A 70,000-nucleotide genomic window follows, 5' to 3' on the forward strand; every position below is an offset into this window, starting at 1 on the left:
GGTTGGAGGGTTGGGCTAAGTACAAGCACATGCTGTGGACAGAGGTCAAGGGGAAGTAAAAATGGGATTCGCTCAATCAAATTAATTCTCTGACTGAAGAAAATGAATAAGTCACTATTATTAAACAGAAGTGTGCCACAAACCCCAAACTGTCAAGTCTCCTGTCCCGGTTCTCACAGACCTCTTGGTTGGGGTTTCTTTTATAGAGCTTCCATGAAATGACCAGCGATTAAAAAAGTAGGCTACTGTTTGATTCTACTGCTAAGTCATAATAGAAAATGAATTGAATGGCTGAATCAGAGCCATATATCTAGAATGTATATTCACATTCTAAACATATTGCTCTGATTCAGGGCTCTCTGACCGGGAGATGAACAGTCCTACATCGTTTCAGAGTGCGTGGCCAGGAATAAGTTAATCCTAAATATTTCCAAAACTAAAAGCATTACATTTGAGACAAAAATCATTCACTAAAACCTAAACCTCAACTGAATATTGCAATAAATAATGTACAAATTGAGCAAGTTGAGGTGACTAAACAGCTTAGAGTAACCTGTCAAAACATATTGATTCAACAGTAGCTAAGATGGGGAGAAGTCTGTCCATAATAAAGCACTGCTCTGCCTTCTTAACAACACTATCAACAAGGCAGGTCCTACAGGCCCTAGTTTTGTTGCACCTAGACTACTGTTCAGTCGTGTGGTCAGGTACCACAAAAAGGGACTCAGGAAAATTGTAATTGGCTCAGAACAGGGCAGCACGGCTGGCCCTTGGATGTACACAGAGAGCTAACATTAATAATATGCATGTCAATCTCTCCTAGCTCAAAGTGGAGGAGAGATTGACTTCATCACTACCTGTATTTATGAGAGGTATTGACATGCTGAATGCACCGAGTTGTCTGTTTGAACTGCTGGCACACAGCTCGGACACCCATGCATACCCCACAAGACATGCCACCAGAGGTCTCTTCACAGTCCCTAAGTCCAGAACAGACTATGGGAGGTGCACAGTACTACATAGAGTCATGACTACATGGAACTCTATTCCACATCAAGTGGTTCGACCGTGATCTAGCAGAGTTACTACACCTCAAGAATTGCATTTGGTGAAAGGCTCGGCACACGCATACTCAGGCTGACTGGCTCTCGTTCAGGCAAATGTGAAATAGGTGCACTCAAGCTATCCGGAAGGCCAAAGTTAGTTACTTTAGGGAGCAGTTCTCTCTCTGTGGGTCTAACCCCAAGAAGTTCTGGACAACAGTTAAAGACCTGGAGAATAAACCCTCCTCCTCACAGCTGCCCATGTCCCTTAATGTTGACGATGGGGTTGTTACTGACAAGAAGCACATGGCTGAGCTCTTTAATCACCACTTAATTAAAAAACTTCTTAGGGATTGGCATCCCGTCAACTGTCCCATAAATCATGCTGCACCTTGTGTCAAGATCGCAGATTCAAGAGAATCAGCAAATGTCGGTACATATAAGTGTCTTATATCGGCTGAAAGCTTAAATTATTGTTAATATATCTGCACTGTCCAATTTACAGTAGCTATTACTGCAAAAAATGCCATGCTATTGTTTGAGGAGAGCTCCTAACAACAAAACACTTTTTTCACCGCGATAGGTTTGATAAATTCACCTCTGAAGGTGAAACGTGTACTTACATTCTGAAATCTTGCTCTGATTTATCATCCAAAGGGTCCCAGAGATAACATGAAGTGTTGTTTTGTTAGATAAAATCATTTTTCATATCCTAAAAAGGTCCATATAGCATGCACAATCGATTTTGTGTTTCCACTCGTTCAATTTGCAAAGAAAGGAATCTGTGAAAATATAATCCTAAACATTGTTTCAACTGGTCAAATCATGTTTGTATGTATTCCTCAGAGATCCTAGAATGTAACCAGATTTCACTATATCATTAGGGGTGTAGTATATCCTATAGGACACCATATTTGGTCAGAGAGCGACACATTCATGGCACGCTGATGACGCGGCCGGTCTTCATTTGACCGACTGTATCTTTGTCAAACAAGCACCAATTGGGGTCAAACAAAGCTAGCTAGATAGCCAATAAGCTGGGCTTTGCGGGAGTATCCGGAAACCCTGTGTCTATTGCAAAATGTAGGTGCTAACCTTTTGCGACAGCATGCCTTTTCCATTTGGACAAAAATTATAAGAATTAGGAGTTATGAAGTTATGAAAGTTATGAAAACTGGTTGTTTTGCAAATGTTGAACTTATTATATGGTTACTAATACTGGAAAAGCTAAATCAAAGTCCAAGTATACAGATTTCACAATATTCTTTCAGAAAAATGTAATAGGAATGCCAAGGTCTCCTTCACAATTTGCCCAAATGTACCTGGGTGACTTCACACTAAATGTCATGGAGAACGCTCATACTTCAAGTTATCCGTCTGAAACTTTGCACATACACTGCTGCCATCTTGTGGACACCATCGGAATTACAACCAGAGTGATAGCTAGAACTTGGACCTTTCTCTTGCAATTCAAAGCCGGTGGAAGAAAGAAAACGGTTGTTTTTTTTCTTTTGTATTTTCTTCTACCAGATCTATTGTGTTGTATTCTCCTACATTCAATTCACAAACTTTAAAGTGCTTCCTTTCAAATGGTACCAAATGGTTATATTTTGCCCTCATTATCACAACTGTTGGAAAAACTTGTCAATAATCAGCTGACTGGCTTTCTTGATGTCTATAGTATTCTCTCGGGTATGCAATCTGGTTTCCGCTTATGGAGGTGTCACTGCAACCTTAAAGGTCCGCAATGATGTCACCATTGCCCTTGATTCTAAGCAATGTTGTGCTGCTATGTTATTGACTTGGCCAAAGCTGTTGATACGGTAGACCATTCCATTATTGTGGGCCGGCAAAGGAGTATTGGTGTCTCTGAGGTGTCTTTGGCCTGGTTTGCTAACTACCTCTCTCAAAGAGTGCAGTGTATAAAGTCAGAACATCTGCTGTCTCAGCCACTGCCTGTCACCAAGGGAGTACCCCAAGGCTCAATCCTAGGACCCACACTCTTCTCAATTTACAACCACAACATAGCTCAGGCAGTAGTAAGCACTCTTATCCATTTATATGCAGATGATATAGTCTTATACTCAGCTGGCCCATCCCCAGAGTTTGTGTTAAATGCTCTACAACAAAGCTTTCTTAGAGTCCAACAAGCTTTCTCTACCCTTAACTCTGTTCTGAACACCTCCAAACAAAGGGCATGTGGTTTGGTAAGAAGAAAACCCCTCTCCCCACAGGTGTGATTACCACCTCTGAGGGTTAAGAGCTTGAGGTAGTCACCTCATACAAGTACTTGGGAGTATGGCTAGACGGTACACTATCCTTCTCTCAGTACATATCAAAGCTGCAGGCTAAAGTTAAATATAGACTTGGTTTCCTCTATGTAATCACTCCTCTTTCACCGCAGCTGCCAAACTAACCCTGATTCAGATGACCATCCTACCCATGCTAGATTACGGAGACATAATTTATAGGTCGGCAGGTAAGGGTGCTCTCGAGCGGCTAGATGTTCTTTACCATTCGGCCATCAGATTTGCCACCAATGCCCCTTATAGGACACATCACTGCACTCTATCCTCCTCTGTAAACTGGTCAACGCTGGTCATCGCAAGACCCACTGGTTGATTCTTATTTATAAAACCCTCTTAGTCCTCACACCCCCTTATCTGAGATATCTACTGCAGCCCTCATCCTCCACATACAAAGCAGGTCCCCAAAGCACACACATCCATGGGTCGCTCGTCTTTTCAGTTTACTGCAGCTAGTGAATGGAACGAGCTGCAACAAACACTCAAGCTGGACAGTTTTATCTCAATCTCTTCATTCAAAGACTCAATCATGGACACTTACTGACAGTTGTGGCTGCTTTGCAAGATGTATTGTTGTCTCTACCTTCTTGCCCTTTGTGCTGTTGTCTGTGGCCTACCATGCTGTGTTGTCATGTGTTGCTGCCTTGCTATGTTGTCGTCTTAGGTCAGTCAGGAACTACACAAACGCCTTCTTAGGTCTCTCTTTATGTAGTGTTGTCTCTCTTGTCATGATGTATGTTTTGTCCTATATATATATTTTTTTATCCCAACGCCCATCCCCACAGGAGGCCTTTTGCCTTCTGGGAGGTCCTCATTGTAAATAAGAATTTGTTCTTAACTGACTTGCCTAGTTAAATAAAGGTTAAATAAAGAAATACAATAAATAAAAAGTAACTTATGCAATCAGTAGGGAGGAGGAGATATAACCATATATCTCCTCTAACCAGATTTATTAAACAGATAAAAATACACTTTATGGAACAGCAGGGTCTGTGAAGCAACACAAACATAGGCACAGACACATGTATACACACACACGATAACATACGCACTATACACACACGTACACATGGATTTTGTATTGTAGATATGTGGTAGTGGAGTAGGGGCCTGAGATCACACAGTGTGTTGTGAAATCTGTGAATGTATTGTAATGTTTTAAAATTGTATAACTGCCTTAATTTTGCCGGACCCCAGGAAGAGTAGCTGCTGCCTTGGTAGCAGCTAATGGGGATCCATAATAAATACAAATAACAACCCTGTTCCTGGAGAGCTACCGATCTGTAGGTTTTTGCTCCAACTAACCTGATTCTGCTTATTAACCAGCTAATTATTATAATCAGGTGTGCTACATTTGGGTTGGAGTGAAAACCTACAGGACGGTAGCTCTCCAGGAACAGGGTTGGAGAGCCCAGCTCTGGCCAGGAACAGGGTTGGAGAGCTCAGCTCTGGCCAGGAACAGGGTTGGATAGCCCAGCTCTGGCCAGGGACAGGGTTGGAGAGCCCAGCTCTGGCCAGGAACAGGGTTGGAGAGCCCTGCTCTGGCCAGGGACAGGGTTGGAGAGCCCAGCTCTGGCCAGGGACAGGGTTGGAGAGCCCAGCTCTGGCCAGAAACAGGGTTGGAGAGCCCAGCTCTGGCCAGGGACAGGGTTGGATAGCCCAGCTCTGGCCAGGGACAGGGTTGGAGAGCCCAGCTCTGGCAAGGAACAGGGCTGGAGAGCCCAGCTCTGGCCAGGGACAGGGTTGGAGAGCCCAGCTCTGGCCAGAAACAGGGTTGGAGAGCCCAGCTCTGGCCAGGGACAGGGTTGGAGAGCCCAGCTCTGGCCAGGGACAGGGTTGGAGAGCCCAGCTCTGGGATTAATGAATGTCTCCAGTGTTCGTGGCTAGTTTGCTTCAAATCCGTTTGAGATTTCTCCATATGAATAAGCAAATCAACACATAGAAGATATATTTGAAGAAATGTCACCTTACAGTTTAAAATACATCTGACAGCAAAACAAGGAAACAACAAAAGTAGACTTGTCAGTATTCAATTTACTTGTACAGTAAAAGGCCAAACAACCACACACAACAATAGTGAATTCCACTGAAATGAAAAGCAAAGGATTTAACTTAACACCAGAATGAGAAAAGGCATAGGCATTCATATAGACAAAACCATAACGCCTCCCAAAGGGCAACCTATTCCCTACATAGTGCACTACCTTTGACCAGAGCCCTATGGGGTAGTGGTAAAAAATAGTGCACTATATACGGAATAGGATGCCATTTGGAACGTACACCCAGTCTTTTAGTCTCCTGGTCCTCTTCTCGTCCATCATCACCAGCCAGGAGACTTGTGTCAAAGGACAGAAAGCTGCTGATAAAACTCACACAATTCTGCAAACCAGCTGCAGGAGGAATGTATGTGTCTATTCCCTATGGTGCATTATGGGGAACAGGGTGCCTTTTGGGACACACAATGTCTGTACATACAGGACCACTGAAGACATCTGTTTTTACAGAATGAGTCGCTACGCTCACCGTCGACTTCCACGACGTGAAGCACTAACAGCCAATTAAAACTAAAACAGTAACATGCATGTACAGATACTCACTCACCTAGCCGATGTGTTCATGAAGCAGACCTGGGTTCAAATAGTATTCAAAATAATTTCAAATACTTTAGCTGGTGTTATTAACCAATAGAATAATCTCAAAACAGCAAACCCCGCCCATATGGCACTCCTGGCAAATGCTAAAACCGTATGAAAGATTTCTACTACTATTTAAACCCAGGTCTGGAAGTAAGGGGTCCCATCAGTTAGCGAGGATAAAACTATCCATCTATGTAGCATGTGCAAAAGCCATAGCCATAATCTCTCAATCTCAATACAAATAAAATAATATATTAAATTAACATGAAAGAACATCCCTTCTTTATAGGTAAACGCTATAGAAAATACAAGACCAAAACATTGGAATGTCCTGCTAGTATCTTGCTATCCACACACACAGAGCAAGCCATTCATTTAACTCCCTTGTCTACAGCTCAGTTCAAAATCAGCTACTGTTATTAACCCGTGGCTTGCTTGACAGAACAAAAATACACTTCAACAGGGAAACTGTTCAAGGACTCAAGCTTGGCCACCCTACAACCAGATTTAAAAAGCTTGAATTAGTTGGGGAGAGAAGGTGGCAAAGGTGCATAACAAACAACTTTTCTACCATGTAGTACTCATATAACAATTGTTTTCTACCATGTAGTACTCATATAACAAGGGTTTTCTTTTGTTAAATGTCCCTGTAAAAAGTTAAAAGGTAGTACTCGTTTTTGTATTCATTTATTGTTATTACACACAAAAATGTGTATTTCCTTCTACACCCTGGAGTGTAACATGTTATCATTTAATATATATCTATAAAGGGTCTTATACATTACTCTGTGGTATACTAGTACAGTCCCCAATAAATATCCTCACAACTATCACTTCATAATCGTATCTGTTTGTCCACTTTGTCTGATGAGCAGAGTTCAGAGTTACTGTAAAATGTCTATGAAAAGTTTTGTATGAAAATCTTTTCTTCGATCAAACTGATAGACTTGTCCGTCAGCATGGCCTCACTGTTCACAAACCTGTAGCCAAACAGTTTCATCGTGGGTCCACAAACCCTCTGCACCACCTGGGCTAGTTTGTACGATATGCTGAACCTCCATTTCTCTACTTGCTCGGAGGAGTTCTTCTGTGTTGAATACACTCCACTAGCCTCATTGGAAGCCTGGGTGTTTTTTAACACCCAGTCTTTCACCTGAGGAGTGAACGGGATCCCGGTAAACTTGTACATCTCCGCTGCCTTCCTCATAGGGAATCTAGCGATATCCTCGTACCGTACTAGCATGTACCTCCGCCTCAGCCACGACGGCTGCCTCAGGCCAACCTCCGCAGACATCCTGATATTGTCGCAGTTCCCTTTCAGCTTCCTCACCTCGTCGTCGTCGATGGGCACGTCTCCGTCCACGGCCCACTTCTTCCAGTTGTTGTACTTGGCGGAGAAGGCCACCATGCGGGAGGCCAGAACCGCCCTGGGGTCCCTCACCAGCTGGATGAACTTGATATCCAGACGAGGGTCCTCAGCGAGGGGTCTCAGGGTCTCCAGCTGACGCACCCGGACGGATTTAATGGCCCTGTGCTCCTTCTGCTGGCATGACTCGGACGCCATGGTCAGGTTGAGGGGACCACACTTCCTGGTCCGGCAATGGTAGCGTTCAAAGACTTTCTTAACGAACGGGCTACAGACGGACTCCTCACAGAGAGAGCTGCTAGATTCTCTCCTGAACAGGGCTGAGGTAACGTGGTCTACAGGAAGTGGGTCAATAAAGCTCTCCAGAGGGGTGAAGTCACACAGGAAGAGCCCCTGGAGGACTTCCCGGTAGGCCCGGGCGGCGGCTGTGGCGTTGGTCCCGCCGCTCTCTAACGTCAGCGACCTCTCGACGTGCCACAGCGGCTCGAACAGGTAGAACATGTTGTCTCCCTGCTGGTTGAAGAACTCGCCCACGAAGGAGGAGCCTGTCCGTGTAGTGGCCAATAGGAGGATGTGCTTTCTGTTTCCTGCTGACCCTATGACCTCTGACCTACAATACAGTACAAAATACAAAACTTTATTGTCCAATGTCAATCAGATCGGATATGTCTTTTTAAACGATATTCCAAACCACTTGGACATCACACATACAAATACTGATCAGGATGGGGGACACCATTATGCTAGCTTCAGGAATGTCTTTACTGAGATCAAACATGATAAGTTACACACAGAATTATAGGTACTGTAGTATCAATTAATCAATCACATATATTTTATAAACGCCTTTTTGTATCAGCAGTTGTCACTAAGTGCTTTACAGATACCCAGCCTAAAACCCCAAAGAAGAAGCAATGCAGAGGCAGAAGCACAGTGTGTAGGAAAAACTCCCTGGAAGGCAGGAACCTAGGAAGAAACCTAGAGAGGAACCAGGCTCTGAGGGATGGCCAGTCCTCTCCTGGCTGTACAGGATGTAGATGTAGGAGTACATGTAGCTATTAAGGCCAGACTGTTTGTCTTATTGTATGATAAATAGTATATCATGCTAAACACACAGACCTCTGCTCGGTGTAGTTCTCCAGGCGTCTCTTCATGATGGTGAAGACAGGGTCCAGTTTGCTCAGGGTAGTGAAGGAGGAGCCATTCAACTTCAGGAGACCCAGGGCTGAGGCTGGGGCAGAGTTACTGGGCTGGAGGGGGGTCTGGGGCGTCTGCTTTGGGGTGAGCTTGTCTGAAACCCTAGAAGACAGGGTTGGCAGTGTTAAACAACAAGTTTTATAGTTTTACAAGACCATCTTATCCACAGACAGTGAATAAGTAAGTCAACAATTCAAGTAAGTAAACAATCTACGCAATTGAAATCTTGACAACATGACTACTTCATCCAATCAGACTACTTGGAAAACACAGCATGACACTTGATACCGCTTTGTGAGTAGCTGAAACGAATGTCACAAACACACCACTCTGAATAAAGGTGAGCCTGTTCCAATCTGAGGGAGATCAGTACAACAGACAGGCCTAATGCATACACACACACACACACATGCGCGCGCACGCACGCACACACACACACACACTGTTTATCATAGAGATGGGCTTAGGTTTACCGTGAGATAATGTTGTTTTCCTTCTCAATGATGACCAGTGCCACAATGAAGACAAGGGAGATTGTGTATTTCATCCTCATTCTGTGATGTAGCTGTGCCGGGATCTGCTGCTGTCACGGAATGTCTTCTTAATAGCTTCTGCCAATCTTCTTCTCTCCTCCAGACTCCCGCTGCCTGTTGTTTGTTGTTGTATTTTCCATCATATACACGGCTGCTTCATTCTGCAAAATGAAATTAACATTAATAAACTGTCACACTTTCACGCTACAGTACTGTAAACAACAACACAAACCTTAAAGGACTTCCACTGTTACAGTATAGAGGACTTCAACTGTTATAGTATAGAGGACTTCAACTGTTATAGTATAGAGGACTTCAACTGTTATAGTATAGAGGACTTCAACTGTTACAGTATAGAGGACTACAACTGTTATAGTATAGAGGACTTCAACTGTTATAGTATAGAGGACTTCAACTGTTATAGTATAGAGGACTTCAACTGTTACAGTATAGAGGACTTCAACTGTTATAGTATAGAGGACTTCAACTGTTATAGTATAGAGGACTTCAACTGTTACAGTATAGAGGACTTGAATTGTTATAGTAGAGATTACGTAAATTGTAATAGTATAGATGATTTAAATTGTTATAGTAAAGTTTACATAAATTGTTATAGTATAGTTGTGTTAGATGAAATCTTCTGAAAACGAATCTGTTGATATCCAGTCAAATGGAGGAGAAAGTATCACAGGTTCTACATACAGTATGCTATAGTATAGCCTGGTGTAGATGAATCAGTGCCTTGTCGCTAAGTCAGCATGTTGGTGGTTTGAGGTGGGAGTTTAATAGCTGTGTTTATGGGTCATGCTAGCTTCCCGTCAATTGGTGTAGGACCCATTTTCGGAGACGATAATATCGTTTCATATCACAGTGGTGTAAGAATAGAAAGCGTCAGAGTGGTTTCACAGGGGGAATTTAATCTGCTACTTCCCTTGGGTCTGCCTGTGTTTTTTTTAGGGCTACAGTGGGTTTTCTAGAACCCACCCACAATGCTAGTGTTGAAAGCTGGTGTCCCTCTAGAGGTAAAACAATGTTTGCTCAGGTCTGAGCCTCTCTCTGTCTCTCAATCGCGCTGTCTCAAATCTATTACAATAATATTTAATATAGGTCGATCATATTGCATCTACATGGCGATAATAGCATCAAAATGTGTTGTAACATGACCCATACACAGAGGAAGATAACATTTAGGCTTTGAATGAAACCAATACTGTCAAACATTACATGGCCAAAGGTATGTGGACCCCTGCTCGTTGAACATCTCATTCCAAAATCATCGACAAACCATTTCTGTATGGGCCTCGCTCTGTGCACGGGGGCATTGTTATACTGAAACAGCCATTGTTGCTCCTACACATTTTCACTTCACAAGAACAGTGCTTACAGTTTACCGGGGCTGCTCTAGCAGGGCAGAAAGTCACTGAGCTCTTCAGTATGGGCCAATGTTTGTCTATGGAGATTGCATGGTTGTGTGCTCGAGTTTATACACCTGTCAGCGACAGATGTGGCTGAAATAGCCTAATCCACATACTGTTGGCCATGTAATGTATGTCACCAAGGTACCCAATCCACCAGCTGCTCCTTTATGTCAGCACTCAATGAGGGATTTTAAGAGAAGACTCAAGAGCACTCAGTGACATGTCCATCAGGGAACAAACCACTGTCTGGTAAAGACGTACTGTAGCCTGGTCTCAGATCTGTTGGTGCTGTCTTACCAACTCCTAATCATTTATTCAATGATGGAGATAGGAGTTCACAAGTTAATACAAACAGATCTGGGACCAGGCTATTCATGGGTTGTTGATTTCGTCACAATATTGTTTTGAACGTTTGTTTTGGACTGAGCATTCTACTCAATGCATCGTCAATGAGCACTGATGAAGATTTCATCAAAAGTGCATTACAGTGGCTTGTAAATACTATGACATTCAAAAGGAGGCAAATAATTAGTAGGAAAACCTTTCGTCATAATGTTGATGTCGCCAGATTAACATTAGATGCAATATAACGTTAGCTATCTAGCTAAGATTGAGGGGAGGCCACCGGATTTTAGCTTGCTAACGTCAGCATTGCCTGCTACTCTTTAAGAACTTTGCTAGCTAATGACAACATTGACATCTGTCTAAAGTAAATTTGACAACATGAAAATGCTGGCAAAGATATTTCCTGCTAAATATTTGACTACTTTAACAATTTCATTGCATTTCCAGGCACTATAGTGTAATTTAGACTAAATAGTATTTAGCCTCCGTCCAGAATGACCGGGCTTATCACCACTTCAAAAGGATCCGCCCCTTTTAAAAATGTTTGCTTAAAATGACATACCCAAATCTAAGTGCCTGTAGTTCAGGACCTGAAGCAAGGAAATTCATATTCTTGATACCATTTAAAAGGAAACACTTTGAAGGTTGTGGAAATGTGAACTGAATGTAGGAGAGAATATAACACATTAGATCTGGTAAAAGATAATACAAAGTACCATCATCTTTGAAATGCAAGAGAAAGGCCATAATGTATTATTCCAGGCCAAGCGCAATTTAGATTGTGGCCACTAGATGGCAGTAGCGCATGGGCAAAGTTTTAGACTGATCCAATGAACCATTGTATTTCTGCTCAAAATGTTGTATCAAGACCGCCCAAATGTGCCGAATTGGTTAATTGATAACTTTTCAAGTTCATAACTGTGCACTCTCCTGAAACAATAGCATGGTATTATTTCACTATAATAGCTACTGTAAATTGTGTAAACAGTGCAGTTAGATTAACAAGAATTTAAGCTTTCAGCCAATATCAGATATGTCTATGTCCTGGGAAATGTTCTTGTTACTTCCAACGTCATGCTAATCACATTAGCACACATTAGCTCAACCGTCCCGAGGATGGGACACTGATCTGTAGAGATCCTTAAGGCACCACTATGGTGCCGCCGGCAGAGGGCGGCTTGAGAATGTTCTTGACCTGACCGAGTGACGGAGGTGCTATGAATAGTGAAAAAGGGCTTTCATTATTCCAACAGAGTACTCCCAGACTGAGCACCTAAACAGTGACCTAACACTGCAGTAAAACAGTTACCTTTGAACAGGGGGATATATGGGAAATAGCACAGAGGCAAAAAGTAAACAGAAATTGAGGGGGAAAACCTGCTTGTCACGGGGCCATAAATTGTAACCATTATGAGACTGTGAGAGTGTGAGCAAGCAGAACTGCAGCAGGATATGAAACCTGGTATTGGTCCCAAATGACCCCCTATTCCCTTTATAGTGCACTACTTTTGACCACTATTCCCTTTATAGTGCACTACTTTTGACCACTTTTCCCTTTATAGTGCATTACTTTTGACCACTATTCCCTTTAAAGTGCACTACTTTTGACCACTATTCCCTTTATAGTACACTACTTTTGACCACTATTCCCTTTATAGTGCACTACTTTTGACCACTATTCCCGTTATAGTGCACTACTTTTGACCACTATTCCCGTTATAGTGCACTACTTTTGACCACTATTCCCGTTATAGTGCACTACTTTTGACCAGGGCCCATTGTAAGGAATTAGGGTCCCATTTGGGATGCATCCTTAGCTGTACCTGGCTTGCAGAGTGAGTAGAGTCTATCCATTGAAGACAAAGACGGATGTAATGAGGCCTATTTAGGGATATCCTGCCCATTCTGCTGAAGGATTACTATAATGTTACTGTTGGGATAATGTCAGCTTGGCTTTAATCCCTGACTAATGATCCAAGATGAAATGGGCAATCTGGGATTTAAACTAAAACCAAAGCGGTCACCCCACCACTCTTTATTTCTGGAAACAACTGAAGGATGTGGCTGGAGAAATGTAACCACTCTTAAATGAAGTTATATTCTTCAAATATCAATGGCTATTATATCATTCCTAAAAATAAAAATACATGGATGTTCCAATTCCAGATTGCCCCTTTAAACTCACTGCCTGCCATTACAAAAGGTATCTTACATGACGAGAGACTGTGGCTATTCACCCACAGTAACAACTACTACATTGATTGAGGTGATGATTGAGGTGAAAATGTACATCATTATTGAACCGGTTTGATATAATGGCCCATTCAATGAAAAGAGACAGGTTAACCCGTTGTCTATGTGTCTGCCACCACAACTACCATGGTGTTGTGACAAACCAGCTGTAGGCCTATAACACTATGGTCTATTTCTATTCAAATATCTATCTAATATCGATATCAAGAAAAGTGTATAAACATGAGGCAGAACTTGTAAACCATCTGATTTGAATCGTATAGCTGGCTAAAACATGTATACTGTATGTTAATAAGTGTTTCAAAAGGCACATCTGTGTGTGTGTGTGAAAAGGTCAGTTTATTAGGTCCCTCTAATGGTTGCTATAGTGTGATCATTAATACTGTGTTCTAAATGGCACTCAATTCGCTACATAGTGCACGGCTTCTGACCAGAGCCCTAAAGAGGTGCCCTATATAGGGAACAAGGAGCCATTGGGGCCACATAATTGTGGAAACGTCTGTTTATGAGGTCCCCCTGGCAGCAGCTACAGTAAAAGGCCGTGATCATTAAGTAGGGGCTCCCAAGTGGCGCAGCGGTCTAAGGCACTGCATCTCAGTACTAGAGGTGTCATTACAGACCCTGTTTTGATTCCAGGCTGTATCACAACCGGCCGTGACTGGGAGTCCCGCAGGGCGGCGCACAATTGGCCCAGTGTCGTCCGGGTTAGGGATTGGCCGGGGCAGGCCGTCATTGTAAATAAGAACTTGTTCTTAGCTGACTTGACTAGTTCAATAAAGGTTAAATAAACACAAAAGTAAACACAAAAGTAAAAGCAGCAGTAATAAGCTTGTAGAAAGTTTGTAAGTTTGTAGAAAGAGATTCGCAAGTAAAAATGTTTTGATTTGAGCAGCTCTGAGGACAGGACCTTTTACTTCAGACCAGTGGTGGAAAAAGTCCCCAATTTTCATAAATGAGTAAAAGTAAAGATACCTTAATAGAAAATGACTCAAGTAAAAGTGAAAGTCACCCAGTAAAATACTACTTGAGTAAAAGTCTAAAAGTATTTGGTTTTAAATATACTTAAGTAACAAAAGTAAATGTCATTGATAAAATATATTTAAGTATCAAAAGTAAAAGTATAAATCATTTCAAGTTCCTAATATTAAGCAAACCAGACGGCAACAATATAAAATTATAGATTTTTTACATTTACATGTAAGGATGGCCAGGGGCACGCTCCAACACCCAGACATCCTTTACAAACGAAGGTTGTGTTTAGTGAGTCCACCAGATAAGAGACTGTAGGGATGACCAGGGATGTTCACCAGGGATGTGTGTGAATTAGACTATTTTTATTGTCCTGCTAAGCATTCAAAATGTAATGAGTACTTTTGGGTGTCAGGGAAAATGTTTGGAGTAAAAAGTACATCATTTTCTTTAGGAATGTAGTGAATTAAAAGTAAAAGTTGTAAAAAATATAAAATAGTAAAGTAAAGTACAGATACCCCAAAAAACAACTTAAGTACTTTACACCACTGCTCCTGAGCAATCAGTTCCCTCTGCCAAAACTATAGCTGCCTAACTATTGGCTGGATTGTTTCATCAATCAAATCTCAGGAAGTAGCTAACCACATCAGCTAGAGAGGATGAGGTAAACACAACCAAAACGTTCTACTTGAAGGTAATCGTCTCTTTTATCTGTGTACATAAAATGTTTTGGTGTAAAGGCAAGGCAGTAGTTTGTTTATCTTGTGAAATATAATGTACATTTCAGACAAACTCCAGACAAGCCATAGCATTGACAGCTGATATTGTGTTAGCTAGCTGGCCTCTGACGTTCACCCTAGCTTTACTATCAACTGGCTAGCTTTATCAGGCAGCTTTAGATGTGAGGGGAAAACATCTATATTTTTTTGTTAGCCATCTGATTGATGGAAGAATCCAGCCAATGATTAGGCAGCTATGGTTTTGGCAGAAGGAACTGATTGGCCAGGAGTAAAAGGTCCTTCCCTCAGAACTTACATTTTTTTAAACTTGCAAATCTCTTTCTACAAACGTACAAAACTTTCTACAAGCTTAGGAATGTCTTGGTAACGTGACAACATTGAGAGAACTTAGAGCGTGTATTTTTGATTCACAGCAGAATAGTCATACTCGTAAATGAATAAAAACATGAGCTGGTGCACACCCAGAGAAAATAATTTTATGTAGAGGTGCTGACTAACGGCGAATAAACTATAAGCTATGGAAATAAAGAGAGTCGCACTTTACGTATATATAAACTCTGTGTAATTTATTAGGTAAATCACCAACGTTTGGGCGTAACTGTGCCTTCTCCAGGGCCTGGATGGGGACACACTTCTGCTTTAAGCTGCCTGAATACGGAGGCCTTCAGTAGTACCTTCCCTTTGATTACAGCAAGAGTCTCATTATCTCTGTCTCGTAACCATTTAACATGTACTGTATGTAACCACTCAGATTCATACAAACTGCTTCAAACACAACAACTGACTCGTATTCACTTGTCCCTGGCTGCGTTTAGACAGGCAGCCCAATTCTGATCTTTTTTCCACTAATTGGTATTTTTTTCAGATCAGATCAGAGAAAGCAGTGCACTATACACTGGGACACAGCCCCAGAGAGACGGCAGCTCCCATTAAAGCTGAGGATGAAGCTCTTGTTGTAACTCCTGACCCAAATACACTGCAGCCTTGGTGTATTTTAGACATTTTCACTCTGACACTATAGCCTTTGACATTAGGTTTTGTGCTGTGTCATGTAACACACTGTACTATACTATGACCGTGATATGTGGTTGTCTCACCCAGCTACCTTAAGATGAACTGTAAGTCGCTCTGGATAAGAGCCTCTGCTAAATGACTAAAATGTCAAACAAATGTACTCTACACTGTATCAACCATGTAAGTATATGGAATGAAGAAAGACTAACAAGTCCAAAGCCTGATTGCAGATGACCGGTTGTTAAGAGTAAACCACACTTAAAGGGATACTTCAGGATTTTGGCAATGAAGCACTCTTATCTACTTTCCCGGAGTCAGAGGAACTCGTGGATACCATTTTTACGTCTCTGTGTGCAGTTTGAAGGAAGTTGCTAACTAGCGTTAACGCAATTGCTAACTAGCGTTAGTGCAATGACAGGAAGTCTATGGTAACTGCTAACATGATAGTAGATATCATAGACTTCCAGTCATGGTGCCATCGCTAGTTAGCATTAGCTTGCGAAACTACCTCTAACTTCCTTTGTGCCATCGCTAGTTAGCATTGGCTTGCGAAACTACTTATAACTTCTTTTATACTGGATGCAGAGTTATAAAAATGGTATCCATGTATTCATCCAAAATCCCAGTATCCCTGATGTTCTCCCCTTTCTGTCTTCTGAATTCCCATGATGCCTCAGATTTCCTATCTATTTTTTTGGTGCTAGTGTAACCGATGTGAAATGGCTAGTTAGTTAGCAGTGGTGCGCGCTAATAGCATTTCAATCAGTGACGTCACTCGCTCTGAGACTTGAAGTAGGGTTTCCCCTTGCGTTGCAAGGGCCACGGCTTTTGTGGCGCGATGGGTAACGATGCTTCGGTGGGTGTCAGTTGTTGATGTGTGCAAGGGTCCCTGGTTCGAGCCCGGGTTGGGGCGAAGAGAGGGACGGAACCTACACTGTTACACTGTGAAGGCTGAGTTCTAACACCCTGTTGTAACCTCTGTCTGCCTCAGGCTGCTACTGTAGCCTGTCCAAAAGACTGCAAATCTTAACTCCCAAAATGATTAGACAAATCATGTGAAATTCTCTCAAAAAGTGAATGAGTTATACGACTTAGAGTAAAAGTTTTGAATTGGAACTAGACCCGGCACTCACTGTTGACGTGGACTAGTTGGTAATCACAAGGTGGACTTGGAGTACACTGAGTCTGTGTTTTCCCCAGAGAGGAAATCTCTCTCTGCCCATCTCCGTCTTACACCGTCTCCCCGCAAGACACAGACACAAAGGTCTCTCACAGAGTTCAGACTGTAAAAAAAACGTCTGGCCTGAGATCACAGTATTGTGATCTTTTTCGGCTCCCGAGTGGCGCGGTGGACTAAGGCACTGCATCCCAGTGCAAGAGGCATCACTACAGTCCCTGGTTCAAATCCAGGCTGTATCACATCTGGCTGTGATTGGGAGTCCCACAGGGCAACGCACAATTGGCCCAGCGTTGTCTGGGTTTGGCCGTCATTGTAAATAAGAATTTGTTCTTAATTGACTTGCCTAGTTACATTTAAAAGAATTATCTATGGATTTCAAGTCTCTGGGCAGGGGCACAGCCATGGGTGGGTATAGGTCCACCCAGTAGGGTATAGTGGGTGAGTTCTTAACTGACCTGTCTAGGTAAATAAAGGTTACATTTTCATTTAAAAAAAATTGTAGGTCGCAGGTTGACGTTTATTGTCAATAGTCTTGACCTGGAGGCAGAACTGAGACGGTTCCGCTAGATTGGCCAGCTGCAAAGCCAAAATGATCTATATTGTAAATTTAAGGTTAGGGTTAGGAATTAGGGTTAGCAGAGTGGTTAAGGTTAGGTTTAAAATCAGATTGGATGACTTTGTGGCTGTGCCAGCTAGTGACCACTCTGTAGAGCTGCCTCCAATACATGAATCATCTCAATAAATGCCGACCAGCCCCAGAGTCACTTGCACGTCTTTTCTCAATTCCCTGCGTCCTTTCTCCTCAAAACACATTGGAGGATTAGGTCAGAAGGGATGGACCTTGGATCTTTTCCTCCAATGCTGTTTCAGAAGGAAGAGGACACGAGGAATCATGGAAAGACTAATCGAGGGGGACATTTGAGTGCATGCATGAGAGGTACTCAGCATTATATAGCCACAGACCACAGCCAATAAGAGACATGCCATCATCCTATAGCCATAGACCACAACCAATGGGAGACATGCTATCATCATATAGCCACAGACCACAGCCAATGGGAGACATGCTATCATCATATAGCCACAGACCACAACCAATGGGAGACATGCCATCATCATATAGCCACAGACCACAACCAATGGGAGACATGCCATCATCATATAGCCATAGACCACAGCCAATAAGAGACATGCCATCATCCTATAGCCATAGACCACAACCAATGGGAGACATGCTATCATCATATAGCCACAGACCACAGCCAATGGGAGACATGCTATCATCATATAGCCACAGACCACAACCAATGGGAGACAGGCTATCATCATATAGCCACAGACCACAGCCAATGGGAGACATGCCATCATCATATAGCCACAGACCACAGCCAATGGGAGACAGGCTATCATCATATAACCACAGACCACAGCCAATGGGAGACAGGCTATCATCATATAGCCACAGACCACAGCCAATGGGAGACATGCTATCATCATATAGCCACAGACCACAGCCAATGGGAGACAGGCTATCATCATATAACCACAGACCACAGCCAATGGGAGACATGCTATCATCATATAGCCACAGACCACAGCCAATGGGAGACATGCCAGGGGAAATGAGAAGGGAAATGCATTGAGAGCTTCCTGACCATTGCTTAACAATTGCCCATAGCTGGATGAAGATTGGTTCATTTGTTATTTGTCATACGGGTGATTTTTGGCATAGTTCAATAACACCATGTAACTGTGTTGGGTCCAATGGCTGTTCTCTAACATGTTGTATTTTTACCTTCAGGGAAAACTGTACTACACTACATGTACAACATTGTCGCTAAGTCCCATAGCATAAGCTAATAGCTTTTTTTAATTTAACCTTTATTTAACAAGGCAAGTCAGTTAAAAACAAATTCTTATTTACAATGACAGCCAACCCCTGGACAAACCCGGGCCAATTGTGAGCCACCCTATGGGACTCCCAATCCTAGCTGGATGTGATACAGCCTGGATTTGAACCAGGGACTGTAGTGACACCTCTTCCACTGAGATGCAGTGCCTTAGACCGATGTGCCACTCGGGATCATAGATTACTGTGAAAACCATCAAAAGAACATCTACAAAATAAGGATTTTCTTTCAAATGGATTCATGATTTATAATGTAAGCCAGTACACACCAATTATCTGAGCTTATTATCCCATGGAAGCGTGGTGTCAGAAAGAGCTCATCTTTACAGAGCTGCCATCGAAACATTCACAACCCACTGAGGCGTGTGACACATTTGATGATCAGCTCATGAAGGAACCACCATCTCCCCATTTATCAGCATGTTACAAATGCTTTTAATGGATGCCTTCTTCTTAAGGCTCAAATATGATTGTTTCTTTTTTTTTTTTTTTTTTGTAATGAAAGGGGACTGAAGATAGAAGAGCCAGCATGACAATCACATTTGTAACCATTTCTCTGTGTGAAATTTCAATTAATGCAGTCAGTGAAGCTTGAAGAACATATGGTTTTATTTTCACCTGTTCTGGCGGTGCAAAGCAGTGTATCAAGTGAAATCTTGAATAATTTCAGAATAGAAGCTATCAGCTGTTTTTTTTTTTTTTTTTTACCTTACCTTGACAAAGTAATTAACAGTTTACCATTGCAGGTATATTAGGCTACCATAGGTACCACAGATGTATAGCAACATAACTTCACTTCAGGTGATTTTGCCTTACCCAATCAACATACGTTTAGCTTAACATACTGTAATTACACAGGGCTATTTAAAGCATGATACTCTAGTCTACGTGCATGATAAAGTAGAGGCTGTGCCCCATGCCCCTATGGCAGGTTGTCTCATATTTACAGAGAGCCGTTCAGTGGTACTCTGTAATGGATCTAGCCTGGACTCAGATCTGTTTGTGCTGTCTTGCCAAACCCTATGGCCAAGAAAGTACAAACGGATCTGGGACCAGGCTAAGATTAAGATCAAGATTACTTTATTGGTCAATTGCACACAAGGTCCAACTGAAATGTTACTTCTGCTTTTAACCAACCCCTCCGAAAGATACACATACATGTACAGGTTTTGGAGCGGTGCAGGGGCTGCCACACTGGGTGCCCGGGGAGCTGTTGTTGAGAGGGGTTAAGTGCCTTGGTCAAGAACACAACAGCAGGTAATGCATCTAGGATTTAACACCAGCAACCTTCCGGTTGCCAGCTCACTTCTAGAAAGATTTGTCCCATCTGACCCGGGATTCAAACCAGCAACCTTGCGGCCACTGGCCCACCTCTAACCACTAGGCTACCTGCCGCACCAGGCTGTATTGAATCCTGACAGGCTGGCACATTGGCAGAGAGCAGGGCTGGTATCATATCACTGTGGGTTGTTTGATACCCTAGAAGCCCTCATCCATTGGTGGTCCTTCCAGCTCATGCAGGTATGCCCAGCCAGTAAAATATAGTGTTTGGTCTTCAGAAATCAATAGCCAAGGGCTATCAGGTGAGATACAGCACAAATATTGTCTAGTCATCCACACTGGATACAGTACATAATTTATACAGCAGGAAGTCCTCATACAGTAATTAGTCAATAGGCTAGTAATAAAGTAGGAATACTTCATCAATAAATCATCAATAGAGACCATGCCATGTTATTTGTTCTCAAATAATGAAAAGTATCAAACACTTTTTTAAATATTGAAAACACTAAAGCAACAACTTAATAAAAAATAAAAAATAATTATAAATAAGAAATTGGTTTAAAACGGAGGATTCCTTACCATTCTATTTTGACGCTCTCAAGCAACCAGTCGCCTAATCGACAGTTGTGCGCTCGATGGGTTCCCTCATGGTCTAGTCTTCCAGAAGCACGCTGCCTTATTCACGAACAAAAGGCACCTTGTGTGGGAAAAAGTTGATAAACTCCTCCATGTCCGTTAGGCTACTTCTAATATCCCCAAGATGATTCCATAGACGAAGGTAGGCTACAAAAACACGCGAGCAAACTTTGACATTTTACAAATAAAAGTTTAGAAATAAAAAAAAACGTATCTCAAAATGTCCACACGAAAAATAAAGGGGGAAAAAATCCGATCAACAATGAGATTAAATAAACTGGGGAAGATATATGTAACAAACAAAAAACGCATTAACGGTTGAATAATAATTATTTTACATCTCTAATCCCAACGAAAGGGCAAGAACTCCAACCGTGACCGAGTGTGCCGCTCTTCCTCCAAAAAATGGACACTGTAGTCACATGTGGAGAGGTTGGCCCCTCACCCATCGTTGTTTTTACATAGCCGAATATAGAGGGCCACTTTCTCTGTCTCGCTCGCTTTCGCCTCCCTCTCTCCATCTTTCCCTCTCTCAATTCAATTCAGAGGGCTTTATTGGCATGAAAAACATATGTTTACATTGCCAAAGCAAGTGAAATAGATAGAAGTGAAATAAACAATCAGAAATGACAGTAAACATTACACTCACAGTAAACATATGTATTTCTTTATCAACGTAAATGTGCAATGGCCCATTTAAAAAAAAAAAAGATTTCCAAAGATACATAAGCAAGTTGAAACTGAAAGATATGCTATCCTAAAAAGTTAACTTGCAAAGGTTGCAGCACCTTTTGGTGGATGAAGATGTGCCGCCACCTGTTGGAATTCATTTTACACGTCTTTTGAATCTCTAGAAATAAAAAAACTACCTAAGAACTACAAGTCACATAATTTCACTGAAATTCGTCCCATGATTATGATGACATCGGTCAGAACGTTCACGAAACTGCGTCATATTACGTCGGTGAAGTGCGCACTTATCTCAAGGAAGGTGAACAGAAATCTAGCTACACGCTTGGTATGTAATATATAGCGATTTGACTTGTCTTTTAAACATTGTTAGTAGGATTACTGTGTTTTATTGTTCACATGGTCTATCAATGTCCATATTTGTAGCAACGCTTTCAAGGAGGAAACGAGGTTAACTTGTCAACTCGATAAGATTTAAAACAGCGACTAGCAACTATAGCCAGCAAGCTGCTAAGTTAACTGACGTACGCAATGGTTACAAAACAAGGAACATTCTCTGCCAAATTCAATCAATCAATATATATATATATATATTTATGACTATGAAAGATTGTTTTGGTACTTTTGTGTTAATGATCCTCGTTATTTAATTTAACTTTTCCAAGCTTTGGGATTCTGTAGTTAGCTAACATACTGTGTTATGAAAACCAGAATGATCAGCTTGTAAGCTAGCTATGTTTATCACTCGCCTTTCTATACTGAACAAAGATATAAAAGCAACAATTAAAAGATTTTACTGAGTTACAGTTCTTATAAGGAAATCAGTCAATTGAAATAAATTCATTAGGCCCTAATCTAATGATTTCAAGTTTCTGGGCAGGGGCCCACCCACTAGGGAGCCAGGCCCAGCCAATCCGAATTCGTTTTTCCACAAAGGGCATTATTACGGACAGAAATACTCCTCAGTTTCTTCAGCTGTCCGGGTGGCTGGTCTCAGATGATCCTGCAGTTGAAGAAGCCGGATGTGGAGGTCCTGGGCCGGCGTGGTTACATGTAGTCGGCGGTTTTGTGGCTGGTTTAACTACTGCCAAATTCTGTAAAACGGCTTATGGTAGAGAAATTAACATTACATTCTCTGGCAACAGATCTTGTGGACATTCCTGCAGTCAGCATGCCAATTGCGCGCTCCCTCAAAACTTGAGACATCTGTGGCATTGTGTTGTGTGACAAAACTGCACATTTTAGAGAGTCCTTTTGTCCCCAGCACAAGGTATGCCTGTGTAAGGATCATGCTGTTTAATCATCTTCTTCATATGCCAAACAATGTAGAAATGGAGAACTGCTCGCTAACAGGGATGTAAACAAATTTGAGCACCAAATTTGAGAGAAGGAAGCATTTTTGTGTGTATGGAACATTTCTGGGATCTTTTATTTCAGCTCATGAAACATGGGAGCAACACTTTACATGTTTCTATTTTGTTCACTATAGAAAACGAGCTAGTTGCCTGACAATGACTGTGATAGCAAAGATTTTTTATAACTAACCCAAGATAGACCAGAAACTGTCGTTTCCAATGGGAGCAAATGAATCATAGTTTTGGAAATGAACTGTATGGAGATCAAATATTTAATTGATGAGAAAATTCCAGCCACTGGGCATCTTCTCATCACCATATTTGGTAGTGAGTGGAAAAGCCAACTGGATGCTTCATATTTATACATCCTGTAAAATATCTGGCTCATTGTTCTATCTGTGGTGATACCTCTGGTTCACAGTCTGAGATTATTGGCATATATTTGTTTGGAAAATTTATTCTCACAAGCTCTACAAGCCAGAATGTTGAATACAATTATATTTTAACTTACTTTACCAGTTGTCTGTGCGGTTGCTCCTTTTGCAGGTTGGGAAGTGAGACAATATATCCACAGTAAAGTTTAATTACAAACTTTTCAGAGCGCTGGTATTGAGTTAATATTTCTATCACCTGAAGCATGTGCAGAACCATGTATTCACATGGAAGAACTCTGCAGTATAGAGACAGGCAGAGACTGCTCCTCCAATAGAAATCCCAGATCATGGCGACGTTGATTAGCTCATACGCAGAAACATCATCGGCTCGCGCCAAACTGCGGATGTGTAGGCCGTCAAATCAAAGGCACCCCTTTGATATAAAGTTGTTTTTGAAGAAAATGAGAAGGTGTCAGTTTGTCACTTTCATGAGGTTGAAGTAATAACATGTTCAACTACTGAAGACATTGGCTCCAATGTAGATTGTGCCTTTTTAGATTTCGAGAGTTAACAACTATGTAAGAATTGTTCACTTCTCTCGTTGACTTCTCAAACCCTGGCCTGGTCGGCTTGGTCTGTTTCGCAAGTGTTCCCGGAAGTCTTGCGACATTGCTATAAGTATCCATGCTTCTCTTGTCCCTATTTTCAAATATCCATGCTTCTCTTGTCCCTATTTTCAAGTATCCATGCCTCTCCTGCCTGTATTTTCAAGTATCCATGCTTCTCCTGCCTGTATTTAAGTATCCATGCTTCTCCTGCCTGTATTTAAGTATCCATGCTTCTCCTGCCTGTATTTAAGTATCCATGCTTCTCCTGCCTGTATTTTCAAGTATCCATGCTTCTCCTGCCTGTATTTTCAAGTATCCATGCTTCTCCTGCCTGTATTTTCAAGTATCCATGCTTCTCCTGCCTGTATTTAAGTATCCATGCTTCTCCTGCCTGTATTTAAGTATCCATGCTTCTCCTGCCTGTATTTTCAAGTATCCATGCTTCTCCTGCCTGTATTTTCAAGTATCCATGCTTCTCCTGCCTGTATTTTCAAGTATCCATGCTTCTCCTGCCTGTATTTAAGTATCCATGCTTCTCCTGCCTGTATTTAAGTATCCATGCTTCTCCTGCCTGTATTTTCAAGTATCCATGCTTCTCCTGCCTGTATTTAAGTATCCATGCTGTATTTTCATATTGTGCGCATGCTTCAGGTGATAGAAATGTGAACTCACTACCAGCACTTTGAAAAGTTGACGGAATTCTACTTTCCTGTAGAGATGTAGCACATTCCTAAAAAGGAAAGGAAGTTAAAATATATGATGTATTTGACATTCTGGCTTGCTGAGGTCGTGAGAGGAAACTTTCCTGATCCAAACGCTCATTAATACCCGACGTAGAAATCAATGCAATTCAACATTTGGTTTTCAAGCTAGTGAGCTAAAGTTCGCTGCTTTTAGCCACACGGTTGTATTTACATAGACAAGCGTTGCTCCCTATTGTATTGGGTTGCACAGAAACAGTCAGTGGGAAGCCAGATATTAAATACAATTCAATCAACTTACTGTGCCGGTGGGCAGGACAGTTGGTCATTATGACGGGAATTTGAGACGAAATATCTAAAGGTACGTTTCCAAACGTGTATCTGTTGTAGACCCATTTCCTCTCTGCTTACCTCATGCTTCAGGTGATAAAAATGGATCTGTTTTCAGATTGTAATTCCAGAGCTTCATCATGACCATGTTGGTGAGGCTAGCATGCCTGCGCAGTCTCCCTGTGTCCGGGCTGCGTCCTATGTTGACCCAGGGCTCTCCAGCCCTGAGGAGCTCCACCCTGAAGAGCTGCCCGCCCCTCCTCAAGGTCCACCAGGTAACACATCAGGGACGGGCTTTTGACATTGTTGGACTATTCCAGCACTCACATTTTTACTAAAATAAAATAAGACATTTATAGAACACAAGGCCTGCACTGGGGAAAGAAATGTGTGCACATTTATCTATATGCCAACAGTTTGTAAAAATGCCTTATTGATCATAACCAGTACAGATAACACATCCTAACTACTAAATTGCCTCATATTTAACTTCTTGGGGCTATGTGGGACGTTAGCGTGCCACCCGTGGCGCACCCTATCAACAGCAGGTGCATTTCAAGAGCGGCAAATTTGAAACCAAATAAATGTCAAAATTCAAATTTCTCAAACATACAACTAACTTACAGCCTTTGAAAGATAAACATCTCCTTAATCTAACCACGTTTTCCGATTTCAAAAAGGTTTTACGGGGAAAGCATAAAGTTAGGTTATGTTAGGAGAGTACATTGACAATAGCTGTGTGTAGTGTATTGTCGATTCAAAGACAGGCGTCACCAAAACCATAAAATCAGCTAAAATTATGCACTAACCTTTTACAATCTCCATCAGAGGACACTCCTAGGACATTATGTTAGACAATGCATGCATTTTTAGTTCTATCAAGTTCATATTTATATCTAAAAACAGCGTTTTACTATGGCGTTGATGTTCAGGAAATCGTTTCCCTCCAATACCGGCAGTCAAGTCATGACAACAAAATAATTAATTAATATTAGAAAACATTGGTAAAATATTATATTGTCATTCAAAGAATTATAGATTTACATCTCTTGAACGCAATGGACTTGCCAGATTTAAAATTAACCTTACTGGGAAATCACACTTTGCAATAATCTGAGCACTGCGCCAGAAAAATACGCATTGCGATACAGACTAACCGCCATGTTGGAGAGATCTAAAATCGAAAATACTATGTAAATAATCCATTACCTTTGATTCTCTTCATCAGATGTCACTTCCAAAGAGTCCCAGGTCCATAACGAATGTAGTTTTGTTCAAAAAAAGCTCATCATTTATGTCCAAAAACCTCCGTGTTGTAGCACATGATCTAAGCCAGCCGGACTTCACTTCACATCACGAACGGAAAAAATATATTTACGTTCGTTCAAACGTTGTATCGCATAAATCATTAGGGCCTTTTTAACCAGAACATGAATAAAATTCAAGGCGGACCATTGGGTTCTCTTTTAAAACGTTTCGGAATGAGAGTACCCACCATCAACTCGCGCGCCAGGTGTCTAATGGGCCATCGCCGTTCCAAAGCTCTTCTTCAGTCAGATCTCACTGTAGAAGACTCAAAACACTTTGTAAAGGCTGGGGACATCTTGTGGAAGCAATAGGAAGTGCCAAAACATTCCTCACCCCCTTTGTTTTTCAATGGTATAGGCTTAAAGTCAATTCAACACATCAGGTATCCACTTCCTGTCAGAATCTGTCTCAGGGTTTTGCCTGCCAAATGAGTTCTGTTATACTCACAGACACCATTCAAACAGTTTTTGAAACTTTAGGGTGTTTTCTATCCATATATAATAAGTATATGCATATTGTAGTTACTGGGTAGGATTAGTAACCAGATTAAATCGGGTACATTTTTTTATCCAGCCGTGAAAATACTGCCCCCTATACCCTAACAGGTTAAGCAATAAAAGACAAGTATCATTTGTTAATTTATTGAAACCGTAATATCAACTGGTTAAATTGTATTGTGGAACACAATATTCAAAAAGGCAGTAATCTCAGAAGTGGCGCTTACTTGTAGAAGCCTATGGCTGTGCAATGGTATAGCCTTGTTTTGTTAATTTAGCAGACTATGCTCTTATTTCCCAAGGCCTTATCAGTCAAGACACCTATTTTCTAGTAAAAAACATTGTATTGTAACAGAATAAAACAGAACAGAATAGTGTGAAGTCATCTCACATCTGGAACAGTTACATTCAGTGATCATTTGAAACGGGGCTCAATTTGGTAAGTAGATAAAAAAAAAAAATCTGGTTTACAAAACACAATTGTTATTTTAGATATAGAGCCGTTCAATGTCGCAATTGTAAATGAGAACTTGTTCTCAACTTGCCTACCTGGTTAAATAAAGGTGAAATACAATTTAAAAAAATATAGTTTATTCCACCTGCTCTTTGGAATTTTCTAAATGGATTAGCACTTCCACATTGAGCACTGCATGGGGATGAATTACGGCTACGACATCTGTTTGGTGACTAGGCCTAGGCTTAATGATTCTGATTTTAAAACACGTTCTTTATAAATCTAATGTTTTAGCATATTTTCAGTGTGAAACCTGTCTGTTTACCCCTGGCCTAGGCTATAAGCCTGCTAATCAATCAAGTTAATCCTGTTACCTACACACTGCAGGATTTTGTTCCAACTAGGCACCACACCTTTTTTTACATTTATTTTATTTAACCTTTATTTAACTAGGCAAGCCAGTTAAGAACAAATTCTTATTTACAATGACTGCCAAACCCGGACAACGCTGGGCCAATTGTGTGCCGCCCTATTGGACTCCCGGTCACGGCCAGATGTGGTACAACCTGACCAACTGAGCTAATTGATCAGTTCAGTGATTCCCGAAATGAAACACACAAGGTCTTCCAGGTCAGTTAAATCCAAAACGTAAGGTCAGGGTGGGACTAGCACTTCGCCAAGTAGGGTCGTCACTAGTTACCACAGCCACAAAGTCATAAACCCGTCTATTTCTACAATTTGATCTTCTTAAAATCAGATTTTAAACCTAACCCTTGACCATAACCTTAACCGCACTGTTAACCTTAAATGAACACCAAAAGCACATTTTTGTTTTGATGAATTTTTACTATATAGCCATTTTTTTAACTTTGTGGCTGTGGTAACTAGTGACAACCGCAAAGTAGCCTAAGAGGAAAATGGACTGGATGCAGTTAATACCAACCTGCAGGTCGTTGTTAGAACACACATTTCCCTACTTCAGTCAACAAGTCCAGTTTGAGTTTGTCATAATGATGTCGTCATTTGGCAAGGTATTTAGCTTGTGGATCAATTAAATGTATCGATCAAATGTATTTTATTACAATTTTTAATTAACAAATGTCAACAAACAAAAGAGGAATAGTCGCATGCAAACAAGCATACATACAAACTATTCACATTGCCAGGAATCCTAAACAAACCAATTATATTCATTAATAATACAACAAGTTTTAATTGCCTAAGTGTTTTTCGTTTTAGTTAAAGTAGTGCCATATTGTTTCAATTCATTTATAAAGTGTAAAAAAAATTAACTTTTGAATTAGACCATTTGCATGTGTGAATATGAAATTTACCTAGTATTATTAGCAGTTGAATTAAATATACATCTGTATCTATGTCAGAATTTCTGAAATAAATCATTATATCAAAACCATTAAATGGTACAACTGGTCCTATTTGTTTTGTAACAAAATTCTGTATGTCAATCCCCCCAAAATCTACTATAAATACAGGCAAAAGACATGCAAAATGGTCTCCTCCTCCATTCCACAGAAATCACATTTATAGTCTATTTTCAGCTTGAATCTTTCCAAAACATGTTTCACAGAATACATTCTATGTAACATTTTAAATGAAAATGTATTTATTTAAAAATGTATTTATGATGCCCTTTTTACATCAGGACATGTCACAAAGTGCTATACAGTAACCCAGCCTACAACCCCAAACAGCAAGCAATGCAGATGTAGAATCAGTTAGATTAGTTTTTCTAGGCATTTATTTCTGTAGGTCTAACGGGAGCTTGTGCACGCACGTGTGTTTAGAGGGAGTGGTTGGACACACGAGTGAGTGAGACACTGAGGGGAAAGGGAATTTATGGACAACTGTGGGATGCTTGGCTTGGTTTTCTTTTTTGTTTTGTCTCGCAAATGCACCTGTACCAATGAAACAGTGTCAGAACAATTTTTTTTTAGATCAAATAGTGTTGCAGTATTTTAAAGAACAAAATGGATCTCTGGTTAAAGATATAGTTTAGACGTCTATTTGAGTACACAATTACTCTTCCCCATCCCACACACACACACACTTGCTAAAGCCTCATCAGGTACAGTCATCCCTGACAGAGAAGTTAAGTAAGACACACTTGTCCAGTCAGAGCTCAAAACTGCGACCAAAACACTTTCATTTGACTTGGCAGTGGGACACCAATTTGTTGGGGGTCGCTAGGTTGCCAATGTTTTTGTATGTATGTATGTATATACATACAAGCCCCTATATAAAAGAAATCTAATTGTGAACCAAAAACTACTGTGCCCAGAAAAAAAAAATATATGTATATATTTTTTTTTTTTCTGGGCACAGTAGTTTTTGGTTCACAATTAGATTTTTTTTAAATCCAGGTTTGTTCAAACAGCAATGGGTATGCAAACCAGGTATTCAAAAAGTTTGGTCCAAAGTCTTGGTTGAATCTTGGCGACGCGGAATTCAGTTATCATGTGCTGTTCAAATGAACGTTTCTAAAGGCTTTTGTTAGCAGTTGATGTTACTCTTCAATAACACAAACCCCAAAGCAAATCAGAGGAGGAAAATAGGTTTATTCAAAGAGGATAAATCATAGATGTTATGCTGAGAAGTAGATGGTCATTCTCCCCTGTCCTCAGTGATTCTCTCCAGTGGTTCTCTCCACAGAACAAAGGGACTGAATGTAGTTTTATAATCCAGCCCTAGCCTGAGGTTGATCAATTAGAATTCCTTGCAATAAAACTAGCCAATGGGCCAAATAACAAGTATCTTATTTCAGAAGACATATTCCTCCCATGTCTCTGAATCATTGATCAATAATTACAAAAAAAACACTATTTCCCTTAATCAGTATTACTCTATTGACTTCTCGTCCTTTTGACCTCTCGTCTTCTGGCTCTGTTGTGTATTTATCTTCAACATATTCTTGCACTTTTCCCAAATAAATGTTGACTGCAAAGTAGGTCTACCTGGCAGAATGATATCCTGATGACTTGTATCAATTCTGCAGCATTGGTTTTCCAAACTCTGTCATCACATGTAGCCAACATTGTGCAGTACAAAAACATTGCTAGCCAAATCAAAAATGTATTGTTCATATGCTTGGTAAACAACAGGTGTAGACTAGCAGTGAAATGCTTACTGACGGGTCCTTACCAATAATACAGAGAGACATAAAATAGAGAAATAAGTCATAAGATAACAAAGTTAATAATAAACACTAGATCAATTAATTACACTACATGAAGACACACGGTTGGAATTGATTGAGCCATACAGAACAACTCTGTCTATATGTAGTTGCTATATATCTGCTGAGTTCTCTCTGAGAGGGGGAGATGAAGAGAGATCAGGCTCTCTGTAGCTGGTGGCTCCTTGCCCTGGTTTGTTATGCTGCCGATTTACTCCTTGGTTACCTACTTCTCCAGGTCCAAATGTTTTGGCCCCAAAGCGTGATGGTTTCTATAGCTACTTCACACACATTCCCATGCAGTCACAAGGCTGGCACAGGCTCAATGAGATCTTGAATCTCTCCTAAGGCGGCAAATATTTGGATATGTAAGTCGCCTAAGGCAGCAAATATTTGGATATGTCAGTCGGGGTAGCTTGTTTTGGAGGTGTGTGTTTGTGTTTTTCATATTTTCTCTGGTATTGTCTCTGTCATGTGTTGGCACCCTCCAATGCCCCCTTCTTTGCCTCAGGGTCTTTAGCATGTCATGTTTCAGCTGGCACGTCTCAGGGTCTTTATTTGTCATGTTTCAGCTGGCATGTCTCAGGGTCTTTAGCATGTCATGTTTCAGCTGGCATGTCTCAGGGTCTTTATTTGTCATGTTTCAGCTGGCATGTCTCAGGGTCTTTATTTGTCATGTTTCAGCTGGCATGTCTCAGGGTCATTAGCATGTCATGTTTCAGCTGGCATGTCTCAGGGTCTTTAGCATGTCATGTTTCAGCTGGCATGTCTCAGGGTCTTTAGCATGTCATGTTTCAGCTGGCACGTCTCAGGGTCTATATGTCATGTTTCAGCTGGCATGTCTCAGGGTCTTTAGCATGTCATGTTTCAGCTGGCATGTCTCAGGGTCTTTAGCATGTCATGTTTCAGCTGGCATGTCTCAGGGTCTTTAGCATGTCATGTTTCAGCTGGCATGTCTCAGGGTCTTTAGCATGTCATCTTTCAGCTGGCATGTCTCAGGGTCTTTAGCATGCCATGTTTCAGCTGGCATGTCTCAGGGTCTATAGTATGTCATGTTTCAGCTGGCATGTCTCAGGGTCATTAAATCAAATGTTATTTGTCACATGCTTTATGTAGACTACCAGTGAAATTCTTACTTATGGGCCCTTCCCAGCAATGCAGAGAGGAAAATAAAAATAGTAATACGAGGAACGGTAACTTGGCTATATACACGTGTTACCAGTACCGAGTCGATGTGCAGGGCTACAAGGTAATTGAGGTCGATATGTACATATAAGTAGGGATAAAGTGACTAGGCAACAGGATAGATAATAAACAGTAACATCAGCAAATGTGATGAGTCAAAAGAGTTAGTCTGGGTAGCTATTGGTTCATTATTTACCGGTCTTATGGCTTGGGAGTAGAAACTGTTCAGGATCCTGTTGGTTCCAGATTTGGTACACTGGTACCACTTGCCGTGTGGTAGCAGAGAGAAAAGCATGGCTTGGGAGGCTGGAATCTTTGACAACTTTTAGGTCCTTCCGCTGACACCGCCTGGTATAGACGTCCTGGATGGCATGGATCTCGGCCCCAGGGATGTCCTGGGCAGTACGCACTACCCTCTGTAGCGCCTTACGGTCAGATGCCAAGCAGTTGCCATACCACGCGTTGATGCAGCCAGTCAATATGCTCTCAATGGTGCAGCTGTAGAACTTCTTGAGAATCTGAAGGCCTTGCCAAGTCTTTTCAGCCTCCTGAGGGGGAGCTGAGCAAACTTGATGGCGTTGGAGCTATGCGTGACCATGCAGTCATGGGTGAACAGGGAGTACAGGAGGGGACTAAGCACGCACCCCTGAGGGACCCCCATCTTCAGTGTCAGTTTGGTGGATGTGTTGTTGCCTACCCTCACCACCTGGGGGTGGCCCGTTAGGAAGTCCAGGATCCAGTTGAAGAGGGAGGTGTTAAGTCCCAGAGTCCTTAGTTTAGTCATGAGCATGGAGGGTACTATAGTGTTGAAAGCTCGGCTGTAGTCAATTCTCACATATGTGTTATTTTTGTCCAGGTGGGAGAGGGCAGTGTGAAGTGCGATAGAGATTGTGTTAGCTGTGGAGTTGTTGGGGTGGTATGCAAATTAAAGTGTGTCCAGGATGATGGTGTTGATGTGAGCCATGACCAGCCTTTCAAAGCATTTCATGGCTACAGGATGATAGTCATTTAGACAGGTTACCTTGGCGTTCATGGGCACAGGGACTATGGTGGTCTGCTTGAAACATGTTGGTTTTACAGACTGGGTCAGGGAGAGGTTGAAAATGTCAGTGAAGACACTTGCCAGCTGGTCAGTGCTTGCTCTGAGTACGAGTCCTGGTAATCTGAATGTTAACCTGTTTAAAGGTCTCACATCAGCTATGTAGAGCATGATCACACAGTCCAGAACAGCTTGTACTTTCATGCATGATTCAGTGTTGCTTGCCTCGAAGCAAGCATAGAAGGTTTTTAGCTTGTCCGGTAGGCTTGCGTCAATGGGCAGCTCGCCGCTGGGTTTCCTTTTGTAATCTGTGATAGATTGCCAACCCTGCTACATCCGACGAACATCAGAGCAGGCGTAGTAGGATTCGATCTTAGTCCTGTGTTGAAGCTTTGCCTGTTTGATGGCTCGTCGGAGGTTGTACTGGAATTTGTTACAAGCATTAGTGTCTTTCCCCCCCCCCCAGATAGCAGCCATGGATTACAGCTCTAGCCTGTAATCCATGGCTGCTGTTTGGGATATGTACGTACAGTGCCTTGCAAAAGTACTTACCCCCCTTGGCGGTTTTCCTATTTCTTTGCACTACAACCTGTAATTTAAATTCATTTTAATTTGGATTTCATCTAATGGACATACACAAAATAGTCCAAATTGGTGAAGTGAAATGAAAAAAATAACTTGCTTCAAAAAAATTGAAAAAAATAAATAAATGGAACAGTGGTGCATGTATATGTATTCACCCCCTTTACTATGAAGCCCCTAAATAAGATCTGGTGCAACCAATTACCTTCAGAAGTCACATAATTAGTTAGATTGCATACAGGTGGACTTTATTTAAGTGTCATATTATCTGTCACATGATCTCAGTATGTATACACCTGTTCTGAAAGGCCCCAGAGTTTGCAACACCACCATGCAAGGGGAACCACCAAGCAAGCGGCACTATGAAGATCAAGGAGCTCTCCAAACAGGTCAGGGACAAAGTTGTGGAGAAGTACAGATCAGGGCTGGGTTACAAAAAAATATCCTAAACTTTGAACATCCCACAGAGCACCATTAAATCCATTATTAAAAAATGGAAAGAATAGGGCACCACAACAAACCTGCCAAGAGAGGGCCACCCACCAATACTCACGGACCAGGCAAGGAGGGCATTAATCAGGGAGGCAACAAAGAGACCAAAAATAACCCTGAAGGAACTGCAAAGCTCCACAGCGGAGATCGGCGTATCTGTCCATAGGACCACTTTTAAGCTGTACACTCCACAGAGCTGGGCTTTATGGAAGAGTCCATAAAAAAATAACCAAACATGTTTGGTGTTTGCCAAAAGGCATGTGGGAGACTCTCCAAAAATATGGAAGAAGGTACTCTGGTCAGATGAGACTAAAATAGATTTTCTTTGGCCATCAAGGAAACGCTATGTCTGGCGCAAACCCAACACCTCATCACCACGAGAACACCATCCCCACAGTGAAGCATGGTGGTGGCAGCATAATGCTGCGGGGATGTTTTTCATCTGCAGGGACTGGGAAACTGGTCCGAATTGAAGGAATGATGGATGGCTCTAAATACAGGGAAATTCTTGAGGGGAAACCTTTTTGTCTTCAAGAGATTTGAGACTGGGACGGAGGTTCACCTTCCAGCAGGACAATGACCCTAAGCATACTGCTAAAGCAACACTCAAGTGGTTTAAGGGGAAACATTTTAAATGTCTTGGAATGGCCTAGTCAAAGCCTAGACCTCAATCCATTTGAGAATCTGTGGTATGACTTAAAGATTGCTGCACATCAGCGGAACCCATCCATCTTGAAGGAGCAGGTTTGCCTTGAAGAATTGGCAAAAATCCCAGTGGATAGATGTGCCAAGCTAATAGAGACATACCCCAAGAGACTTGGAGCTGTATTTGCTGCAAAAGGTGACTCTACAAAGTATTGACTTTGGAGGGGGTGAATAGTTAAGCACGCTCAAGTTATTAGTTTTTTTGTCTTATTTCTTGTTTGTTTCACAATAAATACTTTGCATCTTCAAAGTGGTAGGCATGTTGTGTAAATCAAATGGTACAAACCAAAAATCTATTTTCATTCCAGGTTGTAAGGCAACAAAATAGGAAAAATGCCAAGGGGATGAATACTTTCGCAAGCCGCTGTTCAGTCACTGGGGACGACGTCGTCATTGCACATACAGTTGAAGTCGGAAGTTTACATACTTAGGTTGGAGTCATCAAAACTCGTTTTTCAACCACTCCACAAATTTCTTGTTGACTTGCCAAAACTATAGTTTGTTAACATCTACTTTGTGCATGACACAAGTCATTTTTCCAACACTTGTTAACAGACAGATTATTTCACTTATAATTCACTGTATCACAATTCCAGTGGGTCAGAAGTTTACATACACTAAGTTGACTGTGCCTTTAAACAGCTTGATAATTCCAGAAAATGATGTCATGGCTTTAGAAGCTTCTGATAGGCTAATTGACATCATTTGAGTCAATTGGAGGTGTACCTGTGAATGTATGTCAAGGCCTACCTTCAAACTCAGTGCTTGACATCATGAGAAAATCAAAAGAAATCAGCCAAGACCTCAGAAAAATGTAGACCTCCAAAAGTCTGGTTCATCCTTGGGAGCAATTTTCAAATGCCTGAAGGTACCACGTTAATCTGTACAAACAATTGTGTGTAAGTATAAACACCATGGGACCACGCAGCCGTCATACCGCTCAGGAAGGAGACGCGTTCTGTCTCCTAGAGATGAACGTACTTTGGTGCGAAAATTGCAAATCAATCCCAGAAAAACAGCAAAGGACCTTGTGAAGGTGATGGAGCAAACGGTACAAAAGTATCTATTTCCACAGTAAACCGAGTCCTATATCGACACAACCTGAAAGGCCGCTCAGAAAGGAAGAAGCCACTGCTCCAAAACCGCCATAAAAAAGCCAAACTATGGTTTGCAGCTGCACATGGGGACAAAGATTGTACTTTTTGGAGAAATGTTCTCTGGTCTGATGAAACAAAAATAGAACTATTTGGCCATAATGACCATCGTTATGTTTGGAGGATTAAGGGGGAGTCTTGCAGGCTGAAGAACACCATCCCAACCGTGAAGCACGGGGTGGCAGCATCATGTTGTGGGGGTGCTTTGCTGCAGGAGGTCTGGTGCACTTCACAAAATAGATGGCATCTTGAAGGAAAATTCTGTAGATGTTGCTTCTATATATATATATATATATATATATTGAAGCAACATCTCAAGACATCAGTCAGGAAGTTAAAGCTTGGTTGCAAATGGGTTTTCCAAATGGACAATGACTCCAAGCATACTTCCAATGTTGTGGCAAAATGGCTTAAGGACAACAAAGTCAAGGTATTGGTAATTTTTTTTGTGTGTGGATGGGCTACTTGCTCAGCCTGCAAATGAAAGATTTGCGCATCATCCTCTTTCTGTGCCGGTATTCTTTTCATTCAGGACAGTAGTTTTCCGTTGGTATTGGTGCGCTGTGCCACTGGCAAATTTACCTGAATGCCAAGCCCTGCAAGGTCATGCTAATTAAAGTTGGCTAGTCATTATTAGCCTGGTTTTGTATGGAATGCAGGCACATTATGGGACACAGGTAATGACTAGAGCCCTGCCAGTACTGATGATGATAAATGGACCCGTTTTAGACAATAGTGAATGCGTTACGGTGGGGGGGGTTCTACTAAGATAACATATGGAGTTGTTTTAACATGGTCATACCATGGATCATTTAGCTATTTCATTGAGTTTTAGGACCCTTAAGATATCAAAAAACAATTATATCTAATTTTATTATATATATATATATATATATATATATATATATATATATATATATATATATAAATAAATAAAATATTTCATGAAACATTGAATTTAGCCTTACTGCTATTAGCCCATAGAAACACATTGAATAACAACTTCATACATGGTTAAACAGATTTTTATGGCAATTATTATTTATTTATTATGCTAATAAGATTTCTGCGGGGCTATGGACAGCGACTAATTTTTCTTTGAAAGACCACTACCTGTGGACAATTTGTATGTCTTCAATTGTAGGTCAACATGCCGTAATAATAACTGATTTTGGGTAATATTTAAGCTTTATTTTCCTCTTTCATCAGGGCTATTCCACCAAATCCAGATTTGGTTTCCGTCGTGGGAAAACGGCCAAGGACCAGCTCCAACAGGCAGCTTTCCAGCCAGCAACTGATACTGCCATCAGAAGTGAATATATTGACTTACTAAACCACTGTTAAAAATGTCACCTCACAACACAAACGTCTGCTTGCTAGGGGGGCAGGATGGACCTGTCATGTAAACATAGCTGAAATAAACACAGGCCCATCTCACACCCCTCACAGTTACATCATGAAGTCAGTACCTTTAACATGTGCTGGTCAGCACCAGGTTTTAACTGGTGTAAATGTGCTATTTATTCCCTTACAGTGGATAACATGGGCAGGATGTTCCTGGCTGGAGGGGCTGCTGTAGGCCTGGGAGCTCTGTGCTACTACGGACTAGGCATGTCCAATGAGATCGGTGCCATCGAGAGGGCAGTGTAAGTGCTGATGCTTCCATTGGTAGTGTGTGTTGTCCCTTGGTAGTGTGTGTGTGTGTGTGTGTGTGTGTGTGTGTGTGTGTGTGTGTGTTGTACTAGTGTTGTCCCATGGTAGTGTGTGTGTGTGTGTGTGTGTGTGTTGTACTAGTGTTGTCCCATGGTAGTGTGTGTGTGTTGTCCCATGGTAGTGTGTGTGTGTTGTACTAGTGCTGTCCCATGGTAGTGTGTGTGTGTTGTCCCATGGTAGTGTGTGTGTGTTGTACTAGTGTTGTCCCATGGTAGTGTGTGTGTGTGTGTGTTGTACTAGTGTTGTCCCATGGTTGTGTGTGTGTGTGTGTGTGTGTGTGTGTGTTGTACTAGTGTTGTCCCATGGTAGTGTGTGTGTTGTACTGGTATTGTCCCATGGTAGTGTGTGTGTTGTACTGGTATTGTCCCTTGGTAGTGTGTGTGTGTTGTACTGGTATTATCCTATGGTAGTGTGTGTGTGTGTGTGTGTTGTACTGGTATTGTCCCATGATAGTCTGTGTGTGTTGTACTGGTATTGTCCCATGATAGTCTGTGTGTGTTGTACTGGTATTATCCCATGGTAGTGTGTGTGTGTTGTACTGGTATTGTCCCATGGTAGTGTGTGTGTGTGTGTTGTACTGGTATTGTCCCATGGTAGTGTGTGTGTGTTGTACTGGTATTGTCCCATGGTAGTGTGTGTGTGTTGTACTGGTATTGTCCCATGGTAGTGTGTGTGTGTGTGTGTGTTGTACTGGTATTGTCCCATGGTAGTGTGTGTGTGTGTGTGTGTGGTACTGGTATTATCCTGTGTGTGTGTGTGTGTGTGTGTGTGTGTGTGTGTGTGTGTGTGTGTGTGTGTGGTACTGGTATTATCCTGTGTGTGTGTGTGTGTGTGTGTGTGTGGTACTGGTATTATCCTATGGTAGTGTGTGTGTGTGTGTGTGTGTTGTACTGGTATTATCCCATGGTAGTGTGTGTGTTGTACTGGTATTGTCCCATGGTAGAGTGTGTGTGTGTGTTGTGTGTGTGTGTGTGTGTGTGTGTGTATTGTATTGTACTGGTATTATCCCATGACGTTAGTGGTTTAACAATTCAACTGGTATCAGGTACATGTGTCATTGTTATTACTGCAGCTATTTCTGTGTAGTTCTATGGGTTTCACCACAACTCAAAGGAATGTGTTACTTTGTATCTGTGTCCCAAATGGAACCCTATTCCCTACAGAGTGCACTCACTCAGAGCCCTAATGATTCCTGGTTGAGTATAGTGCCCTATGTTGGGAACAGGGTGCCAATTGTGCAGGTATATCAACACGTGTTGTCCTCTGTAGATGTTTATTTTCCCTGTGTCTCTGGCCCCAGTATCTGGCCCCAGTACGTGAAGGACAGGATCCACTCCACCTACATGTACTTTGCAGGCAGTGTGGGGATGACAGCTCTGTCGGCTGTAGCCGTCAGCAGGACCCCAGCCCTCATGGGTGTCATGATGAGAGGATCCTGGCTGGTAATTCACATTTTATTATTTAACCAGCTTTTATTATTTCACCTGGATTTAACCAGTCAGGACAGCTTTTATTATTTCACCTGGATTTAACCAGTCAGGACAGCTTTTATTATTTCACCTGGATTTAACCAGTCAGGACAGCTTTTATTATTTCACCTGGATATTACAGCGAGGTAGCCACGGGACCAAAACAGTGGGGAAGTTGAGCCTCACGCTTCAACGCATTTAGTTGTTGTGGATATTGACCCACTATGGTGTTCACTTTCTGCATCTACGTCATATCGCTGAGTTTACCTTCAAGGAAATATTAGTATTTACGATGACTGTTGCCACAGGGCCAGTGACTAATGACTAAAAGTATATCTGCATCCACTGAATGTTATTAACCCTTAAAGGAGAGTAGTGGTTTGAGGGCCCACCTAACCTCATTGTTTTGTGTTGATACATCTGGTGCTGATTTTCAAACCATTGTGTATGATTTCCAGACACTTTTCAATAGCCACTGTGGGTATTTTTTTGTTGTTATTAAAATAATAGACGTTTGTCATTTTTGTTCACCAGGCTATTGGAGCTACCTTTGCAGCCATGATTGGAGCAGGCATGCTGGTCAGATCTATCTCTTATGACCAGAGCCCAGGAGCCAAACATCTAGCCTGGATGCTACATGCAGGTGTTGGACTGCTTTACCTTCTCACTTTACCAAGCATTTGTCAATTAAACGTCCTACTTGCTTGTTTTCACCACTAGAGGGCAGTACTATAAAGGTTCAGAATACCCTCACTATGCAGCAGCAGTCGACTTGAATGGAACAGGGTTTTCTAGTACTTACCATACTGGTGCTGTGACTGTTAAATACCAGATCTGTTTTCTTTAATATATAACAGTCCATTTTCAACCCTCTCAAAAATGTTTTCTTGCGTAACATCATTATTTGGAAACGGCATATTGATGATATTTTTGTTCTATGGAGGAGTGATGCAAAATATATATTTTTGTTCTATGGAGGGGTGATGCAAAATATATATTTTTGTTCTATGGCAAAACAGCTCCAGGCGTTCCATGCTTTTCTTAACTCTTGTTCTGAACATTTTGAGATTTACTATGTAATCTGATACACGTCAAATCAGTTTTCTTGATCTTCTGATCCTGTGTGAGGATAATGTTCTATATACTGATCTTTACAGGAAACCTACTGATCGTAACAATTTGTTGAGGGCTGATAGTTGTCACCCGCTTCCCTTGAAAAGCATTGTGCCCTACAGCCAATTCTGTCCAATCAAAAGAATTTGTAAAAAACAATCAGATTTCGACAGAAATATGGCTGAGACGCACAGAAAGTTCAAGGAGAGGGGGTACAAAAATGATCAGATTAATATTGCCATTGAGAAAATTCAAAACAAAACGAGATATTACCTTTTTCAAGGTCAGTCTCGCAAAAAGACACATTCTTGCGTTCTCACTACCCGCTATTCAAAGCGCTCTGAACAAATTAAGGGAATCGTTCTCAAACATTGGCACATTCTAAAATCCGATGATAGTCTCGGAAAATGTGTTTTCGGACCTTCCCTTGGTCGTATTCTCGCGGGGCAGAAATCTCAGACCAATTGGTACACTCTGATTTACCACCCCAAGATATTCCTGAACAACGTCTATTTGCGCCCCTACTGGATGGAAATTACAAGTGTAATGGCTGTGCTCAATGCAATGGCCCTTATAAATGTAAATCCTTCAAACACCCACAAATCGATCCCAATCATAGGTGTTATTACATGCTCCACTAAGGCAGTTATTTATCTTATAACTTGTCCTTGTGGTAAATGATGTGGGTAAAACAAAGCGTGAATTAAAAGTACGTATCTCAGAGCATCGTAGCACCATTGGGTGCAAAAACTTGACTTACCCAGTTGCGGCCCACTTTATGGAAGCAAACCACTCGATTTCGTCACTCTCCCTAGGAGAGGGGGTGACCTCAACAATTTATTGTTAAAACGAGAGGCTGACTGGATCTTTAATTTAAAGACCCTTGCTCCCTTCAGTCTCGATGTAGACTTTGATCTGAAGCCATTCTTGTGATTTTTGTGACTTTGCCATTGTAATTGTTTGTAAGCTTGTGTAGTCTAAAATGTATCTATGATCGTATGCTATCCATTTGTTCTTTTGTATGTTCTTTGTATGCCATTTTTATATTTCAGAGTTAACCAATGATATTAGGCCACATTTGGCCATGATTACAGACACCTGTGTGTCTTCTGACACTATATAAACGAGTCATCTCGCAGTGTTTGTGACCATACCCTGATGAAGACAGCTTGGCTGTCGAAACGTTGGATATTCAATTTTTGCATCTGAGCTCCGAGTGTGCGGCTCTCCCTTATTTTCAAGTTTTCTACTCCGCTAGCCAGCACCTCGCCTTTAATAGGTGTGCGTTTCTTTTTCTTCTATATATATATATAACCTCTTTATTTGGACTTCAGATGATTAAATAGCCGTGTAGCTAAAATCTGGTGCTTTTTCATGTTTGATGTACGTACATGGTCCTTTTTAAACTAGCCTAATAAATTAATCAATCCATTTGTCCCTGTGTTTCCAGGTGTGATGGGAGCGGTCATAGCCCCCATGACTCTGCTAGGTGGGCCCCTGATGATGAGGGCAGCCTGGTACACAGCGGGCATTGTGGGGGGTCTGTCCACCGTGGCCATGTGTGCCCCCAGTGAGAAGTTCCTCAACATGGGAGGACCCCTGGCGGTGGGATTCGGAGTCGTCTTCGCCTCCTCCATCGGTTAGTATCTTTAGATCAATATCCCTGGCTGTGGTCTCCACCACCTCCATCTATTAGTATCTAGATCAATATCCCTGGCTGTGGGTTTCAGTGGTCTCCACCACCTCCATCTATTAGTATCTAGATCAATATCCCTGGCTGTGGGTTTCAGTGGTCTCCACCACCTCTATCTGTTAGTATCTTTAGATCAATATCCCTGGCTGTGGTCTCCACCTCCTCCATCTGTTAGTATCTTTAGATCAATATCCCTGGCTGTGGGTTTCAGTGGTCTCCACCACCTCCATCTGTTAGTATCTATAGATCAATATCCCTGGCTGTGGTCTCCACCTCCTCCATCTGTTAGTATCTTTAGATCAATATCCCTGGCTGTGGGTTTCAGTGGTCTCCACCACCTCCATCGGTTAGTAGGCATTTCTTCACAATCTGTTTTATTATGGTCCAATTCACAAAGGAACATAAAATGCGGGGATGTAAACAACATACTTTTAGAGGACAACTAAATGGTTATTGTCTTTTTTAAGTGTTTATCAATGAAAAACAACATGGTAGACAGACATCAATGAAGTCTATTGAACCATAACCTTTTGTTCCATCAAACCCAGTAAATTGTTAGTGGAGTATTCAAGATACCAGTGTGCTGGAGTTTCTTCTTTTTCAAATGGCATTATTTAGGATTTGGCTCTCTGGTGACAAACACCCTTGACACATAATTTCTCCTCAGTTATTAATTGAACTTGAGGACATGGTATTAATACAATGTCCTCTCCACTCTCTCTGTCCCCAGGCTCAATGTTCCTGCCCCCTACCTCAGCGATGGGAGCAGGCCTGTACTCCATCGCTATCTACGGAGGTCTGGTCCTCTTCAGCATGTTCCTGCTCTACGACACCCAGAAGGTCATCAAGAGGGCGGAGACGTACCCCATGTACGGGATGCAGAAATACGACCCCATCAACTCGTAAGTGACGTCTGCAGAGTAATCTTTACTGCAGTGTCTGATTTCTGTACCTTACTGTTCAAACAGATATAAAGAGAACTAGTCCAGTTCTGTACCTTACTGTTTAAACAGATATAAAGAGAACTAGTCCAGTTCTGTACCTTACTGTTTAAACAGATATAAAGAGAACTAGTCCAGTTCTGTATCCTACTGTTTAAACAGATATAAAGAGAACTAGTCCAGTTCTGTACCTTACTGTTTAAACAGATATAAAGAGAACTAGTCCAGTTCTGTACCTTACTGTTTAAACAGATATAAAGAGAACTAGTCCAGTTCTGTACCTTACTGTTTAAACAGATATAAAGAGAACTAGTCCAGTTCTGTACCTTACTGTTTAAACAGATATAAAGAGAACTAGTCCAGTTCTGTACCTTACTGTTTAAACAGATGGTCAACCAGTCCATTTATCCTGTTTATTTTTTATTTCTTTGTCCTGCTTCAATATATAGTGAACAAAAATATAAACGCAACATGTAAAGTGTTGGTCCCATGTTTCATGAGCTGAAACAGAAGAGCCCCAACATTTTCTATACGTACAAAAAGCTTATTATTCTAAAATGTGATATGAAACTGACGGTTGGTGTTATCCTGTCTTGTACGGTGATATGAAACTGACGGTTGGTGTTATCCTGTCTTGTATGGTGTTTATCCTGTCTTGTACGGTGATAAGAAACTGACGGTTGGTGCTTTGTGGTGTGATCCTGTCTTGTAGGTGCATGGGGATCTACATGGACACTCTGAACATCTTCATGAGGATGGTGATGATTCTGTCCGGCGGCGGAAACAGAAAGAAATAAAAGACCTTCCAGTCTGACTTTACATCCACGTTAAACCTTCAAACTTCCACAGAGTTGAACAACAACTATATGTTCTACAATTAGCACCATACACCAGCTGTTACATACTATTAGTTTGAAAACTTATTTTCAACTGACACAATAATAAATGTGTTGCTTTTGTGTGAAGAAGAGGATTGCAATTTCCTAGAGCATATTTCCACTCATCCAAGCAGACAACTTGCTCTGTTCTATATTCAGAATGTTTAAAAATATGCTTTTGTCTTGATTCTGCGGGAGGCATGTTTTGATTTCGAGTGGGGGTTGTTCATGGGGATATCTGTCAACATCACAGATCGCCCCTCAGTCTCCTTCTCTAATTGTTCCTTTATATTTATTTCCACTTTGAGGTGGGTGTTCCCATTCCTGACAAGCAAGACAAAGATGGACAAACGTCAGATATTTATATCATCCCTCAGCCTTGTACTTCTTCTAGCCTCCACACATACAGTACGTGCGACTGTGTGCTTAACTCCTTGACAGAGACTGAACTTGGATGTGTTGTATAGGGCCGAGCCTTGGAGCAGTGGTGCTTTGACATGTGGTTTCTGTTAGAATGAAAGTGATCTACGCTGTTCTGGTGTCATTCAATAAAGTGAAAGAGAACACAGTTGGTGTATTTATGTTGAGCTATTTCATGAAAACAAATGGACATTTTGGGAGCATATTGATCAGTGTTATTCACTGAATAATTTGTGTGATACTGTCGAGGCTCGTCTTGACTGTTTTCAGTAACATCTTGGTCAGGAGAATCTCTACTAAGTAACAGTACGAGGAAAATAATATCACCTTTTATTCACCATTTACATATACCGGGAGGAAAGCCCTTCTGGATTAAGATCACTGATGGGAGGAAAGCCCTTCTGGATTAAGATCACTGAGGGGAGGAAAGCCCTTCTGGATAAAGATCACTGACAGGAGGAAAGCCCTTCTGGATTAAGATCACTGAGGGGAGGAAAGCCCTTCTGGATTAAGATCACTGAGGGGAGGAAAGCCCTTCTGGATAAAGATCACTGACAGGAGGAAAGCCCTTCTGGATTAAGATCACTGATGGGAGGAAAGCCCTTCTAGATTAAGATCACTGATGGGAGGAAAGCCCTTCTAGATAAAGATCACTGACAGGAGGAAAGCCCTTCTGGATTAAGATCACTGATGGGAGGAAAGCCCTTCTGGATAAAGATCACTGACAGGAGGAAAGCCCTTCTGGATAAAGATCACTGACGGGAGGAAAGCCCTTCTAGATAAAGATCACTGACAGGAGGAAAGCCCTTCTGGATAAAGATCACTGACAGGAGGAAAGCCCTTCTGGATAAAGATCACTGACGGGAGGAAAGCCCTTCTAGATAAAGATCACTGAGGGGAGGAAAGCCCTTCTGGATAAAGATCACTGACAGGAGGAAAGCCCTTCTGGATTAAGATCACTGATGGGAGGAAAGCCCTTCTGGATAAAGATCACTGAGGAGGAAAGCCCTTCTGGATGGTCTTCAGAGATAGATGGGAGGGGTTGAGGGGAGCTGAAGGATGGGACTGGATGGTGTTCAGAGATAGATGGGAGGGGTTGAGGGGAGCTGAAGGATGGGACTGGATGGTGTTCAGAGATAGATGGGAGGGGTTGTGTGGAGCTGAAGGATGGGACTGGATGGTGTTCAGAGATAGATGGGAGGGGTTGTGTGGAGCTGAAGGATGGGACTGGATGGTGTTCAGAGATAGATGGGAGGGGTTGAGGGGAGCTGAAGGATGGGACTGGATGGTGTTCAGAGATAGATGGGAGGGGTTGAGGGGAGCTGAAGGATGGGACTGGATGGTGTTCAGAGATAGATGGGAGGGGTTGAGGGGAGCTGAAGGATGGGACTGGATGGTGTTCAGAGATAGATGGGAAGGGTTGAGGGGAGCTGAAGGATGGGACTGGATGGTGTTCAGAGATAGATGGGAGGGGTTGAGGGGAGCTGAAGGATGGGACTGGATGGTGGTCAGAGATAGATGGGAGGGGTTGAGGGGAGCTGAAGGATGGGACTGGATGGTGTTCAGAGATAGATGGGAGGGGTTGAGGGGAGCTGGAGGATGAGACTGGATGGTGTTCAGAGATAGATGGGAGGGGTTGAGGGGAGCTGGAGGATGGGACTGGATGGTGTTCAGAGATAGATGGGAGGGGTTGAGGGGAGCTGAAGGATGGGACTGGATGGTGTTCAGAGATAGATGGGAAGGGTTGAGGGGAGCTGAAGGATGGGACTGGATGGTGTTCAGAGATAGATGGGAGGGGTTGAGGGGAGCTGAAGGATGAGACTGGATGGTGTTCAGAGATAGATGGGAGGGGTTGAGGGGAGCTGGAGGATGGGACTGGATGGTGTTCAGAGATAGATGGGAGGGGTTGAGGGGAGCTGAAGGATGGGACTGGATGGTGTTCAGAGATAGATGGGAGGGGTTGAGGGGAGCTGAAGGATGGGACTGGATGGTGTTCAGAGATAGATGGGAGGAGTTGAGTGGAGCTGAAGGATGGGACTGGATGGTGTTCAGAGATAGATGGGAGGAGTTGAGTGGAGCTGAAGGATGGGACTGGATGGTGTACAGAGATAGATGGGAGGGGTTGAGGGGAGCTGAAGGATGGGACTGGATGGTGTTCAGAGATAGATGGGAGGGGTTGAGGGGAGCTGAAGGATGGGACTGGATGGTGTTCAGAGATAGATGGGAGGGGTTGAGTGGAGCTGAAGGATGAGACTGGATGGTGTTCAGAGATAGATGGGAGGGGTTGAGGGGAGCTGAAGGATGGGACTGGATGGTGTTCAGAGATAGATGGGAGGGGTTGAGGGGAGCTGAAGGATGGGACTGGTGGTGTTCAGAGATAGATGGGAGGGGTTGAGGGGAGCTGAAGGATGGGACTGGATGGTGTTCAGAGATAGATGGGAGGGGTTGAGGGGAGCTGAAGGATGGGACTGGATGGTGTTCAGAGATAGATGGGAGGGTTGAGTGGAGCTGAAGGATGGGACTGGATGGTGTTCAGAGATAGATGGGAGGGGTTGAGGGGAGCTGAAGGATGGGACTGGATGGTGTTCAGAGATAGATGGGAGGGGTTGAGGGGAGCTGGAGGATGGGACTGGATGGTGTTCAGAGATAGATGGGAGGGGTTGAGTGGAGCTGAAGGATGGGACTGGATGGTGTTCAGAGATAGATGGGAGGGGTTGAGGGGAGCTGAAGGATGGGACTGGATGGTGTTCAGAGATAGATGGGAGGGGTTGAGTGGAGCTGAAGGATGGGACTGGATGGTGTACAGAGATAGATGGGAGGGGTTGAGGGGAGCTGAAGGATGGGACTGGATGGTGTTCAGAGATAGATGGGAGGGGTTGAGGGGAGCTGAAGGATGAGACTGGATGGTGTTCAGAGATAGATGGGAGGGGTTGAGTGGAGCTGAAGGATGAGACTAAAAACAAACAAAATATAACTATTGTAAAATATACTGTGTCCATAGAATGTATATAGTATGTATATAGAATGTACAAGCTGGAAGTAGATGCCTACTTGTTGCCCGTTAGTTCCCTCCAGTTAGGGGAGGGGTAGTAGGGTTAGGGGAAAATAAAATGGGAAATATATTTACAAATATTGATGTATTTATAAAACAAATATGGGGAGTTGGAAATGCTGCAGACAATTACATTGAGGAAACCACAATCTATCTGCAATATTAAAGCTGATCTGCCCCTTAAGAAAAGGCCTTTGTTGTTGTGATGAATTCTACAGTCATGTTTTTTCCATCACCTTTTAAGTAACTTGTAGAAATGAAACTGTCGTGAAGCATTCACCATCCTTTACTTGGACTTAGAAAATAAACCTCATGACTCTGTCAAGAAGCATTATGACCATTCTGTGTCACTTTACTTTGACTAAGAAAATACACTTTATGACACTTTCATGAAGCATTTTGACAATCATAATCATATAAGCCAGATAGGCCTATCACGTACATGACCTTATGTCAGTCATCAGTCTAAAAGAGGGTGTCTTGTCCTGCTCCTGAAATGTGCTCCTGCAGTCATCCCAGTCATCAGTCTAAAAGAGGATGTCTTGTCCTGCTCCTGAAATGTGCTCCTGCAGTCATCCCAGTCATCAGTCTAAAAGAGGATGTCTTGTCCTGGTCCTGAAATGTGCTCCTGCAGTCATCCCAGTCATCAGTCTAAAAGAGGATGTCTTGTCCTGCTCCTGAAATGTGCTCCTGCAGTCATCCCAGTCATCAGTCTAAAAGAGGATGTCTTGTCCTGGTCCTGAAATGTGCTCCTGCAGTCATCCCAGTCATCAGTCTAAAAGAGGGTGTCTTGTCCTGCTCCTGAAATCTGCTCCTGCAGTCATCCCAGTCATCAGCAACAGAGCATTGGGTTCGGTGCAGGAGTCTGACGTCAATGTGTGTGCAATTACAACGCTAATTGAATATGATCAGTTTCAGAAAATGTTATAAACATACTGTTGACAAGTAGACTATGGTGTCATGGAATGTTTTGCCTTGTGAGGTCGGTTTTGTGGATGTCATAACCAGCCATAAAATATCTAAATATATGTCACAACAGGTCTAATATGTGTTGTGTTATGGCCATATTATGACAGGATATGACAAGTTACTTCAGCTGTTATGACATGATGACATTGTTATGACCATGTCATAACGTGTTATGATGCAGGGTGTAAAGTGTCTGGATAAAGGAGATCACTGACTGGAGGAAAGCCCTTCTGGATAAAGGAGATCACTGACAGGAGGAAAGCCTAACCTGTCATGGATAAAGGAGATCACTGAGGAGGAAAGCCTAACCTGTCATGGATAAAGGAGATCACTGACAGGAGGAAAGCCTAACCTGTCATGGATAAAGGAGATCACTGACAGGAGGAAAGCCTGTCATGGATAAAGGAGATCTCTGACAGGAGGAAAGCCTAACCTGTCATGGATAAAGGAGATCACTGACAGGAGGAAAGCCTGTCATGGATAAAGGAGATCTCTGACAGGAGGAAAGCCTAACCTGTCATGGATAAAGGAGATCACTGACAGGAGGAAAGCCTAACCTGTCATGGATAAAGGAGATCACTGACAGGAGGAAAGCCTGTCATGGATAAAGGAGATCACTGACAGGAGGAAAGCCTAACCTGTCATGGATAAAGGAGATCACTGACAGAAGGAAAGCCTAACCTGTCATGGATTAAGGAGATCACTGACAGGAGTAAAGCCTAACCTGTCATGGATAAAGGAGATCACTGACAGAAGGAAAGCCTAACCTGTCATGGATAAAGGAGATCACTGACAGGAGGAAAGCCTAACCTGTCATGGATAAAGGAGATCACTGACAGGAGGAAAGCCTAACCTGTCATGGATAAAGGAGATCACTGACAGGAGGAAAGCCTAACCTGTCATGGATAAAGGAGATCACTGACAGGAGGAAAGCCTAGCCTGTCATGGATAAAGGTGATCACTGACAGGAGCCTGTCATGGATAAAGGAGATCACTGACAGGAGGAAAGCCTAACCTGTATGGATAAAGGAGATCACTGACAGGAGGAAAGCCTAACCTGTCATGGATAAAGGAGATCACTGACAGGAGGAAAGCCTGTCATGGATAAAGGAGATCACTGACAGGAGGAAAGCCTAACCTGTCATGGATAAAGGAGATCACTGACAGGAGGAAAGCCTAACCTGTATGGATAAAGGAGATCACTGACAGGAGGAAAGCCTAACCTGTCTGGATAAAGGAGATCACTGACAGGAGGAAAGCCTAACCTGTCTGGATAAAGGAGATCTCTGACAGGAGGAAAGCCTAACCTGTCATGGATAAAGGAGATCACTGACAGGAGGAAAGCCTGTCATGGATAAAGGAGATCACTGACAGGAGGAAAGCCTAACCTGTCATGGATAAAGGAGATCACTGACAGGAGGAAAGCCTAACCTGTATGGATAAAGGAGATCACTGACAGGAGGAAAGCCTAACCTGTCTGGATAAAGGAGATCACTGACAGGAGGAAAGCCTAACCTGTCTGGATAAAGGAGATCACTGACAGGAGGAAAGCCTAACCTGTCATGGATAAAGGAGATCACTGACAGGAGGAAAGCCTAACCTGTCATGGATAAAGGAGATCACTGACAGGAGGAAAGCCTAACCTGTCTGGATAAAGGAGATCACTGACAGGAGGAAAGCCTAACCTGTCTGGATAAAGGAGATCACTGACAGGAGGAAAGCCTGTCATGGATAAAGGAGATCACTGACAGGGGGAAAGCCTAACCTGTCTGGATGAAGGAGATCACTGACAGGAGGAAAGCCTAACCTGTCTGGATAAAGGAGATCACTGACAGGGGGAAAGCCTAACCTGTCTGGATAAAGGAGATCACTGACAGAAGGAAAGCCTAACCTGTCTGGATAAAGGAGATCACTGACAGGAGGAAAGCCTGTCATGGATAAAGGAGATCACTGACAGGGGGAAAGCCTAACCTGTCTGGATAAAGGAGATCACTGACAGGGGGAAAGCCTAACCTGTCTGGATAAAGGAGATCACTGACAGGAGGAAAGCCTAACCTGTCTGGATAAAGGAGATCACTGACAGGGGGAAAGCCTAACCTGTCTGGATAAAGGAGATCACTGACAGGAGGAAAGCCTAACCTGTCTGGATAAAGGAGATCACTGACAGGAGGAAAGCCTAACCTGTCATGGATAAAGGAGATCACTGACAGGAGGAAAGCATAACCTGCCATGGATAAAGGAGATCACTGACAGGAGGAAAGTCTAACCTGTCATGGATAAAGGAGATCACTGACTGGAGGAAAGCCCTTCTGGATAAAGGAGATCACTGAGGAGGAAAGCCTAACCTGTCTGGATAAAGGAGATCACTGACAGGGGGAAAGCCTAACCTGTCTGGATAAAGGAGATCACTGACAGGAGGAAAGCCTAACCTGTCTGGATAAAGGAGATCACTGACAGGAGGAAAGCCTAACCTGTCATGGATAAAGGAGATCACTGACAGGAGGAAAGCCTAACCTGTCATGGATAAAGGAGATCACTGACAGGTGGAAAGCCTAACCTGTCTGGATAAAGGAGATCACTGACAGGGGGAAAGCCTAACCTGTCTGGATAAAGGAGATCACTGACAGGAGGAAAGCCTAACCTGTCTGGATAAAGGAGATCACTGACAGGAGGAAAGCCTAACCTGTATGGATAAAGGAGATCACTGACAGGAGGAAAGCCTAACCTGTCATGGATAAAGGAGATCACTGACAGGGGGAAAGCCTAACCTGTCTGGATAAAGGAGATCACTGACAGGAGGAAAGCCTAACCTGTCATGGATAAAGGAGATCACTGACAGGGGGAAAGCCTAACCTGTCATGGATAAAGGAGATCACTGACAGGAGGAAAGCCTAACCTGTCATGGATAAAGGAGATCACTGACAGGAGGAAAGCCTAACCTGTCATGGATAAAGGAGATCACTGACAGGGGGAAAGCCTAACCTGTCTGGATAAAGGAGATCACTGACAGGAGGAAAGCCTAACCTGTCATGGATAAAGGAGATCACTGACAGGAGGAAAGCCTGTCATGGATAAAGGAGATCACTGACAGGAGGAAAGCCTAACCTGTCTGGATAAAGGAGATCACTGACAGGAGGAAAGCCTAACCTGTCTGGATAAAGGAGTGGCATCTCGCTTCCTCAGGAATGCTCTGTGGGAGCCTGAGGATGAGGGTCAAAGGGCACGTTGTGCCGCCCAGCACACACCAGGCCGTGGACACCACACGCCAGGCCGTGGACACCAGACCGTGGACACCACACACACCAGACCGTGGACACCACGGACACCAGACCGTGGACACCACGGACACCAGACCGTGGACACCACACACACCAGACTGTGGTCACCACACACACCAGACTGTGGTCACCACACACACCAGACTGTGGTCACCACACACCAGGCCGAGGACACCAGACCGTGGACACCACGCACACCAGACCGTGGACACCACGCACACCAGACCGTGGACACCACGCACACCAGACCGTGGACACCACGCACACTAGACCGTGGACACCACGCACACCAGACCGTGGACACCACGCACACCAGACCGTGGACACCACGCACACCAGACCGTGGACACCACGCACACCAGACCGTGGAAACCACGCACACCAGACCGTGGACACCACGCACACCAGACCGTGGACACCACGCACACCAGAATGTGGTCACCACACACCAGACCGTGGACACCACACACACTAGACCGTGGACACCACGCACACCAGACCGTGGACACCACGCACACCAGACCGTGGACACCACGCACACCAGACCGTGGACACCACACACACTAGACCGTGGACACCACACACACCAGGCCGTGGACATCAACGCCAGTGTGTCTATGTATGCGGATGACTCAACACTATACACATCCACTACTACAGCCACTGAAATTAATGCAACATTTAACAAAGAGCTGCAGTTAGTTTCAGAACGGGTAGAAAGGTATAAGTTTGTCCTAAATATTTCCAAAACTAAAAGTGTTGTATTTGGGACAAATCATTCACTAAACCCTAAACCTCAACTACATCTCGTATTGAATAATGTGGAAATTGAGCAAGTTGAGGTGACTAAACTGCTTGGAGTAACCCAGGATTGTAAACTGTCATGGTCAAAACATATTGATACAACAGTAGCTAAGATGGGGAGAAGTCTGTCCATAATAAAGCGCTGCTCTGCCTTCTTAACAACACTATCAACAAGGCAGGTCTTACAGGCCCTGGTTTTGTCTCACCTGGACTACTGTCCAGTCGTGTGGTCAGGTACCACGAAGAGGGACCTCTGAAAATTACTATTGGCTCAGAACAGGGCAGCACGGTTGGCCCTTAAAAGTACACACAGAGCTAACATTAATGACATGCATGTAAATCTCTCATGGCTCAAAGTGGAAGAGAGATTGACTTCATCACTACTTGTTGAGTGTTGAAGTGTTGACAAGCTGAAGGTACCGAGCTGTCTGTTTAAAATACTAGCACACAGCTCGGACACCCATGCATACCCCACAAGACATGCCACCAGAGGTCTCTAGAACAGACTATGGGAGGCACACAGTAATACATAGAGCCATGACTACATGACTACTCTATTCCACATCAGGTAACTGATGAAAGCAGTAGAATCAGATTTAAAAAGCAGGTAAAAATACACCCTATGGACCACGAGGACTGTGAAGTAACACAAACATAGGCACAGACACATACACACACACACGATAACATACACACGTACACATGTATTTTTCGTTGTAGATATGTGGTAGTGGAGTAGGGGCCTGTTGTGAATTCTGTAATGAATGTATTGTAAAGTTTTTTTAAATATTGAATTTCTGCCTTAATTTTGCCTTGGCAGCAGCTAATGGGGATCCATAATAAATACAAATACCACAGGCCGTGGACACCACACACCAGGCCGTGGACACCACACCCCAGGCCGTGGACACCACAACCCAGGCCGTGGACACCACACGCCAGGCCGTGGACACCACACGCCAGGCCGTGGACACCACACCCCAGGCCGTGGACACCACACGCCAGGCCGTGGACACCACACGCCAGGCCGTGGACACCACACCCCAGGCCGTGGACACCACACCCCAGGCCGTGGACACCACACCCCAGGCCGTGGACACCACACCACAGGCCGTGGACACCACACGCCAGGCCGTGGACACCATGGTCGGGGCAAGCATCAGTCAAAACCAGACTCAGCTTAGAGGAGGTGGTGCAACACCAGGTGCTGGTTCCTCACTGGCCTCTACCACGTTTCCTTGGCCTCCTATCTGAAAGGACTGGATAGGTGGAAGGACAGCCTTATTACTATGGACTACTGGAGGGCAATTTACTAATTAGTCATTGTAGGTTTTGTAATGCACACACATTTTTTGTGCACAAATGGGAGTTTATCAATTTCATTAATACAATCAGATGGAAGAAAAAGCAGGAAATGCACTTACATCAGAACATCACAACATTAGAACATCAGAATATCATAGTATCAGAACATTACAACATCACAGCATCACAACATCAGAACATTAGAACATTGATAATCATAATATCAGAACATTACAACATCAGAACATCACAACATCAGAACATCAGAATATCAGAACATCAGAACATTAGAACATCAGGACATCACAACATCAGAACATCATAATATCACAACATTACAACATCAGAACATCACAACATTAGAACATCAGAACATCATAATATCAGAACATCACAACATCAGAACATCACAACATCAGAACATCACAACATCAGAACATCATAATATCACAACATTACAACATCAGAACATCATAATATCAGAACATCACAACATCAGAACATCACAACATCAGAATATCAGAACATCACAACATCAGAACATCATAATATCAGAACATTACAATATCAGAACATCACAACATCAGAAAATTACAACATCAGAACATTACAACATCAGAACATCACAACATCAGAACATCAGAACATCATAATATCAGAACATCACAACATCAGAACATCACAACATCAGAATATCATAACATCACAACATTACAACATCAGAACATTACAATATCAGAACATTACAATATCAGAACATCCCTGTGGCTCAGTTGGTAGAGCATGGTGTTTGCAATGGTGTTTGCAACGCCAGGGTTGTGGGTTCGATTCCCACGGGGGGCCAGTACGAGAAAAAAAAATGTATGAAATGAATTGAAATGTATGCATTCACTACTGTAAGTCGCTCTGGATAAGAGCGTCTGCTAAATGACTAAAATGTAAAAAAATCACATCAGAAAATTACAACATCAGAACATTACAACATCAGAACATCACAACATCACAACATCAGAAAATTACAACATCGCAACATCACAACATCATAACATCACAACATCAGAACATCGCAACATTATAATATTAGAACATCAGAACATTACAACATCATAATATCAGAACATTACATCATAATATTAGAACATCAGAACATTACATCATAATATCACAACATCAGAACATCATAATATCAGAACATCACAACATCAGAACATCATAATATCAGAACCTCAGAACATTACAACATAACATCGTAATATCAGAACATCATAATATCAGAACATTACAACATAACATCGTAATATCAGAACATCATAACATCAGAACATTACATCATAATATCAGAACATCATAATATCACAACATCACAACATCAGAACATTATAGTATTAGAACATCAGAACATTACATCAGAATATCAGAACATCAGAACATTACATCCTAATATCAGAACATCATAATATCACAACATCAGAACATCACAACATCAGAACATCATAATATCAGAACATCACAACATCAGAACATCATAATATCAGAACATCAGAACATTACAACATAACATCGTAATATCAGAACATCATAATATCAGAACATTACAACATAACATCGTAATATCAGAACATCATAATATCAGAACATCAGAACATTACAACATAACATCATAATATCACAACATCACAACATCAGAACATCAGAATATCAAAATATTCTGCCAGTGCCAACTATATAATATATAATGAACTGGATTGATAGTTTTGATATGTCTTTATACATCAACATGTAGTTTATGTGGCCTGCTGTAATTAACCACTCTGGAAACTGTCTCTTAGGCAACGCTGGTGATGTCAATGCAGATCAGACATGTCACCATGATTAAATAGTAGATGATTGTGTGGGTTTTGGTTGGTAATCACCATCTCTGTCGGTATTGGATACGTCTTGTTTCTGTCAACTTCAACTAACAACTTTTAAAGCCTCCATTGATGTACAGTACTAATTTCCTGGAAGTTAATTTGGTAACACACTACATAGCGCTCTCCTTCTGTAGTTCCCTCTGGGGCAGTTGAGATCTTTGTCTCTGATTGCATTCCAAATGGAACCCTATTCCCTACATATAGTGCACTACTTTAGACCAGGGCTGGCACCCTATTCCCTACATATAGTGCAGTACTTTAGACCAGGGCTGGCACCCTATTCCCTACATATAGTGCAGTACTTTAGACCAGGGCTGGCACCCTATTCCCTACATATAGTGCAGTACTTTAGACCAGGGCTGGCACCCTATTCCCTACATATAGTGCACTACTTTAGACCAGGGCTGGCACCCTATTCCCTACATATGGTGCACTACTTTAGACCAGGTCTGTCACCCTATTCCCTACATATAGTGCAGTACTTTAGACCAGGGCTGGCACCCTATTCCCTACATATGGTGCACTACTTTTGACAGAGCCCTATGGGTAATAGGGCACCAATTTGGAACGTAGACTTGGTCTTAATTCATTACATTCAGCAACAAATCAGTTTGTCCCTCTAATCAAGAGCAGGAAGTAGTGATGTACTGTATTCTGGTTCCCCAGGAATGACATCTTTTCATCTTTTCCAGAACTTTCCTCTTCTCACCATCCGTCTGTCGCCCAGATTACTGGTGACATTTGTTGAGCTGAGTTTCCTTCTTCCACCTCTTACTTTTCCACCGAATTGTTGATTCTACTCAATTTAAAGGATTGTGTCAGCCTTCAGCCCGCCTCACGAATGGTCTAGGTTACGTCCAAACGGCGCCCTATTCCCTGTGTAATGTACTACATTTGACGAGGACCAATAAGAAATAGGGTTCCATTTGGGATACACTCTAGTCTGCTCATACGGACATACCAGCATATTGGAAAAATATGGATGTAATATTTCTGCCTCTGAAGTCCCTCTCCTTCCTCCATCCCTCCTACTCCTCTATGTGCTCAGTTTAGAAGGCATTAGCTCACTAACCAGGCATTTCAGTAGAAGCACATTTGAACAAACAAACGGCATGTCAAACGGCATGAGGTAACAAGCTCCGTTCTGGTTCTGCTGTGTTTATTTAACCAGTCTGTTTGGTATAGGAGTGGAGCGCTAGGCTAGCTATACTATACTGACAGAGAGAAGGGTTAGGTAATAGATGATTTAACCAGTCTGTTTGGTATAGGAGCAGAGCGCTAGGCTATCACAGCACAGAATCGTTTCACTCAAATTGAGTTTCTGTATTGAAAAAAAATGTATAACTACCTTAGACAAACATCAACAAATGTGGGAGCCTGTTGACCTGGCTGAAAAATAAGTCGTTGTTTTGGACGGTGTACTTAGGGGTCCTCAAGAGGGTCAGCAGGAAATGTGCTTTTACAGCTTGATTTCTGCTAATGCTGTTCTAGCAAGTCTGCTACTTCACAATCAGTCAGACCAAGGCTGTTACTTCACAATCAGTCAGACCAAGGCTGTTAGTTCACAATCAGTCAGACCAAGGCTGTTACTTCACAATCAGTCAGACCAAGGCTGTTAGTTCACAATCAGTCAGACCAAGGCTGTTACTTCACAATCAGTCAGACCAAGGCTGTTACTTCACAATCAGTCAGACCAAGGCTGTTAGTTCACAATCAGTCAGACCAAGGCTGCTACTTCACAATCAGTCAGACCAAGGCTGTTACTTCACAATCAGTCAGACCAAGGCTGTTAGTTCACAATCAGTCAGACCAAGGCTGTTACTTCACAATCAGTCAGACCAAGGCTGTTAGTTCACAATCAGTCAGACCAAGGCTGTTACTTCACAATCAGTCAGACCAAGGCTGCTACTTCACAATCAGTCAGACCAAGGCTGCTACTTCACAATCAGTCAGACCAAGGCTGCTACTTCACAATCAGCCGGACCAAGTCTGTTACTTCACAGTCAAACCAAGGCTGTTACTTCACAATCAGTCAGACCAAGGCTGTTACTTCACAATCAGTCAGACCAAGTCTGCTACTTCACAATCAGCCAGACCAAGGCTGCTACTTCACAATCAGTCAAACCAAGGCTGTTACTTCACAATCAGTCAGACCAAGGCTGTTACTTCACAATCAGTCAGACCAAGGCTGCTACTTCACAATCAGTCAGACCAAGGCTGCTACTTCACAATCAGCCAGACCAAGGCTGCTACTTCACAATCAGCCAGACCAAGGCTGCTACTTCACAATCAGCCAGACCAAGGCTGCTACTTCACAATCAGTCAGACCAAGGCTGCTACTTCACAATCAGCCAGACCAAGGCTGCTACTTCACAATCAGTCAGACCAAGGCTGCTACTTCACAATTGAAATGTACTCCTCACTTAATCCAAATAACTTACACTTAACGTTTGTTATGATATCGAGTCTAATGTTACTATTGTACAGGATGCGAACAGGTGACTACAATGGATTAAAGTGAGCAAAAATAAATCATTCTCTGATTATTTTGTTGTTGAGTGCTCCAATTAGTTTTTACCTCAAATTAGTTATTTGTAACTTTTTTCTTGGTAAGCCATTTTCATGATTTTTGTCATTGTTGTTGAGCACCCCTCCTTTCCTTAGTTTGCTGAAGCGTGAAGGACCACCTGAACTCTAATATCACTACTTAACACTGATATATGTGACCACCTTGCTGGTGGATCTAATGGGTGTCCACAAGATCACAGTTGCAATGAGTGATGGGAGGAGAGAGAGAGTGAGATGGAGAAAGAAAGAAGGAGAGAGACATACAGAGGAGAGACACACACAGAGAAAGACACATAGAGAGAGAGAGTGAGAGAGAGCGAGAGGGAGTGAAAGAGAGAGAGGGTGAGTGAAATAGAGAGAGAGTGAGTGAAATAGAGAGAGTGTGAGAGAGAGAGCAAGTGAAAGAGAGAGTGAGAGGGAGAGTCAGAGAGTGAGTGAAAAAGAGAGTAAAAGATAGAGAGAGAGCGAGGGAAAGAGACAGTAAAAGAGAGAGACTCCGAGAGAGTGAGTGAAAGAGAGAGAGAGAGTAAAAGAGAGAGAGAGAGAGTGAAAGAGAGAGAGAGAAAAAGAGCGAGAGAGAGTGAATGAAAGAGAGAGAGAGAGAGAGTGAAAGAGAGAGAGAGAGAGAGAGTGAAAGAGAGAGAGAGAGAGAGAGTAAAAGAGAAACAGAGCAGAGTCCCTGGGAGGTTTACACTAGCACACCAAACATTCCACCCATTAATTTTGTGCCACCTTCTACTCACCTTGCCCTGTGAGGATGCCCAGATTAATCATGTTAAGAGTTAGACTTCGCCTTCCCTCATCGAGCTGCAACAGATTACAGGCTGGCTTCAGACCCTGACTGACTGACTGACAGGCCTAGACCAGAGGAGTCCTTCCATTCTTTCTTTCATTTTTCCTTTATTCTTCCTGTCTTTCTGTCTCATCCTCTCCCCTTTCTTTACAGTTTACTTACACACTGTCCTCTCTCTCTTTCTCTCTCTCTCTCTCTCTCTCTCTCTTTCTCTCTCTCTCTCTTTCTCTCTCTCTCTCTTTCTCTCTCTCTCTCTTTCTCTCTCTCTCTCTCTCTCTCTCTCTCTCTCTCTCTCTCTCTCTCTCTTTATCTCCCTGTCTCCCTCTCTCCCTCTGTCTCTCTCTGTCTCTCCCTCTCTCAATTCAATTCAAGGGGTTTTATTGTCATGGGAAACACATGTTAACATTGCCAAAGCAAGTGAAGTAGATAATATACAAAAGTGAATTAAACAATAAAAATGAACAGTAAACATTACACTCACAGAAGTTTCAAAAGAATAAAGACATTACAAATGTCATATTATGTATATATACAGTGTTGTAACGATGTACAAATTGTTAAAGTACAAAAGGGAAAATAAATAAGCATAAATATGACTTGTATTTACAATGGTGTTTGTTCTTCACTGGTTGACCTTTTCTTGTGGCAACAGGTCACAAATCTTGCTGCAGTGATGGCTGTCACGTCCTGACCATAGTAAGTTGTTATTTTCTATGGTAGAGTAGGTCAGGGTGTGACAGGGGGGTGTTTGTCCGTTTTTGTATTTCTATGTTTAGTTTCTAGTTTTGTATTTCTAGGTTGGGTTTTGTTTGGCATGACCTCCAATTAGAGGCAGCCGGTTGTCATTGTCTCTAATTGGAGGCCATATTTAAGTTGATGTTTGTCCCACTTGTGTTTTGTGGGTGATTATATTTTGTGAGTGTGTTTGTGCCTCCTGTGTCACGGTTTGTTTTGTTCCTTCAGTTTATTTTTGTATCGCATTACGTTTCACTGTCCAATAAATATGTGGAACGAAACCGACGCTGCATTTTGGTCCGATCATTCGAACAGCCGTGACAATGGCACACTGTGGTATTTCACCCAGTACATATGGGAGTTTATCAAAATCGGGTTTGTTTTCAAATTCTTTGTGGATTTGTGCAATCTGAGGGAAATATGTGTCTCCAATATGGTCATACATTGGGCAGGAGGTTAGGAAGTGCAGCTCAGTTTCCACCTCATTTTGTGGGCAGTGTGCACATAGCCTGTCTTATCTTGAGAGCCAGCTCTGCCTACGGCGGCCTTTCTTAATAGCGAGGCTATGCTCACTGAGTCTGTACATAGTCAAAGCTTTCCTTAAGTTGGGGTCAGTCACAGTGGTCAGGTATTCTGCCACTGTGTACTCTCTGTTTAGGGCCAAATAGCATTCTAGTTTGCTCTGTTTTTTTGTTAATTCTTTCCAATGTGTCAAGTAATTATCTTTTTGTTTTCTCTTGATTTGGTTGGGTCTAAATGTGTTGCTGTCCTGGGGCTCTGTATGTTTGTATTTGTGAACAGAGCCCCAGGACCAGCTTGATTAGGGGACTCTTCTCCAGGTTCATCTCTCTGTAGGTGATGGCTTTGTTATGGAAGGTTTGGGAATCGCTTCCTTTTATGTGGTTGTAGAATTTAACGGCTCTTTTCTGGAGTTTGATAATTAGCGGTTATCAGCCTAATTCTGCTTTGCATGCATTATTTGGTGTTCTACGTTGTACACGGAGGATATTTTTGCAGAATTCTGCATGCAGTCTCAATTTGGTGTTTGTCCCATTTTGTGAATTCTTGTTTGGTGAGCAGACCCCAGACCTCACTACCATAAAGGCCAATGGGTTCTATAACTCATTCAAGTATTTTTTGCCAGATCCTAATTGGTATGTTGAATTTTGTTCCTTTTGATGGCATAGAATGCCCTTCTTGCCTTGTCTCTCAGATCGTTCACAGCTTTGTGGAAGTTACCTGTGGTGCTGATGTTAAGGCCAAGGTATGTATAGTTTTTTATGTGCTCTAGGGCAACGGTGTCTAGATGGAATTTGTATTTGTGGTCCTGGCGACTGGACCTTTTTTGGCCACCATTATTTTCGTCTTACTGAGATTTACTGTCAGGGCTGAGGTCTGGCAGAATCTGTGCTGAATATCTAGGTGCTGCTGTAGGCCCTCCTTGGTTGGTGACAGAAGCACCAGATCATCAGCAAACAGTATACATTTGACTTCAGATTCTAGTAGGGTGAGGCCGGGTGCTGCAGACTTTTCTATTGCCCTCACCAATTCGTTGATATATATGTTGAAGAGGGTGGGGCTTAAGCTGCATCCCTATCTCACCCCATGGCCCTGTGGGAAGAAATTTGTGTTTTTTGCCTATTTTAACCACACACTTGTTGTTTGTGTACATGGATTTTATAATGTCGTATGTTTTTCCCCCAACACCACTTTCCATCAATTTGTATAGCAAACCCTCATGCCAAATTGAGTCGAAGGCTTTTTTTAAAAAATCAACAAAGCATGAGAAGACTTTGCCTTTGTTTTGGACTGTTTGTTTGTCAATTAGGGCATGCAGGGTGAATACGTGGTCTGTTGTACGGTAATTTGTTAAAAAGCCAATTTAACATTTGCTCAGTACATTGTTTTCACTGAGGAAATGTACGAGTCTGCTGTTAATGATAATGCAGAGCATTTCCCCAAGGTTGCTGTTGATGCATATCCCAAGGTAGTTATTGGGGTCAAATTTGTCTCCACTTTTGTGGATTGGGGTGATCAGTCCTTGGTTCCAAATATTGGGGAAGATGCCAGAGCTAAGGATGATGTTAGAGTTTTAGTACAGCCAATTTGAATTTGTTGTCTGTATATTTGATCATTTCATTGAGGATACCATCAACACCACATGCCTTTTTGGGTTGGAGGGTTTTTATTTTGTCCTGTAGCTCATTCAAGGTAATTGGAGAATCCAGTGGGTTCTGGTAGTCTTTAATATTTGATTCTAAGATGTGTATTTGATCATGTATATGTTTTTGCTGTTTGTTCTTTGTTATAGAGACAAAAAGATTGGAGAAGTGGTTTACCCATACATCTCTCTCTCTGTCTCTCTCTGATGTGCTGAAAGCATGTACGCAGGGTTTCCCAACACCGTCCATGTGACCCACTCACATCAGTTTGGTTTCTATCCTTTACAACATACTATAGAGGCATCACCAATCCATATACACACTCTGATCTAGGATCAGCTCACCCTTTCCTGATTCTAAACAGTATGGAAAAATATGAACTGTCCTTAGATCAGCCGTTAGTAGAGTCAATTTTATCCAGTAATTTGCCATAATGTACACCAGCCGTATAATGATGTTATGCTGTCCTTCTACAGAACAGCCAACTCTGAGGGTGTGTCACAAATAGCACGCTATCTGGTCAAACGAAGTGCACTACAAACTGTGAGGAAGTGTCCCAAATAGCATGTCATCTGGTCAAAAGAAGTGCACTTCATAGGGATTAGGGTGCCATTTGGGATGCGTATGTAGACTGTTGATTGATGTTTACCTCTGACTTGGCCCTGACCTAGCCTAATCCCCAAGCCCATATGGGTGCAACATGAAATCAGGGCTTTTCCAGTTTAAAGCGTGGACTTCCTCAACACATAAAGACTTGATCAGCTCGCTCCATGGTTGGGGAACGCATTTACTCTCTGTTCAAAGAGAGGAGTGAAGAGACTACTCTTAAATCCTTCAATGATAGACGCATACACACTCTGATCTAGTTGAGGTGTATAATGGACTTGATCCTCATAATTCCTGGGACAGTTGTGTATTCTCTGTCTGTACAAACACACACACTCACTCACACAGTGGTGCATTCTCTGTCCGTACAAGCAGATGAGGCCACAGCTGTTGGGACGTAAATTTCCAAATTAATTCTCCGTGAGTGTGGAATTCTGCCCGAATGACAGATGATTGTTCTTAAGGAGAGTGTGTGTGTGTGTGTGTGTGTGTGTGTGTGTGTGTGTGTGTGTGTGTGTGTGTGTGTGTGTGTGTGTGTGTGTGTGTGTGTGTGTGTGTGTGTGTGTGTGTATACATGGCTCTATGGGCCTGCTGAGAGAAAACAGAAGTTTTCATAAACTCAATTAGTATTTAGTAGCACTGCCTTTAAGTTGTTTAACTTGGGTCAAACATTTCAGTAGCCTTTCACGACCTTCACCCAAGTTTTGGCCTATTCCTTCTGACAGAGCTGGTGTAACTGAGTCAGGTTTGTAGGCCTCCTTGCTCACACACGCTTTTTCAGTTCTGCCCTCAAATTTTTCATAGGATTGAGTTCAGGGCTTTGTGATTGCCACTGCAATACCTTGACTTTGTTGTCCTTAAGCCATTTTGCCACAACTTTGGAAGTATGCTTGGGGTCATTGCCCATTTGGAAGACCCATTTGCGACCAAGCTTTAACTTCCTGACTGATGTCTTGAGATGTTGCTTCAATATATCCTCATAATTATCCTGCCTCATGATGCCATCTACTTTGTGAAGTGCACCAGTCCCTCCTGCAGCAAAGCACCCACACAACATGCTTCACGGTTGGGATGGTGTTCTTCGGCTTGCAAGCCTCCCCCTTTTTCCTCTAAACATAACGATGGTCATTATGGCCAAACAGTTCTATTTTTGTTTCATTACACCAGAGGACATTTCTCCAAAAAGTACAATCTTTGTCCCAATGTGCAGTTGCAAACCGTAGTCTGCTTTTTTATGGCGGTTTTGGAGCAGTGGCTTCTTTCTTGCTGATCGGCCTTTCAGGTTATGTCGATATAGGACTCGTTTTACTGCGGATAAAGATACTTTTCTACCTGTTTCATCCAGCATCTTCACAAGATCCTTTGCTGTTGTTCTGAAAGTACGTTCATCTCTAGGAGACAGAACGCGGCTCCTTACTGAGTGGTATGACGGCTGCGTGGTCCCATGGTGTTTATACTTGCGTACTATTGTTTGTACAGATGAACGTGGTACCTTCAGGCGTTTGGAAATTGCTCCCAAGGATGAACCATACTTGTGGAGGTCTACAATTTTTTTTCTGAGGTCTTGGCTGATTGCTTGACGTCATGGGAAAATCAAAAGAAAAGAGGCACTGAGTTTGAAGGTAGGCCTTAAAAAACATCCACAGGTACACCTCCAATTGACTCAAATGATCAGAAGCTTCTAAAGCCATGACATCATTGTCTGGAATTTTCCAAGCTGTTTAAAGGCACAGTCAACTTAGTGCATGTAAACTTCTGACCCACTAGAATTGTGATACAGTGAATTAAAAGTGAAATAATCTGTCTGTAAACAATTGTTGGAAAAATTACTTGTGTCATGCACAAAGAAGATAGATGGCCTAACCGACTTGCCAAAACTATAGCTTGTTAACAAGAAATTTGTGAAGTGGTTGAAAAACTAGTTTAATGACTCCAAACTAAGTGTATGTAAACTTCCCACTTCAACTGTACATGTACACCTCCTGGACAGGACGCTAGAGCCCACAGATGGGTTGGTTGTTTAGCAACAAAACCGACACGGGAGCAACTATGGGGAAAACAGATGTGGTTGGCTTAGATTGTAGACAACATGTAAACTTTATTTAATCTCCAATGTTTATTGAAAACCTAAATACATTTGTACAATGAGCACTTGTTGTCTCTCAAATACATTGTTATAGTTGTTGGTTATTTAGCTAGCGAATTTTAGCCATATTAGCACTGACATGAAATCAGTCAATATACATCGAAACTAGACCTTGTATCAAGAACAAGAACAAACTAGCTAGAACGAGCCACAGCTAACCCGTCTATAGAGGTCTGGTCAAAAGAAGTGCCCTTTAGAGCGGATAGGGTGGCATTTGGTACACTGCCCACTGGTAGTGTATCAGGAACACAGTGCATGCAGTATTCTGTAATAGCATGATTATTAGCCGACACACACCTGTGAGGTGATATGTTGTAAACAAAGCATTCTCTTGTAACACTAATAGAATACAATAGAATACAATAGAATACAATAGAATAAAATATAATACAATACAATAGAATATAATAAAATACAATATAATATAATATAATACAATATAATACAATATAATACACTACAGTATAATACAATAAAATTGAATATAATATAATACAATATAATACACTACAGTATAATACAATAGAAAATAATACAATAAAATTGAATCCAATACTATACAATATAATCAAATGAAATAGAATACAATACAATGCAATAGAATATAATACAATAGGATATAATACAATACAATACAATGCAATAGAATATAATACAATAGGATATAATACAATACAATAAAATAGAATATAATTAAATATAATATAATATAATACAATAAAATATAATAAAATAAAATACAATACAATAAAATACAATACAGTACAATAGAATATAATACAATCTAATATAAAACAATACAGTACAATAGAATACAATAGAATATAATATAATACAATAGAATGCAATATAATATAATATAATACAATAGAATGCAATATAATAGAATAGAATAGAAACTATTCTGTAATACATGTGATAACCCAGTGCAGTGTATGAGTGTTCTGTAGTGTTCAACTCTGTATTGGATGACTTGAGGCATATGTGAGGCTTTTTCTTCTCTCTCAGTTTTGCCGAGCGGAACATTTACTGTAAAGACAGACCGATAAACAGAGAGGCCTCCTTCTCCTCCAGTAAATAATGGGTTTACAGCATGTCAATAACTTCACTCATCCTTCTTCCATCTCTCTCTCTTCCTTAACCCCCCCTTTTTCTCTCTCTCACGCTGTGGTTTACTGCTGATGCAGGGGTGCACTCAGCCCTTGATGGGGAGGCTAGCTAGTAGCTAGGCTAATGGTAGCATGGGGGACAGTAAAGTGAGGAGGCCCTTGATGGGGAGGCTAGCTAGTAGCTAAGCTAACGGTAGCATGGGGGACAGTAAAATGAGGAGGCCTTTGCTTTTACGATGATGTGAATGATGTAGCCGGGAGAGTAAAATGGAGAGAGAACAGCTTGTGTCTGTGTACAGCACTACAGTACATTCAGGGCGGGTGCATATACATTGGAACAAAGAGTAAAATTACTCTGGTGTAATTAAATGATATTGTGAGATTGACTGTGATTAGCAGCTGTGGAATATGTAGTTTCCTCAAGTGTTTCACTGAGAGAAGGATCAGACAGAGTGAGAAACATGAAGAGGATTCCTGCCAGTTGAAATCGCTGCAGTACCTCAGACACACCAGGAGATGACAGTCAGAGACAGCTGTGCTGGCCAGACCGCTTCAATCCGAGTTGAGGGAGAAGGACAGAGCGATATGGGCAGGGTAGTTCCCGTTTGGCTGATAATCCCCTTATCGCGCAGAGGAAACAACAACACTAATAGTTAATGATAGCGGTGGGAATTATTTAGGAAAGAATGTGCTACGCTTCAGAACTAATGTGATGACACAACTCTGTGTGATGAATGGGTAGGGCAATGTATTGCTCTGCAAGGAGATTGGGGGGATCAAAGACGTTATTCAAAAACACATTCATCAACTTACTTTCTCCTCTAGTTAGTTTGACTTATAATTGACTTCAAAAAGGATAAAATAAAAGTGTTTTAGCTCGTTTTACTTCAGCCAGTGAAGTCCATTTTTGGCTTGTAGGTGAGGTTGGCACAATGGAATGGGGGGTCACCATGCTAAAGATACTAGATTACTACTTGTTGTACCCCCCAGCAATGTTCCCTCTAAACTCTGCGCATGCATGGGCGTGCAGTTGCTCCAGACTGCCAAGCAGAAATATCATCCCACAGAGAGATGCACAAGATTGAATTTCACTCAACTTTCTAAAGCAGTGGTCACCAATCAGTCATCGCAATCTCCAAGGCATTCCTAGTAGATCACCAAACATTTCTGTAAAAAACCCAACTATAAAGCCTTGTGTTCCTATTTTTGTATTTTATTTGTCTCAGTTGGAGGTAGGTGAACACCATGCAGCTGCCCTGCGCGCCGGGTAGGCGAATTGTTGCCATTTTGAACCATTTCATGTCTGAAGGTACAAAATCTGCATTCTCAGCATGTCTGGAGAGCAAATGAAGTGCACTGTAGGTTTACCACTGGCTAACAGCATGGCTCAGATTACCGTGTCTGCAGTAATGTAGCAGGCGTAAAACAATGCTACGGCAAAACTGAGATTTCAAAATGTTTAAAACCATGACTAGAGAGAGACTAGTCAATGAATCCAGCAAAGAGCTGAGTTCATGTTCTTACTCAGCACTGTCAACACTTTGTATTCAACACTTTTATTTTTACATTTTAGTCATTTAGCAGACGCTCTTATCCAGAGCGACTTACAGTAGTGAATGCATACATTTCATTTTTTTTTCTTTTCTTTCCCGTACTGGTCCCCCGTGGGAATCAAACCCACAACCCTGGCGTTGCAAACACCATGCTCTTCCAACTGAGCCACACGGCACGTTCTTCTATTAACACTCAGCGCTACAACAAGCACTACAGCAGTAATGAATGAGTAGGAACCTGTTTATATAGGCTTGCATTGTTGTTATTATTAGCAGCTTGGGTCTTTTTTTAATGTAGAGGAATATTTCCCTTTCTCTGTTCATAGGAGTAACAACATGAATGTGTGCATGAGGCAGAAATAATGCGGTGCGACTCGAGTTTCGCCATCAGCTGGAAGACGGTGTCCCTTTTTGGTCAGTGTCAGCGGAGGAAAGGGAGAGTGGAGAGATGTTGAGAGAAGTACTCTGTCTGCTGCTCTCTCTGTCTGCTGAGACTGACCATGAGATGCAGGCACCACCAGCCCAGTAAAATAAAAACCAAATTACTTAAAAGTATGCTCACTCAGCTGTGCCTGAGAAGTAATATAAAAACTGATCTATTACCGCTGTGATTATATAACCTACCTCAAATTTAGAAATATAATTTTTAATTATATGTCCCAAACAACAATGCATTGGCAGAGCAATTCAAGCAAAGCCAATATGCGGTGAAAATGTATTGGGCCTATAGCTTACTGCATAAACCTCATTGCTACAGTACTGTTTTAATTGGTTAATGTTGCATAGTTTTCCGTTTTTTTACGTCATGTTAAAAATAAATCTGAGCCGTAGTTCTCGGCTTGCATTTTGACTCAGAAAGTGATCTTGACTCAGAAAAGTTTGGTGACCACTGTTCTAGAGTTTTCCCTGTTCCCTATCAATGTTTCCCTTTACTGTGGCCGTTTTGATCAAATCAACGCAATATTAGCCACTTTCAATGCAACATACCGAAACAAAACTAACGATGCGAGAGATTTTGTTGTAAGCAGGACGCATCGGAGTAGGATTCTATTGCATTGACATGCAAGACAGTACCGTACACAGACCGGTGTGGCATAAACAATCAGAGCCTATTTAAGCAATAAGGCCCGAGGGTGTGTGGTATATGACCAATATACCACAGCTAAGGGCTGTTCTTATGTACGACACAACGCGGAGTGCCTGGATACAGCTGTTAGCCTTGGTATATTGGCCACATACCATAAATCCCAGAGGTGCCTTATTGCTATTATAAACTGGTTACCAATGTAAAAATAAATGTTTTGTCATTCCTGTGGTATACGGTCTAATATACCATGGCTGTCAGCCAATCTGCATCCAGGGCTCAAACCACCCAGTATATAAATGCAAATAGACCATTGCCATGGATCTGTGCCATTCACTTTGAACTGGACTGTGTTTACAGCATGAGTGGTCTTCATTAGATGAGCTTGTTTTCAGATCAAAGCGAGAGCTGCATGTAGCCACGTTTGCACATTTGTTCATATAATTTAATAGTTAGTGATTTATTAGTCCAGTTATAGATAATTTATAGTTAACAATAGGGGAGTGATTACTAGTTAGTGAGTTAATTGTCCAGTTATAGAGCATTAGTAGTCAACAATAGGTGAGTGATTGTTTCCTAAAAGAGCACAAAATATGTACATTTCTAGACATCTCTGGAAAGCAAGTCAAGTAAATAGCTTTTTTTTGTCTTAAAGGGGCAGTGTTGTATTTTGAGACAGGCTTGAATGGGCAGAGGGTAGCATAATTAATTTGTCTTATTCTTTGTAATAATGGTATGGGAATAATAATCCATTTCATTTTGTAAAGTGGTTTCTTGCATCAAACAACACAAGCAACATTTTCAGTCACCTCCATGTGGATAAACAGGTTAATGTCAAGCCCTCTATGTCTAATGGAATGTAGGCCTACATTGAACACCACACATTGGCTGCTATTGTCGTCTGAATTTTAGAACAGCTATTTCCATGTTAAAATGTTATGGGATGCATTTTCTCCATTGTTCTTGATGGTAGGCCACTCTGATAGGTCTACATTATGATCAAATAGCCACACAAACTTGGCCTCTATTGTAACTGTATCTTAAAGCAGGTACAGCCTCAGTGTTCACAGTAAACACCCGCTGGAAGTTGTACAGAATTTTCACAGCGTTTCTGCTCAGCAGACCTGAAATTTGCTCAGTGGCGAAAAACAAAATGAGAGGGAAGATTGGCCCCCAGATGCCATATAACCAAACTAGTTAACATGTTTTAAAACCACCAGGTACCAGGTACCCACCGGGCACAGACGTCAGTTCAACGTCTAGTTTTGACTTACATTTGGTTGAGTTGTCAACTAACATGGATTCAACGTGAAATCAACAAAAACATTTCACCATGTCTTTGGATTTAGGTTAAAAGTAGGGTAAATGTCGATGACGTTTTTACAAATCCAATTTCCAAGTTGATTCAGCGTTATCACGTTGTTTTTTGGGGGTTGAAATGACGTGGAAACAACACTGATGCAACCAGTTTTTGCCCAGTGGGTACACCCTTTTTCTGACAACCATTTAATGATAATTTTCTCCAGTGTATTATGTAAAGGGTTAACTCATTCCTTTCCCAGTCTTCTAACCACTATGTCTACGCAACAAATGTTGACTTTAACCCTCAATGAACTGTCCTTTGACTTTGTAAAATAAGTTGTCAGCAAATGTATCTGTCTTGCAGGCAGGTTTATCAGTTTTGAGTACTGACATCTATGTTTATGGCCCTGGAGCGAAAGCGGGACGCGAGAATGATAGTCTAGACTCTGCAGCTGTCTCAGGGTGAAGTCTTCTAAAAACTTCACTAAAACATGTCTGGCCTTCCTCTGGAGAAAACAAGCCATTGATGTCAATCCAAGCGTAAAAGCCTGCATATCAGATTATACTTAACTCTTAGCTAGTGGGCCTGTGGTGTATCGTTTGTATGCAAGTTATCAGATCCCAGATTGATGTCTTTTCATGCATATAAACCTTCTGAATCCGTTGTAAGGTGTAATATTAACCGCCAATCAAGACTTACATTGCGAATCTTGCTCAAAGAATGTTGACGGCATTGCATTCTCTATGCAGATTAAACATTTTGAATAGGAAACTTTAGACGTGATAAGTGATGCTGCAAAGACTGAGATACCGCAGAGAGATAAATATAGATGAACGCTACATTGTGTGGGTTGTGTGAATGTACATTCTCCAAGTAGTGTCTTGACAGGTCGGATGA

General features: G+C 42.1%; 2 protein-coding genes across 2 annotated transcripts; one reads left to right on the forward strand and one right to left on the reverse strand.

Annotated features, from left to right (window-relative positions):
* Nucleotides 1-5,363: 5,363 nt before the first annotated feature.
* LOC115193481 (carbohydrate sulfotransferase 3) lies at nt 5,364-21,359 on the reverse strand. The gene is made up of 4 exons (XM_029752163.1): nt 20,773-21,359; nt 9,022-9,242; nt 8,471-8,650; nt 5,364-7,961 (listed from the first exon to the last, which is right to left on the reverse strand). The coding sequence occupies exons 2-4, from the start codon at nt 9,099-9,101 to the stop codon at nt 6,884-6,886; spliced, it is 1,338 nt and encodes a 445-aa protein (XP_029608023.1). The 5' UTR covers nt 9,102-9,242; nt 20,773-21,359; the 3' UTR covers nt 5,364-6,883.
* A 392-nt stretch (nt 21,360-21,751) lies between these two features.
* LOC115193482 (growth hormone-inducible transmembrane protein-like) lies at nt 21,752-43,871 on the forward strand. Its single transcript, XM_029752164.1, has 9 exons — nt 21,752-21,847; nt 25,006-25,162; nt 36,706-36,808; nt 37,031-37,142; nt 38,510-38,651; nt 39,213-39,321; nt 41,242-41,430; nt 42,215-42,386; nt 43,138-43,871. Exons 2-9 carry the CDS (start codon nt 25,028-25,030, stop codon nt 43,220-43,222), a joined length of 1,047 nt encoding a protein of 348 aa, XP_029608024.1. The 5' UTR covers nt 21,752-21,847; nt 25,006-25,027; the 3' UTR covers nt 43,223-43,871.
* Nucleotides 43,872-70,000: the final 26,129 nt, after the last annotated feature.

This window comes from Salmo trutta, chromosome 5 (genome assembly GCF_901001165.1).
Source record: "Salmo trutta chromosome 5, fSalTru1.1, whole genome shotgun sequence".
NCBI classification, from domain to species: Eukaryota; Metazoa; Chordata; class Actinopteri; order Salmoniformes; family Salmonidae; genus Salmo; species Salmo trutta.

Coding starts and splice junctions, on each gene's coding strand:
- LOC115193481 (XM_029752163.1), bottom strand. CDS start 9,101: ATGAGGATGAAATACACAATCTCCCTTGTCTTCATTGTGGCACTGGTC. Junction 8,651..9,021: donor GAAAACAACATTATCTCACG/GTAAACCTAAGC, acceptor CCTGTCTTCTAG/GGTTTCAGACAAGCTCACCC. Junction 7,962..8,470: donor GAGAACTACACCGAGCAGAG/GTCTGTGTGTTT, acceptor ACTGTATTGTAG/GTCAGAGGTCATAGGGTCAG.
- LOC115193482 (XM_029752164.1), top strand. CDS start 25,028: ATGACCATGTTGGTGAGGCTAGCATGCCTGCGCAGTCTCCCTGTGTCC. Junction 38,652..39,212: donor TGATGAGAGGATCCTGGCTG/GTAATTCACATT, acceptor TTTGTTCACCAG/GCTATTGGAGCTACCTTTGC. Junction 39,322..41,241: donor AGCCTGGATGCTACATGCAG/GTGTTGGACTGC, acceptor CTGTGTTTCCAG/GTGTGATGGGAGCGGTCATA.